The 72089-nt window shown below is 38.1% G+C and overlaps 1 protein-coding gene across 1 annotated transcript; it reads right to left on the bottom strand.

The window, feature by feature from the left end:
- Positions 1 to 40006: 40006 nt before the first annotated feature.
- LOC132607909 (uncharacterized) lies at positions 40007 to 41374 on the bottom strand. The gene has a single exon (XM_060321988.1). The coding sequence runs from the start codon at positions 41372 to 41374 to the stop codon at positions 40007 to 40009; it is 1368 nt and encodes a 455-aa protein (XP_060177971.1).
- Between the last annotated feature and the right edge of the window lie 30715 nt (positions 41375 to 72089).

The following is a 72089-nucleotide window of genomic DNA, read 5'->3' as shown; positions in this document are numbered from 1 at the left end:
TGACTCATGTCCCAACGTTCATGTTTCTATGAAACCATGTCATGTTATTTCAGTCTCCATGTTCCCTGTCATTTTTCCTCACGTTCATATACTCAAGCCATGTCCAGTCACATTCTTAACCACGACCCATCATTCGAGGAAGAATGATCGTAAGGGGGAGATAATGTAACACCTTACACCTTCAAACTGAACCTTATGCATGATTCAAGAGTTAGAAAGCTAAGATGGGGAGTGTTAGGATTAAAATCTATTTCAGTCCAGTGATCAATGTTTTACGCCAAGTTTTACAGACTGTAAAATGTTTTACGTAAATTGTACAATAATTTGACCTCAGTAAATACAGCTCACTGTTACAGATTTACAGTGGGTTTTACGGTCCGTACAAGTTTCATTGACCATACTTTTTACCATAAAATATTCTACGGACCGCTTTTGTACCGTGTAAGGAACAACAGAAAACCAAGTCACTGTAACCAATTTACAGACACTTTTATAGACCGTAAAAGTTCCGCCGACTGAACAGTATAAATTCACATTTTTAGACTTTTATTCCATATTTTTCATTCTCCTCAAGCCCTAGAATGATGTTCTCTCCTCTCCTCATCCTCCTACATTGAGGTAAGTCACTCCTAATTATTCCAAGTTAATTCTAACATATACACATGAATTCTAAGTAGAAATCCTTTGTTTCTAACCTAGGGTTTTCAAGAAAACCCAACTCAAGGTTAAAGGTTCAAGTTTTTGGGTTTCTTCTTCAATATACAAACGTTGTTGCAAGTTTAGGAGCGATTAAGGTATCTAGGGCTTCTATCCACATGTGGGAGCATCATTGTTGTTCCTTACGCCACGTATAATCCATGAAAGTAAGATTTTCCTCTAGGTTAGAGAATGATATCTTCGTTTATGATGAACTCTAGGTACAAGATTATATATATGTATACCATCACGTTCAACCAAGTTTCCGTTACTTGTATTCATGAATATCATTTTCATTGCCATGAATCCGTCTGTAATCCATGAACAACCATGCTTTGAATTCCATGGGATTTTAAATGCAAGTTATGAATCATTATACTTAATTCCATGAAATCCTGCACATTTCCATGTTTCCTACGAGTTATACTATATATCTAAATTCATCTTATGATATGCTTACCAATCATATTTACAAGTCATATTTATGAAATCTGTGGGATTCAAAGCCAACTATATTTGTGTTCATGTTTTGAGAGATGCACAGATTACTGAGAAGGTCTAATACATATGCTAACGTAGGATAAGGATCTCTTCACCCAGTTAGGACAATTCCTTCATGTTACATGTTGCGGGTTACTTATGGATCCACTGATGTCATGTTCATGTCTTACACCCCGGAAAGGTATGAGATAGCTTAGTTGATCGGGCAGAGACCAGGCGTCACGTGCTCACGTAGTGGTTACATGTCGGTTATACCAGGGCTCTCCCATTTAATAATATTTTTATCATGTTATATTATATTCATGTCAGATGCTACTCATGTTCATGTTCAGCTTACAGATTCAGTTTCAGTTCTATTATTTCATTTTCCATGTTTGTTCATTCAGTTGTTCTACATACTAGTGCAATTCAAATGTGCTGACGTCCCTATTGTCCAGGGCCTGCATTTCATGATGCATGTATTGGTTTACAGGATGACGGATCTACTCATTAGGATCACATGTATGAGCTATTAGTGTACCCCATTTTATTTCGAGTGTTAGCTTTATTTCATCTTTATATCAGTTTATGCAATTAAGGTATACCAGAGGCCTTGTCCCGATAAACCGTTTAGCTGTCAGACTTATATTAGAGGTTTCATAGACTAGTTCAGTTATGTCATGTTAGATATTCAATTGGGTTAGCCTTGTTGGATACCTTACTACATTTTCATACTATTTTTGCATTCATGATATAGATCCAGATTTTCATGGTTTAGCTTATATTTCGTATCGGCACTTTTCCCATGTTGATTCAGCAGGCCATGTGGTTCGCTCGATCATATACAGTCAGGTACCAAGTGTCGCGTTACGCCCAGACTATGGTCCGAGGAATGACAAAGCTTCAAATACACCCAATCTCCAACATCAAAACTCCTATTTGATCTGTGCTTGTTGGCTAGATCTGTCATCCTCTGCTGGGCCCTATATAACTGAAACTTCAGTAGAGCAATTAAAGCTTCTCTAGCCTCCAAAGATCTATCCACGATATCAATCTGAGCTTCACCAGCTAGATATGGAAGGTGAATAGATTGTTTTTGACCATATAAAACCCCATAAGGGGTGAATTTAAGTGTTGAATGATGATCTTATTATACCACCATTCAGCAACAGGAATATAAGCAGCCCAATCATTTGGATGATCAGAACAAAAACACCTAAGATAAGTTTCTGAAGTTCTATTTAATAGCTCAGTTTGCCCATTAGTCTGAGGGTGATATGCAATGGATTTGTTTAGTTTAAACCCTTTTATAGTAAACAATTCTTTCCATAATGAACACAAGAATATGGGGTCCCTTTCAGTTACTATAGTAGATGGCATTCCATGCAATTTGAACACATTATCTAAGAAAGACTGAACAATTGTCTCAGCTGTAAATGGATGATGTCAACATAAGAAATGACCATATTTACTTAGCCTGTTAACCAAAACTAGGATGACATCCTTCCCCTTGGATTTAGGTAACCCCTCAATAAAATCCATGCAAATGTCAGTACATACACCCTCAGGAATTGGAAGGGGCTAAACGAGACCTGGATATGCTGCAGCATCATACTTATGTATTTAGCACACATCACATTTGATGATGAAATCCCTCACATCTTGAGACATATATTTCAAATAAAAGAGAGACTGCAATCTATTAACAGTAGCATCCATACTTGAGTGATCACCTTGAGGAGTAGCATGCCATAAGTGAATGATCTGATTTTTCAGCTGAGAATCAGCACCTACCACCAATTTTCCCTTCCATCTAAGCTAAGAATTGATCCATGTAAGAGACTTGTAAGGCTGTATCCGAAATTTTGTGATGATAGCTTGTAGTGCAACATAAGAAGTCCATAATTACTGAATCTTGAGAAGTAAATTAGCACGAGGAGTAAGCAATGAAAGAGCTAAAAGTTCAACTCCCTGATTCCTGGAGAGTGCATTAGCAGCTTTATTGTCATTGCCCTTATTATATTCAATGGAAAAATCAGAAGCCACTAGCTTAGAAATTCTTGCAACTTGAAAGTCAGTGTGAATATTCTGTTCAAGCAAGTACTTCAATTCTTTTTTATCAGTCCTTAATATAAAATGTCTTCCCGACAAGTAATAAGACCACTTTGTGATAGCAAAAGTTAATGCTAGTAATTCTCTGTCATGTACACACATGGCTTGATGTCTAGGAACCAAATATTTACTAACATTTGCTGTTGGATGACCTTGCTGCATCAACACCACAATGACCAAATCCACTTGCATCAGTTTCAATAATAAATATCTTGTCATAATCTGGTACGGCTAGCACAGCGCAGTGACCAATGCTTCTTTGAGTTTGTGAAAAGCAACAGTTTCTTCTTCATTCCAAATGAATTTATCCTTTTTGAGTAACTCATGTAAGGGCTTACAAATAGCACCGTAATCATTAATAAACCTTCTATAGTAACTATATAATCCAAGGAATCCTCTTAATTTCTTGATGTTAGTAGGAAGTAACCAAGCTTGAACAACTGCAATTTTTTTTAAGATCAGTAGCTACTCCCTTAGCATTGATAAAATGACCCAAATACTCCACTTCAGATACTCCAAATACATTTTTGGATGCTTTGGGATATAGCTGATGGAAATACAGCTAACAAATGATCTACATTACTAGACATGTCTTCACAGTAAATCAATCTATCATCAAAGAAAACTAGAATAGATTTCCTCAGTAAAGGTTTGAAAACTAAATTCATGAGACTCTGGAATGATGAAGGAGCATTAGTTAACCCAAAGGGCATGACCAAAAACTTATAGTGGCCTTCATGAGTCTCAAAAGCTGTCTTATGTGTGTCTGCCTTATCCATTCACAATTGGTGATGACCATATAAGATCAATTTTTGAAAAGACTTCTGCACCTCCTAGTTCATCCAATAAGCCTTCAATTATTAGTATGGGAAACTTGTCCTTCGTGGTCAAATGATTCAAATCCCTATAATCAACACATAATCTCCAACTACCATATTTCTTATCAACTAAAACCACTGGTAAAACATAAGGACTAGTGCTATGTTGAATCACCCCTTGATCTAACATTTCTTGCATCAATTTCTCAATTATATATTTTTTCCACCCCAGGATACCTATAAGTCCTCTTACTAACAGGTATACCAGATTCAATAAGGGGAATCCTATGGTCAAAGGGTCCTCTATGGGGAGGTAATATAGTAGGAACCTCAAAAATACACTTACACTATTCCATTAGCGAAGCTAATACAGTTGGACCACTGGTACCTTGTAGCATGAATAGTGTTACATTTAACATCTGCAGATGTGAGAAGTGATAGCATGAAAAATTGAACCTGCTCCTTGGGTTTCTTTTTCAACACCTTGGCTTTAGTTGACTTAAGTTGAGAACTAGCTCCACTCAGAACATGTTTCTTTCGCTTGTGGACAAACTCAATAGTTTTGCTACTGAAATCAAATAGTATCTTACCCAATGTGTATAACCACTGTACTCCCAGAACTATATGAACATTTCCCAAGGGTAAGAGTAGGAAATCAGAGGAAAATGTAGTTCCTATAATAGCCATTGGAGATCTTTACATACTGATGCGGTTTGTACTTTTCTTCCATCTGCTACACTCACGGATTGTTCCATAATAGGCTTGGCTTTACATCCCAACTTCTTTGGCACTATTTCATCAATGAAGTTATGAGTGCTGCCTCTATCAATGAGAATCTGTAAAGGTTGTTTTTCGTGATATCCAGTAACTCTAATAGTTTGGTAACCACTACTACCAGTAAAAACTTATAGGGAGATGGTCATGCATTCGTCAGAGTTACCAATTCCTTCTAAAAGTTTGATTTGATCCATCACTTCTTCCATAACTTCAGAGTTACCATCCACATTAACCTCCAACAGGAACAACTGTTTCTTAGCTTTACATACATATCCATGAACATACTTCTCATAACAAAGAAAACATAATCCTTTGGCTCTTTTATCATCTATTCAGCTAAAGTTAATAGTTTTCTACCAGCGTTATTGGTTGAAAATCTGTTAGGCTTATAATTTGAGGGTTCAAAAGGTCTTTTGAAAGAAACATTTGATTGGTTTAATTTCTATAAATTTTGGTTTTGGTATTTAGGAATTAGAGGAGTGGGTAATATGGGATTTTGGTTTTTGATTTCAGGCTTGATTCCCCAGGACAGTTCTTGTGCTTCAAACACTTTTTCTTGTAACCTACTAATTTTGTAAGCTTGTAATAAGGTTCTTGGTGCTTGAATTTTAATTGACTTATTTAGTTCAGGTTTCAATCCTCCTAAGAAGCAACTGATTATATTCTCATTCGAAAAATTAATCCCAGTCAATAATTTGCAAAATTCAGCTTGATAATCCTTCACATTACTAGTTTGTTGTAAACTCTTAATAGCTTCAATTGGATCTTCAAACCCATCCCAAAATGTCTAATTTAAAGCCAAAATATACTCAGTCCAAGTAGGATATGATGCAGTATTTCTAGATTTCATATAGGATCTATGCCAAGCTATTGATTCCCCATCAAAATGAATAGAAGCAGCCTTAACTCTTTGATCATAAGAAATTTCATCCATTTAAAAGAATTGATCAACCTTGTATAACCAAGTCCTTAGATGTTGCACAAAAAATCTAGGAAAATCTAACACAGAACATCAAGTGAGAAAAATATACCATGAGAATTTCCCGTTCCAGCAGTTCCATTGAGAAATTCTCTACCAGAATTCTGATGTCTGACTTCCTTAGAACAATCACTTCCCATAGATGATTCTGCCCTAAGTGGTTTTACCTCTTTCTCCTTTTGTTTCAGTCCACTGTTGCTCCCAAACTCACAGGTAATTATACGTGGTCGTAGAAGTAATATAGGATTTTCAAATCCAGATATCATACCCACAGAGACTTAGATTTTATACTGTTTAACCAATTCAACCTTCATTATAACTATTCAAGAAAATGACAATCAAAGTGTTTGTTGTGACTAAACTAAAAACTGAAAAATAAACTATTGAGTATGAGTGTTTTTGTGACTGAGAAACTTGTGATGAAGACTGTATGGTTTATCAGATGAGAGGAAGTTTCAGGGTCATGGTTTTCAACAATCCAGTTGATCTTCTGGCAATTCTACCTATGTTATTTCCTGGGTTACTGGTTGACGGGTTAATTATAACTTTATGAGCATCTTCTGAATTGCTCACAAGCCTGTAGATGCTACTATAACGCTTAATCCGTATGGTCGTCAGAGGTAACAAGAACACATTTACTCCTCCGTATTCAACTAAGAAAGGATAAAGAGTATATTCCTATCCTCATTAGCAACAAGCCCTATTTATTCTTACTACGCATGCAAATTCCTTGTCTCTAGTCCAATTCGCACGCCAAAAATAGTGTTCAACTTTGGCCAGATAATCAAACAATTAAGATCAAGAATAAATAAGCAATCAAAAATATGGAAATTTAATAGATAATAATTGCCACCAGATCAACTATCATGTCTTTTTCCACAACCCTAGAGTTAAGATGTTTAGCTACTCATGATTCTAGATGAAGAACAAGAATTCATGAATTATCTAGGGTTGAAAAGAAGAAGTAAAATATTTCTAGAGAGAGAAAGTAAGACGACGGCTTACAAGTCTTGATAAAATCCCAGCGCGTCGTTTATAACTAATAAATAATCTATTTATAGTCTTGGTTAAAAGCTAAAATAAGTTGACCTAATCCCAATCGAAATGGGAAAACTGCGCAAAATTTCGCTTTCCTTCCGCATCATGACTGTGACTGGGCTTTTCTTCCGCGAAACGGAAGGATTGCCTGATCATGAAACTTGGTCAAAAACTTATTTTGCTCGCTTTCTCCACGTGATGCAGCTGAAAAGCCAAATTGCACACATTGGTCAGAGGTCGATTCTTTGCGCTTTTGCCCCGTGATGCGGTTGAAAAGTGGACACTTCAGTTCGTCATTTCCTTTCTACTATTTTTTCTTCTCACATCGCCACGTTCAAATGCCAAAGCTTCTAAAAGTCCACCAAGACTGCTCAGTTCTCCTCCCAATTGTTGCATTGCACCTATTCGCAAAAACGTAACAACATATTTGTGCCAAATATCACCACCCCCACTTAGACTTTGCTCGCCCTTGAGCAAACCATTGCTGCAAATTACATACTCTACTTTTGTCCAATACAAACAGGTCTATTCGGGTTTCGGCTAAGATGATCATTTATAAAACATGTTATCCATCAAACGTTTGGGCTAGTTTTACCTAAATTCATGCCATATCCAAAATTTCAAAACATAAAGCTTACAAACAACCTCTTCAACACAACTTAACCACCAAAATTGACCTAATGACACCCCTTTAAGCACAAATTGATCGGTCTTTCGACAAAGAAACCAATAATTCACCTATCTTGTGTCAACTACATGCCCTCATAGAAAGAAAGATGTCCAACGATCACACATGAGTATAAGGAACAATATTTTAATGGACATATAAAGACAAATACGCTCACAATATCAAAGAATCATCACATGCAACATACGGCGAACCATACGCTTGCCCTTAGTGTAACCGTTCTACTAATGTGAGTATGTCGAGCTGTGACGACTCATTTTACTAGGCTGTGTGGGCACCTATCATTCCCATCGTGATAGGTGAATCCTTGTCCCAATATAACCAATTTAAGTAAAGTCGGAAGAAATAAATGTAGAATAAGTCTCAAATCATCCACATAAGATAAAGTGCGGAAATACCAATACAACCCCATAGATTTAGTCTGGTCATACAAGAGCACTAACTATATCCTACGAGTCTGACAGATGATAAAGTCTCATAATACAATTGTCTCGAATAAGAGTAAACCAAATAAGTAAAGGAGAGAACATCTGGGCAGCGATCATCATCGTACTCACCCTGGAATGACTCGACAGCAGCCTCGCCAATCATCCCCGAGGGAAAAAAGTGGAACCTGTCTAATACTCTGCATCTATAAAAGAATGCAGCAAGCGTAGGTCAGTACAAAACAACAGTAATGGTAGGTATCATCGACCGACTAGGCATAGCTGACATAATTCGGACAATAAAGCTGGATAGGCAGATAAATCAACAATATAAGTCATACACAAGCCAGAATCAAGTACACATCATCACCTAAGTTAAAGCATCTACTCCCCAAATGTGTCAAGTCTCAAATACTCAGTCTGAATCCATACATCCCAAGTATATCACAAGGATATCAAGTACATCACAAGGATATCACAACAGAAACCAAGTGCAATGCAATGCAATAATGTATGAAATGTATATGCAATGCAATGCTGTGTACATATGTACTCCGGACGAAACTATTGACGTCTCGGTAGCACAACCCAAAGGGGACCCGCGAAGTCCATGTACTATGTCGCTCTATATCACACAACATAGAGACAACCTTTGCACCTTTCACGCCTGCCAACCATCCCGTATCACATAACATGTAAAACCTCCCAAGTATTTCAAAACAACATAGGCCACATCGTCACCGCCCTATTAAATTTGCCTTATAGATATATATGCAAGATGAGTGCTCAATGTTTGATTCAAGTATGCAAATGACAACAACAAGATCTCTTATCACACTCATTCTGCTCCGGTACATGACCTCAGATCACGGACCCTCATACCTTCTTCACACAATCCATGATTTCGAAACAACCATCAGACATCGGACTACTAACATCACTTGCATGCAAACTGAGCTCAGCTTATCATAGTGTTTCATCAAGTGCCAACAATGTATCAACAGTATATCATGAGAATGTGTGCAATGCATGTGCCAACATCAAGAATCAGGTCAATATCACAAGTACCAACATGGGTATGCCAACAACGTATCAATATCACAAGTACCAACATAGTACACCAACAACCTATCAGTGTCACAAGAACCAACATGGGTACGAAACAATATCATGAGAGACTACACAAGTCATATAGAACTCTATCCTCGTCTTAACATCCACCCGTAAGATACTATAATATCACAATCAAGATGGAACAACAATTCCCAATATCTACTAACAACACGGGACATCAAACCAACACAATAAAACAATCAAGTCACAACACAACGGGGTGGCTAGCCCCAATCACACAACAGGGCCCAACCTAAGGCAATATCCAACCCAACTTCATACCCGAAGGTTTACATACTTTCTCCAAGAATATAATCTCAATATATACTTCGCTATACGAAGTCTCACCAAGGGTAAGCCATAACCTACCTGGATGGCCGAACCGCAAACACCAACAACTCACTCCTCAGCTTTCTCCCTCCACTGAGCCTCAGAACCAAAGTAGCCTAGGCTTATTCAAAATCTAGATTAGAAATCATGAAGAATGATACTAATATTGCTACTATTCAATTTAGGTCAAACTAACCCTAGAAATTGGGGAAACGGGGCCACAAGGGTAAAACGGGAAATTCGAAAGCAAAATATCAAATTAAGCACTAGGTGATCATAACTCAACCACTAATTGCTAAATTAAATTATATATTTACCCAATTCCAAAATTGAAGCAAAACCCCTAATTTGGGTATAAACCTCAACTCTTAGATTCCAGAATTCAACACTATAAATGGAAGATATATGATTAACAAGCTTAGATTCATCAAAATCTAACATAAACACTATCGATTTCATCATTAATAAGCCTAGGGAAAAGTTCATCAAAACCCATTTCCAACTTCCATTCCTAAGGGATTATTTAAGAAATGGGGGAAATCTATGATTGTAAAGATTAATTAAATAGAAGAGGGATAGCAAGATTTACCTCCAAGAGTATTCCCAAAATATCTCAAAGAAACCTCTAGAAAAGCTCCCAACATGAACTACTTAGGAATAAATAATGAATGGAAAGATTTGGGTGTTATATCATTAAACAACCCAGTCACTGCCCGTCACCGAATTGGAGGTCAACAGACCGCCATGGTGCCAACGAATTGGAGTCATTGAATTGGAGGTTACCAAATTTGAGGCACTGAATTGGAGGCCACCGAATTGGAGGCACCGATTTGAAGGAACCGAATTGGAGGCACCAGACACTAGAATCTTCTAGTGTCTTCCAAATTTGAAATTGACACCCGAAACCATCTCGGAACCTCTCGAGCACAAACCAAATATGCAGATATACACAAAAATACGATACGAACACACTCGTCGCCTCGAAATTCCCATTGGAGTTCTTGTTGACCGAGTCAACCCCTGATACCTCAAAACTAACTTTCTAATCCAAGTCCCAAAATGCACCCGAGTGCGTTGGGAACCAAACCAAATATGCACACAAGTTCTAAAAGACCATCCGAACCTCTTGGAATCAACGAATTTTCGAAAAAGGTTCATTTACCCAAAAGTCAACTTTGAGTCAACTATTTTTCGCTTTAAGCCCAATTTTCACCAAAGAGCCACCCGAATCAAATTTAAACACCTCAGGAAGCATATCAACAGTCTCCCCGCGTCAAAAGTGTGATAACCAAGCTCGAAAAGGGGCGAAAATGGTGGAAAGACTATAACGAGCAAACCGGTCGTTACACGAGCCTAGGATCAAGTAGGACTTAAAGGGTTGTAATATCAGCTTAGGGATGGATAGGATACATCTGGATGTAGTGATTAACCACCCTAAGAACTTTAATACGTTACAACTTCATCATTTTGCACAATCCTTTATCAACTACAAATTTCAACCACAATTCACCCATTCTCTCAAATTTTAAGCACCCCAATCTTTCCGACAAGCTAGTTGAAGACCATAGCTAAGAAAACAAACAGCTAACTGAGTATTTTTTTTTTCAAATTTGAAATCCCCACTAGCAAGCATTCTTAATAATTTGGTGCACCAATTGGCTTTGCTTTGGACTTCACTTCGCAAGTTTCCCGTCCTTTTTTTTTCTTTTTTTTTCGACTTCCCAACCCTTGTTTCATTACAAAACAATTAAAATGCTTAAGGAGCAAAGGGATCAAATCAAGATTAATAAGAACAAAGGGTATAAGCTCATCAATGGTTGCCAAAGAAAAACCTAAAGGCACAACGAGGCTTACTAAGGTAACATGTAAGGGTAAGTACGTGACGGTTCAAATTTGGCTAATCAAAGAAACGCCTTTAGTACATCCTATACTTAACAACTCAATTTCACTTCACGAACACATCGGGAAAGTTCTACACATCAATACAAAGCATGGATCATAAAGAGTAACCTTACACGGACATGGCACATAGTCAAGCCAAGATGAATCCATATCGGCCCTCAAATCAAACAACACACACAAATTCAAGCCAAATGGGTCATACATGAGCCAAGATAAAGCGCGAGGTTTTTTGAAAGAGGCTATTCGGACTTTTCGGCTTGTTTTAACTTTAAAAAACCAAGAACAACTCATTTTTATCAACTTTCACCTAGCCCGAGTACCTAGCATTTGATTGGTCTTCCTACATACTAATTTTTCCTTAAGTAGGCTATCATCCGCCCCTCATTGGGAAAAGTCCCTTATATGACTAAGAAAAGAAACAACAAAAGAAAACAAAATCCTAACGGATGCTTTATGACACTAAGAGGGTCTAATAATTAAAAAGCAAAAACCTTTTGGCTTTTTCTATGGGTTTTCTATATATTTTTTTCACAAATTAATCCTAATAAAAAGAAAAAGAAAGTTAATTCCTAAAAAAAAAGCCAAGAATAGAGTAAGCAAAAACCTTTTGGCTTTTTCTATGGGTTTTCTATATATATTTTTTCACAAATTAATCCTAATAAAAAGAAAAAGAAAGTTAATTCCTAAAAAAAAAAGCCAAGAATAGAGTAAGGTGAGACATACTTCCTAGGGCCCTTTAGGGCCTAGTCGTCTTTCTCAATATAATCCTCATCATCAGCCTCGCCATCATCCGGCTCTGTGTCCTCTTCTCCTTCATTATCATCGTGTTGCATTGGCGACTTTACCTCCTCCCCTTCTTCTAACGCGGCTAGTACACGATCAGTCAAATTTTTATCTTCATCATCGGGTAATTGAGATTCCTCACCCACAAGTGCCCGACAGTGTGGTGTGTGGGGTCTGAATAAATACCCTCGAAAGATCTATGTTAAAATGCTCACCTGCCATCATAATTCTGGTGTAAAGCTGGGATAGCACTATGGATTGGGCGGACCTCTCCTCTGCTAGAGTCAAATAATGTCCGGAAGAGCTCGCTGGGGCCATGACATTTGAGATGTCGAGCATGTCAGTGGGGGCTTCGAGCACTTTATCATGAGAGTCCACCAACTTTTTTTCAAGCCTCATCAAGTAGGTAGTGAGGGTGTTGTTGAAGCTCAGCCTTTTAGAGTTCCCCTCTCGCACTTGGATAATCTCATTTATCATCAAATAACCGATGTTCACTGGCCGTCCTGTCATCAAGAAATAGACTGTGCATACCCACTCTTTTTGCACCTTCAAGAAATTATCAAGTGGCATCATTCTGGCATTCAGAAGGAACCAAACCCGGACTTCTCTACAAAAATTGCTCATACTCATGCTCATATGCGCCCTGTGAGGTCCCGCATACTAGCCCTTTGAGCTTTAGAGTTAGCCCCACAAAAGAGTTTCTCGTATAGCCTTATAATCGAGCAATTTGATGAAATCTATCAAAGGCTTAGTTGGCACATCTGAGACTCCAACTACCTAGCACATAGTAGCAACCGTCAATGGGACCCAATTGTTCTGAAGGTTCACTGAGGTTTTATTCAACCGAAAATTTATGCTGGTGTACAACTCTAGGATCAAATCAGTATTCACCAGTTCTGCTTGCTCAAACACATAACTCCATCCCATGGACACTACGCGGTTGTATATGTCTGGAAAATTTTCTTTTCAGAGAGACTTGACTGATAGCTCGCTCATGACTATATGTGGTTGAGTTTTTGAATCCCGCGTACCACTCTTCCTCATCACCAAAATGATCGAGATGAGGCCTCCTTGATGAAGCCCGAGGAATGGCAACTGGAGGATGCTTGCCCTTTCTAGATTGTGGTCCCTTCTTTGCCTTTGATGGGTTTTAGGTTCTTCCTCATTTTGTGCCTTGGGAGGAGCAAGCGACAAATTTTGCCATACTCTTGCTGTTAACCATTTTGCCTGCAAAACAACACATTAACAAACGATAAGTAAAATTCAATAACTAAATAGGGTTGTGGAACAACCCCATACTTAATTCTATTACATGTACTCAAGCCCAGAATGTGTGGCCCCTTTCAATACTCGGGCCCCTAATCTTGGTTATTCCTTCTTTTGTAAACACTTGAGTTGAACCGACCCCAACACTCACTTCAAACTACATTAAAAAAATCAAAATAAAAGAAGCTAACTACTCCTATACTACATAGCAAACAAACAAAAAAAATAAGCAAGTTCATGTTGTAGGATTTGGGTTGGAAAATCACAAATTCCTAATTCTCCACCCTAATTTCGAATTTATGGTGAAAGGTGATGCACAAGGGTTCCTCTGTGTGTTTAATGTTCCATTGCTACTCAAGACTTCACAATTTTCACAAAAAACTTAGCTTAGGACTTTTATCGAACACCTTATGGGCATTTAATCTTCCCATAGTTTTGGTAGCAATGGTGGGTTGTGAAACCCTCTCTTATGCAATGGGAGTCATATTCTAGCCATAACAACTGATACAATCAAAGCAATACCAAACCCCGCCCAAATTCACCCAAACCCATCAACCCTAACTTTACAACTTTTCACAACTCAAAAACAATAGGGAAAGAGAAAGGGGAATCTTATGTTGAAGATACAATTACTTACCTTGTGAAATTAATGGAAGATGGAGTTAGAATTACTTGATTTTGATTTAGTTATATAGGGAATAGGAATGGGTATTTTTCGCCTAAAGAGGACTTTTGTGAGAGTTAGAAGTGTTGTGATAAAAACAAAACCAGTCGTGACTTTGAAAGTTAAAAATATTTAAAAATCGGTCGACCCGCGTGATGGGTCCGCATCGCTGGTCGATAGCACGTGTGCGCCTTCTCTGTCACCCAACACCATTAGGCGATCCATCCGCATCGTGGAAGGAAATCCTAATTTCCTCGTCTCTATCAATTTTCACTATGCGCGATGGATCTGTATCGCGGGCCCATTGTGTGAATCATTCCTCTTGATCCTGATTTTTCGTTCCTTCCTAATTCCTACAACATTAACAAACATGACATATAAAATATAAAAGTTAGGTTGCCTCAAAACAAGCACCTTAGTTAAGGTCGCGGCATGAATTTTTTTGTATTTTTGTATTTTCTCATTTTTTTATGCTATTGTTACAAACATGGGTTGCCTCCCGAGAAGCACTTGATTTAATGTCGCGCCACGATGGTGACTATTTTAAGCCTCTTCAAGCTCAATGGAGGTCTTTGCAGGATCGATGACCTCTCCAAAATAATGTTTCACTCTCTGTCCATTCAACAAGAACGTTCGTTCCGCATTAAGAGGCTTTAGCTCAACCGCTACATGTGTGGTCACACAAACTACCTCAAATGGACCTGACCAGTTTGTCACAGCCCAACCGGAGGGCCATGACGGGCACCCGGCGCTAACCCACTAAGCACCTATCATCATACTCTTACAATCATATCTAGGTGAGCCACATGGCTATCTCATAAATTAGTATAAATTAACAACACAATTTCCATCGGGCTAAGGCACCATTTTATACCAACATCGTCAACTATGCCCATATATACACAAGCCGGCAAGGCTATCAAAATAATATACATAATATGATCCGACAAGGCTGAGAATGCCAAACCGTACACAACTGTCTATGAGCCTCTAAGAAGAGTACATAATATCATGAAGACGGGACATCCCGCCATACCCATATATGTGCACCAAAGAATGAGGGACTTCTAGTGTTTTCAGGAGTAAGGGCAACATGGATAGCATGTATGCAATCATGCCTCTTCGAAAGAAAGGGTTAGCCTTACATACCTTTACGTCTCCTTAATTACTCAACGTTCTCCTCCCAAGCCGAAAAAATCTACATACAAAGGGTTCATACTAAGATTAGATCTTGAAAATACGCTTGAGTTCAAACTAAAGCAACTAAAAGGGCTAACGGAATTTGGGCAGCACTTCCCTAATTTCATCAACTTCCACCATAGCATCAAACAGCTCCCAAACAACAACAATAATAACATCCATAATATCATAATCAAGGAATTATATTCAATTCCATCTCAAATTCATCTTAAATCCTCTTTACAAATTCACCCATAGTCATCTTCTTCACCTCAACATCTATGGCTTCTCTACTTTAGATTTCCTCCTTAATAAGAGTTACTAAACCTTTATATCACTTAAACATATGAATAGGATAAAGAACATACCTTAAAATAGAAGAAATTCACCTTACTCAACTCTTTATTCAAGACCAATTTCACCACATCTTTGAAAGGAAGCAAGAACCATCACCCTCCATGGATTTACCTTGAGGTTTTGACGTTAATTCTCTCTTTAGATGATATGGAAAGGTGTGGAGTGATTAGGAACCTTCAAGAACTCTTTAGAAGTCTCTATAGAAGTGGGAAAATAAGTGTGGAAAGTTGGAAATGAAGTTGGGGTCGTTTGGGATTTAAAAAGGTGGAAACATCACCCCTCGACCCTACTTTGTGATGAGTATGCGGCCTAGCATACTCAGTTAGCGGCCGCATACTCCCTCCTCAGCTTAGGGGTGTTGTTGGGTAGTGAGAGCTGCCAAAAAGGCCTCCTCAGCTTAGGGGTGATGTTGAGCAGTGAGAGCTACCAAAAAGGTGAGTTCATGGCCAGTTTGCTGCACATCAAACTCAATTTGCGGCCACAAACTGGACCACAAACTCTGACTTTCGCGAAAACGCGTTCTTTTTGATTCGTTTGGCCTCCAATACTTATGGAACCTTTTTGGAACTTATATAGAACTTCATTAACCATCTAAGGGAATCTATATCTCTTATTCAAAGTGATTCTAAGCAATGTGTAACTCAAAAGATATGAAATCTTTCCAAACATGGCTCATCCTCAACTTTCTCCGACGAACTTACTTCCACTGCCTCATATGGCTTTGGAACCTTGAGGTATAGGCTTAGGAAAATCAAATACCCTTATTAACCTTATAAGGGCTTCATGTTCACTTTTATCTTACGCTAGTCTATTCATAATGCGAGCGACACGAAATTCCAAGGTGTAACATTCCTTCCCCCTTTAGAATATTCGTCCTCGAATGTTAAACTCTTAAGAATTCTAAAGAAATTTCCCCTGTCACTGTACCACTACCATCCTGTCACAATAGCACAAAATATACAATGCCTCACAGGGCTACAATAACAATAACAATAACGGCCACAGACGACCAAGAAATCATCAAACGAAGTATTACATACTTGGGGACAATGGTGTCTCTGCCAGAACCCTCTATGGGAGTGGAAACAAATGTGGATACCTGGACTTCATATCTTCCTCTTCTTCCCAAGTCATTTCCTCTCGGTTATTATTTTTCCATAGGACTTAAACTAAAGCCACATCTTTAGTTCTGAGCCTTCGAACTTGTCTATCTAGAATAACAATGGGTACTTCGTCATAGGATAATTGCTTGGTAACTTGGACATCATCTAACTCAGACTCATATGTTACCTTATACACTGTACGAATAATTCTTTATGACCCAATATAGCGAGGAATAAGTTTACCCTTCTTACCAAATCTCATTACTCCCTTCATAAGCGAGATCTCCAGAAACTAGCTGTGAACTGGAATCCTTTATCTGAAATAATAGACGTAGGCATACCATAAAGTCGTACGATTTCTTTAATGTAGAGTTTTACGTGATCCTCTGCTGAATAGGTAGTTCTAACAGGTAGAAGATGGGCTGACTTCATAAATCTGTCGACTACGACCCATATCGAGTTAAACTTATACTGAGTACAAGGCAAACCTGTAATGAATTCCATATTAATGACTTCCCATTTCCATGTTAGAATCTCGACGGCCTGTAATAAGCCTCAAAGTTCTAATGCTCTATCTTAACTTGCTAGATGACTCCCTGTCATTAGCTTTGCTTCTTTCCCCTGCTTACCTCTTTGTCTGTCCTGTGTACTTTCCATTTTCTGCTGAGTTGCTTGGTCAACACTTACCTCTTCGTTTTCTTGTTACTGGTATCGCCATATCTCTTGGTACTTTTCGCCAGGCTTATCTAGTGCTACACATTTCTTGTGAGTCATTATTGAAATCCATTATCATTATGTGCTTGTCGAGGTCTATAATACATCAGCTATCTTCGTTAACCACTCCCTTGGCACCTCGCGAATATCCTTTGAAAAGATACAAGTAATTTGCTTTGCTGGTATAGTTCTTCGTCATACCTGAACATCGTCTATCCTTGGTCATACTTACTTATTCGAGATACCTTTACTTCTCTCCCTAATCTTAATCTTATAATCATTACATGTGTATCCCCATTATGAAATCATACCTATGAACCCTTGGTTGTATGGGGATACCATCTCATTTTTATTTATCTTACGCCTGATCAGAAGCCATAATACTCACATGAGTTGTAATTTTAAGGGGTTTTAAATTCTATGATGATTATGCCCCACAATAGGCCTTGTAAGAATACTCTCTCTGGTAACTACTTGTATCCACATATTGAATCCGCACCGATATAGGTAATTTTATTTACACCATACTTATCATCATCTTAAGGCTAATACCGCTTCTCCATCATGTGACCATGCTTTAACTCTGTCTCATAATCTACCTTATTGTACAACCATCATGTTAAACTTTCTGCCCCTCCTCCGTTCTACGGCCTATATCTTGTATTATCTCATTCTTACGTCTCCGCTTGCCACATTTCCTCGGAATATTGAAGACTAATTCTTTAATAGCCCTTTGATTGTCGTCTAATTTCTACAAACATTATACAATGAGAGAATTGCCTTCATCCTAATGCCTCTTTCCATGATCCTATTAAGACCCATAGATCTTCTTACCTATTAGTCATTTTCATCGATACATCCCATAACTAACCTATGTTCCCTGTACCGCATCATTCACAAACTCGCTATCTCTTGTCTTACCTTTTCTCAATAATCTTTCCTTGGAGCATTTGCCACATAACTCACCAGGGATGCGATTACATTTGTTGCTATCTTGACATACCTATAAAGTAAGTTCACTGATCATTCACAATAAGATCTTGTTTCTTCTTCTTTTATCCCATTTCTCATCCTTTTTATGAAATGATTTTGTTCATAGTACCATAGTCCTAAGCATATTTTAGAATACCATAGACTTCCTTCTGATAAAACTATGACTTAAAGTTCAGCGTCAATCATTCCATACTCTTCTTCAATCTATTCACACTATCATAGAAGTATTGTTCTCCGCTATCTCAATATATTAATAACATGGTAATATATGGTCCTTTTGGAATTCTTTGAAGAGATGTTGTGCGTGAAGTCACTCCTTATGCATAAGATAACTTACTCAACAAATAGTCCCATATTCCTTGTCATAATCTATTTAGTCGCACATACTTATAATATGATTCGAAATCCCAATCATTTCATAACATCTATTAACATTCTCAATTAGTAATAGGATATCCACAGGGTTTGATTCTCTCTTGCACTCTGTTTATCAGGTTACTGCTTTAGTAGACATTCCTTTTATTTGCCCCACTTCTACCTTTCCTTCTCTGCTTCCAACATGTCTTTTTTTTTTTCTTATCACGTATATCACACATAATGGACATTCATCACCTATCGTTCTTCTATTTCGTTGATCAACCTTATCTCATTAACTAATTTGAATCCCTTCCTTTCTGCATCTCTCACATTCCTTCACATCAGTAATAACAAACTCCTATCGTGTAACCGTTCGGGTAAGTTCCAGGATAAATAACCTGAACTATAACATAGAACACAACTGTAGTCATAAGATTAACCAATTACCAGGCAAGGAGCTTTATTAAGCATATCCATTTAGATCTATTACCTCGAGGTATCGCTAAGGTCAATAGGGCTGGCTCATAGTGACACAAAAGTTTTCCCCGCTAGAATATCGGGTGAAATCCAACTTGGTAATCTTGATCGGTATTACATGCATAGGTCTATACGTATGTATCACGTTCATTTCAAAACTCAATCTTCCAAAACATGAAACGGCTAGCCAAATTCTTCTAACTTGCAAACTTCTTCTAGAATGCTTATCTCTTTAGTTCTCGGTATATAAAACTTCTTTCTACCCCAAGCACATCATTTTCCCTTCGCATGTTTTTTATCCTATCCGGACCTAATCATCGTTCCTTCCAGCTTGATGCATACTTGCTACATGTATCCCGCAACTGACTACTGACTTCATTTCTAATCACTCACTACTAGGCCCTTTCTTTCTTCTCGCCACAATCCTACTTAAAAGTTTCCACAATTTCTCTTAGATTCCTGAAAAATTTCAGCAGAGTTTTCTCTGTAAACATATCAATCCCAAACCTGCACACAACCCAGAAAACACATCTCATGCCTTAGAAGGCCACATATTAAAACACATGTGATATACAACCCAACCACACATGACTGATTACTATAAAAGAATGTAAAGTAATAAACCTTATCTCATAAGTTATACTTGAACACTCTTTCTAGAATTCTATCTTTCTCCTTCTAAACATTTCATCAATCAACTCCATTCACGGAGGTTTACGTACTCGTAAATCATACTTCCCCCTTATCTTACTATTCTTTAACACCTTATAAGTGAATTTGGATTTACTATTAAAATTAATACTCATATTACATAACTTACCTGTAATATTCAAAATGACTGAACGATACACTTTACTTTCTTACATAAGCACTGGCGTCATGAAGTTTCAACAATGGAAGCCCTTACCTTGGTCCCACTCGAGAACTTTGATCTGGTACAATTCGGTCCAATGGGAGTTGGGGGAGTTCTTCACCCGGTTGTTCATCCGCAGGTTGTTTTACAACACCCACACCGTTTACAAATGTGCTAATTATACTGACTCTCCTAGGCTTACGACTATTCTCATTTGACCCTCGTTCTGCGGATACCGTCACTCTGGAATTACATAGATGGTCATCTCCCAATATTTTCCTGTCCCTTACATGTTCAGTGGGTTCCTCCTGGATCTCAGACGGATCTGTCTCTGTGGAGGACATGACTTCCGATGGATCTGTCTCGATAGAGGGTACATTCTTCGATGGGTCTATATCATAAGAATGACTGGCTCTGGAAGCCCCTGGACTACCAGCTTTCTTTTCCGTACAAGCCATCTCACAACCACAAAACAATCAAGGTTAGCGTTGGAAATATTACATCCTGTGACTTAGCTCTATCGCACGATCTAGGATAGAAAGAAGGGTAACCATCCTAAATGCCCTGCAGCCTCTTGTTTATAAGTGGCGCGCTTCACACCCACCAATAAGACTCTACTGGACACGGCTCGTAGACACTTCCTAGGACGAACTGCTCTGATACAACCTTTGTCACAGCCCAACCGGAGGACCATGACGGGCACCCGGCGCTAACCCACCGAGCACCTATCATCATACTCTTACAACCATATCTTGGTGATCCACATGGCTATCTCATAAATTAGCATACATTAACAACACAATTGCCATCGGACTAAGGCACCATTTTATACAAACATTATCAACTATGCCTATATATACACAAGCCGGCAAGGCTATCAAAATAATATACACAATATGAGCCGACAAGGCTAAGATATGCCAAAATGTACACAACTGTCTATGAGCCTCTAAGAAGAGTACATAATTGAAGATGGGACAGGCCATACCCATATATGTGCACCAAAAAATAATACTAACTATCTTGGCTCCGGATCAAATGGAGCACCTCTATGCAATCACTAAAGAGGCAGTCTACTGGTCCGGTCTATCTCCTTATCTACCTGCGGGCATTAATGCAACGTCCACAAACAAAAGGACGTCAGTACAAATAATGTACTGAGTATGTAAGGCATGAACAATAACATGATACAAGCATAAACAATAACATGAGATAAATGAATCATTAATACCTCTTAAGACGTTCGTTATGCTTACTTAACCTTCATTTGAAGAAAAAATTTCATACATATACTTATAATGATACCATCCCCGACCATGTAGGTTCGGTGTCATTCATATCCGGCCCTACCAAGGCTCGGTATTATCCGTACCCAACTGCAGTGGTGTGCGCGGAATAGATATCATACTCGGCCATATTGGATCCGTGCTATTCATACCTGGCCATGACAAGGCTCGGTGTAACAACATAGCTACATACAAATATGAGCTACACGAATATCCGAGAGAAATATTACAAAACTATCGCGATGACATGAAGTCGGTAAACCCCCAATTCTATTATGGAATCGTCATCATCATCATCGATAATATCATCATTACTGTTATCATCATCATCGCTATTATCATCACTATAGAGGGCTTTTACCAAAAGTGTCTCAAGAATATTGAAAATCATAAATTTTTGCATTTCTAGGAATATGACATTTCAGATATCTTAGATGGATTCACACTAAGAAAGTTATGTCTTTATCTCACGTTGAAGGAACAATTACATGAGAGAAGATCAACAATGAGGAATACAATTGGTAATCTTGTGATAAGCTCAATGGTATCATGAGAACTCTAAGAACTTTAAGCTTTGGTCTTTCTAGAGTTGAAATCATCATCATCCTCATATCTTACTTTGAGGAAACAATAACATAATATGAGGCCAATTGTAATGAATATAATTAAGAATCATATAGTAAGCTCAATCCTATCATGAGAACATTTAGAATCTAGGCTTTGGTACCACTAAACATGGAGTCATCATAAGAATCTTGAGAATGATGGACTTCTAGCTATTTCAGCAGTAAGGGCAACATGGATAGCATGTATGGAATCATAACGTAGGAATCATACCTTTTTGAAAGAAAGGGTTATCCTTACATACCTTTACGTCTCCTTAATTACTCAATGTTCTCCTCCCAAGTCCAAAAAATCTACATTCAAAGGGTTCATGCTAATATTGGATCTTGAAAATACGCTTGAGTTCAAACTAAAGCAACTAAAAGGGCTAACGGAATTTGGGCAGCACTTCCCCAATTTCATCAACTTCCACCATATCATCAAACAACTCCCAAACAACAATAATAACATCCATAATATCATAATCAAGGAATTATATTCAATTCCATCTCAAATTCATCAAAAATCCTCTTTTCAAATTCACCCATAGTCATCTGCTTCACCTCAACATCTATGGCTTCTCTACTTTAGATTTCTTCCTTAATAAGAGTTACTAAACCTTTATGTCACTTAGACATATGAATAGGATAAATAGCAGGCCTTAAAATAGAACAACTTCACCTTACTCAACTCTTTCTTCAAGACCAATTTCACCACATATTTGAAAGGAAGCAAGAACCATCACCCTCCATGGATTTACCTTGAGGTTTTCATGTTGATTCTCTATTTAGATGATATGGAAGGCGTGGAGTGATTAGGAACCTTCAAGAACTCTTTGGAAGTCTCTAGAGAGGTGGGGAAATAAGTGTGGAAAGTTTGAAATGAAATTGGGGTCGTTTGGGATTTAAAAAGGTGGCAAAATCACCCCCGACCCTACTTTGCAATGAGTATGCCAGGCCGCATACTCCCTCCTCACAGTAGAGTGGTGTTGGGCAGTGAGGGCTGCTGAAAAGGTGAGTTTTTGGCCAGTTTTCTGCACAGCAAACTCAGTTTGCAGCCGCAACCTAGACCACAAACTCCGACTTTCGCGAAAACGCGTTCTTTTTGATTTGTTTGACCTCCAATCGTTATGGAACCTTCTTGGCACTTGTATAGAACTTCATTAACCATCTAAGGGGATCTATATCTCTCCTTCAAAGTGATGCTAATCAATGTGTAACTCAAAAGATGTGAAATCTTTCCAAACGTGGGTCATCCTCAACTTGCTCCGACGAACTTACTAGCATTGACTCATATGGCTTTGGAACCATGAGGTATACGCTTAGGACCATCAAATACCCTTCTTAACCTTATAATGGCTTCATGTTCACTTTGATCTTACGCTAGTCTATTCATAATGCGAGCGACGCCAAATTCCAAGGTGTAACACACTTGTTCTTCAACTTTCCACCAAACATCTTCAGACGGGAATTATAAAATAGCACTAAATTCCTAGGCTCAAAGTCACGAGGTTGGATTCGCTTATCGTGCAATCTCTTATTACTCTCCTTGTATATTTTTTCATTCTTATAAGCATGATAGCGAAATTCGTCCAACTCGTGTAGCTGCAACAACCTCTTTTTCCCAACTTGTACCAAGTCCAAATTCAGCTTTTTTATCGCCCAATAAGCTCTGTGCTCAAGCTTAACTGGTAGATGAAAAGCCTTGACAAAAATGAGTTTATATGGATATGTACCAATGAGAGTTTTGTTGGCTGTTCTATAAGCCCACAGAGCATCATCAAGTTTCAGTGACCTATCTTTTCTACTCACGCGCACAGTGTTCGCCTATATTCTCTTAATTTCTCGATTCGATAACTCCACTTGACCACTCATATGGGGATGATAAGCGGTCGCTACCTTATGTTTCACCCCATACTTGAGCAAAAATTTATCAAAGGGCCTGTTACAAAAGTGTGTACCTTGATCGCTGATGATGGCCCTTAGGGTCTCAAACCTTATGAAAATATTTTTTTCATGAATCTCGCTACCACACTAACATCATTGGTAGGGAGTGCAATGGCTTCCACCCTCTTCGACACGTAGCCGACTACTACAAGAATGTACTTGTTTCCTTGGATGGTATGAAGGGTCCCATGAAATCTATACCCTAACAATCAAATACTTCGATCTCCAATATGCTATTCAGTGGCATTTCCTGCTGTTTTGAAATATTTCCAGTTCTTTAACAGCTATCACATGCTCTCACGACTTCATGATCATCTTTGAATAACGTCGGCCAATAAGAACCCGGACTGAAGCACTTTTGCAGCCGTTTTGTCACCAGAGTGATGTCCACCATAAGGCGACACGAGAAAACTCTCAAGAACTGTAGGGACCTCTTCCTTCAGAATGCATCTCCTTATCAGTTGATCTGTGCCAACTCTATAGAGATATGGCTCATCCTAAATGTAGAACCTGCTATCGTGTAAGATCCGCATCTTGTTCTCATGATTAGCATCGGGAAGATATAACTGACTCACCAGAAAGTTCACCATATTTGCATACCAAGGGAGCTCGGTTGACTGAAGAGCAAAAAGTTTCTCATCTGAGAAGGTCTCCTTAATTACCACATCTTCATCAACATGCTCTTGATCTTTAAGCCTCGTTAGATGGTCTACTACTTAGTTCTCTGTGCCTTAGTTTCTGTGCCCTTTCGATTAAGAATCTTGATATCAAACTCTTGCAGTAGCAGCACCTAACGAATAAGTCTGGGCTTCACATCCTTCTTAGCAAATAGATACCGAACAATAGTGTGATCATTATAGACAATCACCTTAGTCCCCACTCGATAAGATCAGAATTTGTCAGAGGCGTAAATAACCGCCAATAACTTCTTCTCCGTGACTGTATAATGCATCTAGGCTGCATCAAGTGTCTTGCTGGTATGATAAATAGCATGAACAATCTTGTCCCTTTTCTGACCAAGAACAACCCCCACAGCAAAATCACTTGCATCACACATCAACACGAAGCAAAGTCCAATCCGGTGCAATGATAATAGGTGCAGTCACTAGCCTCACTTTTAGCTCGTCAAAAGCTTTCAGATAGGCTTCATTGAATATGAACATCACATCTTTCTCTGACAGCTTGCACATCGGATTAGAAACCTTGGAAAAGTCCTTGATAAACCACCGATAAAAACCTGCATGCCCAAGAAAACTGCGCACTGACACGCTCAAATTACACTTTTTATTTGTGTAAAGCGGATGATGGTGTGAAAAGGTTGCTAAAATGGTGTTAAAAGGTTGCTAAAATCGTAGAATACTATATTTAGGTCTAATGTCTTATTCCGATTAATTTGTAGAAACTTGGTTGTTTATGACTAATTGCTAACTAATTGTTTTGAATTGTAATATATGGTAAAAGAAAATCAAGGTTGTGTTCCCGCCAGATGAATGCAATGCTTAGGGTTCTAATAAGATATACTTCTAATGGGTCGTTGTATGAGTGCACTTAATCTCTAATTGTGTTCCTAATATTTCCCAATAATTAAGAACAATATCTCTTTATGATTTTCCCAAATACAAAAGAGTTTACATGAAGAACGATTAATTATGTCAAGTGAATTCCTCTTATCCCTAAATGAATTTATTAAACAAGGTTTAAAGCCTTGAGTTCTTGTTATTAGTTCTTACCAAACCCAAATTATTTTTCCAAATAAATCAAGATTTATGGCATAAGCTAGCATTTGCAACCATCAATCAACAATTAATAATGAAGAACTAACAAACCCTAACAACCCATTATCCATACATCACAACTAGAAACCCATGCGCAAAACACCCATCCTTGGGTCCACAACCTTAGTAGGGAATTTAGCTATTCATAGAGAAAGAACAAAGAAAATAGATAATTGAAATCATAATGCTTACGAATGATTGATTCGAATTGAAGAGAAAATAATTGCAATTGTTTGTAATCCAAAAAATCTCCAAAAACTATAAGTATTCACTGCTAAGGCAATGTAATAATAAAAACTCATAAATGTAGCTTACACAAAACCCTATGAGAAATATTTATAAGGTCTCAAAATCAGAATAAATAATTATTACAAAACAACTGTCGTCGGTCAAAGTGCAGGATGTATTTCTGTCACACCCCACCCTTGGTAAGGCGTGACTGGCACCCGGCACCCTACGGGAACCGAGCGAACCAACTTATAACTCGCATTCTTCATGTCTCGATTGGTAAAAATACGGCTAAGGAATAAATATGAACATAATATCATGCATAAATATATATGCAATGGGCTACAATGCCAACATAACTACCGACACAACATAACTAAGTTATACACAGGAACTGTCTGCAAAGCCTCTATGAACATGACTGAAATATACAAGTCGGGACAAGGCCCCCGGATACCCTTAACCCAATTCATATATATATATATATATATATATATATAGACTAAGGCTCGACAATTCTCTAGGAAGAAGTGGAGCCACCAAACGTAACTCATACCTGAAGGCAGCCTACAGTGCAAGATCCTCGTCTCGTCTATTTGCACCTGCGGGCATGAATGCAACATCCACAAGAAAGGACGTTAGTACGAACAATGTACTGAGATGTAAGGAATGAATAGTAACATGATATAAAAACGAAGATAGCAAAAGATAAGGTGAGTAATTATACCTCGTACACTGTATCAAACCTCTATCACATAAATTAACTTGTCTACAGGAAAAAAAACATTTCATACACATCGATACACAATATACAGACATTTACTATACATACATCTGTCATATCCGTACCCGGCCCTTTCGGGACTCGGTGTCATCTGTACCCGGCCCTTTCGGGACTCGGTGTCATCCGTACCCGACTATTCTGGACTCGGTGTCATCCGTACCCGGCTCTTTCGGGACTCGGTGTTATACCCAACTGATCAGTGGGAGTGCAATGCATACATACATACATATATAAACAAACAAAAAAAGACATAAATGAAATCAATATCATAATTAGCATTATCATTATCACTATATCATTCCTTGAAGGATCAACCATCGTAAGAGGAAATCAATAATGTTGTGAGAGTATCGAGAACCATGAACGTAGGTAGCATTAGAAATAGAATCGTCATCGCTATTTCTCACCTCGAAAGAACATGTATTATGAGGTGAGATCCATCACAAAGAATAGCCTCAAGATCATGAATAAGCTCAATAATATTGTAAGGATAATGAGATTCATAGACTTCTAGCATTTGTGGAAGCAAGGATATTATGGATATGGCACAAAGGTTTATAACAAAAGAATCATGCCTTTTGAAAGAAAGGGTTTAGCCTTAACATACCTTTTGGTTTCCTTGGTCACTTAACGTTTATTCTTCCCAACCTGCAAATCTACAAATAAACCATTCATATTATCAATAGGCGTGTTGTCACCCCCTTGTCTCAAGCATTTAAATAAAATCCCTTTAGGATCTGTCGAAATTCAGGCGGCATCTCCCCTAATTATATGCCTAGCCTGAAATCATAATCCAGCAACCAACAAAAATAACAACAATACCAACATCAACCACAACATTATCAAAACCAATATATTCCATAAAACGTCCCAAACAATGTTCTATCCAATTCCTCCACCCACAAATTCATTATATGATCATTTAATAACCTTTCCTCTGTAAATAAGTTTAAATCAATATAAATAAGGGAAGATTCATACCTTTCACCCGCTAGAACCACAATATCTTCAGTTATCACCTTGATTCCAAGCCAAGATTCGCCGCAATACGATATTATAATCACAACTATACGTTATCCGGACCTAAATCCGGAGATTTCACTTAATTTCAGTTAAAATTTAGTGGGCGGAAGTTGAGAGAATTTTCCAGAAAATTTGGGAAATATTTGGAGTTTTTTGGACTGAAAATGAGGGCTTTTAGCCCTTATATAGTGGGTTGAAGTTGGTGGCAGTGTAGTAGCGCACGACACTACTCTGTCTGCCTAACTTGTAACATCTATAATTCTCTATTCCTACGTCGTATCGATGAACAGTTTATTGCGTTGGAAACTAGACTCGACGAACTTCATTTTAGGATTTTGAAACACCTTAAAACTCCTAATATTCCTGGAGATATACTCCTCAAAATTTGACCCAAAATTTTATCCAAAATTCTGCCAATTTTTTTAAAATTTTCAACAAATTTATTTTCTTCGATTTGCTTGGTCCCGGAGTCTCTCATAAGCTTATTATATGAACATAAACCCTCGTAACCATAAGGTTGGCGCATATAATCTCATATATCCTAGAAGGTAACTCCATTAACCGTACTTAAAACAATCATCAATAGTTATAAATTTCAACGTACAAAACTACGAGGTGTAAAATTCTCCCCCCCCCCCCCTTTGAAAAACATTCGCCCTTGAATGTTGAAGTAGTGTTCGTTCAGATGGGAATGTCGATATTCTTACCTGCATTTACTGGTATTTACTTTACTCACTTGCAGTCTTAGCTGTTTATTTAAAACTGCACTTATATGAATTGCGCAGCTTATCCTTCTTCTTATCATTCAGAAATTCTTGCTCTCTTCGATATCTGCGTATCTTTCTTACACTTCACAGATATTCCCGGCCTTTGTCTTAGTCACCAGCTTGTTCCCATCAAACGCGATATCTTTAATCATTTCTTTTGAGTTCTCCTTTTCCTCTTAACCTTTCCCGACTCTCACCTGATAAGTCTTTTCCCATAGTCGAGCACACTTATCTGTTATTTTGATTCATTAATCAAGCGGGTCTCTTGATTCCTTAAATGTTCGTCTCCTCTATTTATATCCATGAATCGTTTTCTTGCGATCTTATCTCCGTCTACTTTCAAAACTTCTGCTTTCATTTTCTTAGCTCATCTTGCTTCATAACTCTCTATTACTTTTCGATTGCCCCATTATCGGGTGTCATAATTCCTCCAATACCTTATCTAGTCAATCCTTGTCTTCGTCATGAAATACCTATAAAGTCATCTTTTCATTCATTTCTTACTTCCCTTCTTAATACCATAGCTTGCTCGTATGCTCATGTATGTCTACTCCTCGTATATTCATCCTGCTTTCCTTACATCCATATCTCTAGTCCAAGCCCATTATCTTATGCTATAATTACCTGCCTTTAACGTAGGCTTCATTTTACCCCAATACAATCGGAAATATAAGGAATAATATATATATATATGAAAAAATAAAATCCGAATCGATCACTACATATATATCATAGGAAGACATTGATGATATACCCGTGACAGCATTAGGGAATGGCTCATGATCCTATTGCTCAGCTAATGCATAATCACGGTTCTGAGGGCCGCTTGAACTAGACATTCTTTCTCTACTTCTACCACGACCTGCTGGTACCTGCGACCCCTGTCCCGGAGGGTGTACCGATAATGATGAACCTATTACTGATCCTGTAGGCCGGGTCGTATCCCTTCTACCTCGGGATGGACAATCATGCATAATATGGCCTGACCAGCCGCAAGCATAACAAATATCTAAACCTAATCGGCATGGTCCCTAATGTAATCTTCCGCACTTAGTACATCATGGTGTAGGTGGCGTCATCCGACTCGAGTCACCCTTATACTATATACCCGAGATTTTGGAACTCTGGCCCGGTTCGGAATAGATAGGGCGATCAAATCTCTTACATACAAATCAGAAAGACGCACTAGCCACTGACTGGCCTAGCAGCCTGGAATACTATGGCTCTTGTCCTCCTCTAAACTCACTAATAGCTCCTAAAGATCTGGCCCTCTTACTGTCACCTCTATCATAATCGCGCTCACCCTCTTGCGACTGTCGTTGCTCTTCCAAATTCTGAGCATGGGCCTGAATACGAGAAATGTCCATCCCCTCCTAAAGTGAGGCCGTCAAACATTCCTTATGCAAATGTGGCCCCAAACCGCTCACAAATCAATGTACACAGTCTCCCATATCTGCTACCATGATTGGAGCATACCTAGTACGGGCTGGCTTAGCTTTAATGAAATCACAAAGTACGTCCTGTACATTCCAAGTATGTGCTGGCTTAGCTTTAATGAAATCTCAAAGTACTGGCTCAAAGTTCGGGCCGTACTTTAAAGAACGGTCCGTCCTTGTCCTCTAATATTTAGTACTCTCTAGAATTTGAGAGCGAGGGACGAGATGGAAGTGCGGGCCGTACTTCAAAGTGCTGCCCGTCCTTTTCCCAATTTTCCAACTTCAGTGAAAATTCTTCATTCTTGCCTTATAGTCCTTAATTACCTGAAAAACAATAAAAACACATCAAAACGACATTAAAAAACAAGTAAAACTTCTTGTAAAAAGGCACCAGATGTGCCGTAATTTCTCGGCACATCACGCACTCCCAGAACAGAAACAGGTGGTGGCAATTTCGCATGCCCGAGTTGGTTGAAAACACTAAACACGGGCACGCGCTTGTCTTCTGCCATCTTTTTTTGCTTATGTAAAGTTCTTTCAATTTTTGGATCAAAGATAGCTAAGACTTTTCCTTGACATCAAGTGTCTGGCATAAACAAAAGAGTTAACCTGAACGAGCACAAATCAACCAACGAACTAGAGTAAAAACTTGAATAGAAATTCCAAAATCCAAACTAAAAAAAACAATAATTTTTTCTAAGTCCCCTGCAACAGCGCCAAAAACTTGTTGCTCCCAAACGTACATGCAAATATACGTGGTAGTACAAGTAAGATAGGATGTTTAAGTCCAGATATCATACCCACAGAAACTTATATTACATACTGCTTAACCAATTCAAACTACATATAACTATTCAACAAAATGACAATGAAAGTGTTTATTGTGACTAAACTGAAAATAAACAATTGAGTGTGAGTGTTTTTGTGACTGAGAAACTTGTGACGAAGACTATAAGTTTTATCAGATAAGAGAAAGTTCTAGGGTCATGAGTTTCAACAATTCAGTTGATCTTCTGACAATTCTACCTATCTTATTTCCTGAGTTACTAGTTGACGGGTTAATTATTACTTTATGACTATCTTCAGAATTGCTCACAAGCCTGTAGATGCTACTATAACGCCTATATCCCTATGATCGTCATAGGTAACAAGAACGCATTTACTCCTCTGTATTCAACTAATCAAGGCTAGAGAGTATATTTCTATCCTCATTAGGGAAACGATTATATCGAACAAGTCGTATTTATTCTTATTACGCATGCAAATTCCCTATCCCTAGTCCAATTCACACGCCACAAATAGTGTTCAACTATTAGCCAGATAATCAAACAATTAATATCAAGAATAAACAAGCTACCCAAAATATGGAAATTTAATAGATAATAATTGTTGCCAAACTAGTTATCATGTCTTTCGCCACAACCCTAGAATTAAGACCTTTAGCCACTCATGATTCTAGATGAAGAACACGAATTCATGAATAATCTAGGGTTGAACCTATTCACAAAAACGTAACAACATAAGCCCGGATACAATGACTCAGTTCTCAAGAAAGCAAGTAAAGTACTAAGATTTAGAGGAAAAGCGACACGAAACTTAGATTTATGCCAAACATCATCCACATAATGCTTGTTTGACCTCCAATAACTCCTTGTCAGTTTGGGCATTCTTATGGTCACACCCCCAACGAGGAGTATGACGGGCTCCGACCGTAGGTCGAAAACCACCTGACTTAACAGTTACTTTGAACATCACATACCATAATTCAAAGAACACCTGCACGCAGAAAAGGCCCATTATAGAAATATCCGATCATTCAACACATATGTAAATATGCGGACCGATAAGGTCGCCACCACATAACGTATATCATAAAACCGGCAAGGCTAACAGTAAAGTATCACAGATCAAAACAATGCCAGCATGACCATATACCATGCTTACATACCCCACTAAGTCTATGAACCTCGAAGAGTATACATATGAACATATATTACACTAGCAGAAGAGTACCAAAAGATAGCAAGTCTAGAGTAGTGACACTTGCTGACATCGCTGAGCTGGCAAATCCTACTGCAGTCGCTCCTCAATAACCCTGTCAGAGCCTGCAGCACGAAATGCAGTGTCCCGTGCAATGGGACGTCAGTATAGATAAAAGTTCTGAGTATGTAAGGATGGAAGCAATAACATAAGTGGGACGGAAATATTAATAGAGTAAAGGTAAACTGTCAGCTGAGAACATACAATATGCCATGCATGAATCTTAAAAATCATATATAAGTAAGCACATATGTGTATATGTATATCATATAAGTATTAGTGCTGCGGAACGTGCAGGCCGATCCATATATGTTAGTGCCGAGGAAAGTACGACCCGATCCATAAATATAATATGTTAGTGCTGAGGAACGTACGACCCGATCCATAAATATGATATGTTAGTGCCAAGGAACGTACGGCCTGATCCATAAATATAATATGTTAGTGCCGAGGAACGTACGGCCCGATCGATAAATATGATATGTTAGTGCCGAGGAACGTATGGCGCGATCCATAAATATTACATGTTAGTGCCGAGGAACGTACGGCCCGATCCATAAATATGATATGTTAGTGCCGAGGAACGTACGGCGCGATCCATAAATATAACCTGTTAGTGCCGAGGAACGTACGGCCCGATCCATAAATATAATATATACATATACATAATGTAAATAGCGTGCATGAGAGCTCATATGAAAGCTACAACTTTATCGGAGTGACGTAAGGTCAGTAACCTCCGATTTATATTATGGAATTCGTGTCGAATCCAAAGAAATAACTTAATGATGATGAACATAATAATATACCAAGAATCAATCAAATAACTAAGACATTAAGAGTTGAGCTACATGACACAGGAATGGAGTGATTTTATTATGGAACACTCATATTCATACTCTAGTTGGATTCGTGCTAAGGAAAGGGAGAGAAACGGACACCTTACATACCTTATCCGTCAAGCCACCACTTAAAGGATTCGTTACTTCGGTGTTTTCCCTTCACCCGAACCTATATATCGAGAAATACATCTTTAATCATACTTTCATCATATTTCCATCAACTTATAAGCACTAATTATTGAAGACTAATTTGGGTTACGAAACTTTGGGCAGCATTTCCCCTATATTCTTTACCTCCTCAAAATACCAAAACAACTCCCAAAAAATACCAATAACATCAACAACAATATCATCAACATTCTACAAGACAAATATGCACAATTCCATCCAAACTTTCTTCAAACCTCAATCCATAAGCCAACAACGTCAACATAACAAACTATAACTTTTATTCTCGTTAATATTCCTAAATCAACGTTAATAAAGAGAGAGATTCAATGACTCATACCTTATCTTTACTAAAGTAGCAAGATCTTCAATATTTAATTTGTACCCAAGCCCTTTCTAACGCAAAACAAAATTATAATCGCGACTACACGTTACTAGGAACACGACTAGTACTCTGTTACTCGAAATGACTCAAAATCCTCACTTTTATGATATATATATGCTCTCTTATGCTTGCTGAATTTTATGGAATTGATATTTGGCACAAATATCATGTTTTGTGGCATATTACATCCTAATCTTATGACTTTTATCGCTTAATTCATGTTGCAATCGTCATATTTGAACTTATGTCGTTGTATATCTTGTGTATAGGTACGATGACAACAAACGATGGAAATTGTGCTTAAAATGATTGGGTTTCGTAGCATATGACGATTAGATGAGGTGACGAGTCGAAGACCACAAAGGCTGAACTCAAAGGAGATTAATTCGGCTGAAGAACCTCACTTTTCTTCCTCATCGCGGGAAGCCTCAGAACATCAGGCCATCCTTCTGCACCGCGGAAGGAAAGCGAGAACCCTCAGTACATTGCGCGATCCTTCCGCGATGCGGAAGGAAAGCGGGGTTCTGCGAAAGTTGTCCCGATTCGACTAGGATTTGGATTCCTTATTTGTTATTCTTACCCTAGCCTATATATAGACGTTTTTATAGCTGAGAATGGTGTGCTGGGATTATTCAAGAATTTGTAAGCCACCGTTCTATTTTTTCTCTCTCTAGGTTATTTTAGTTTTCATCTTTTTCAACCCTAGTTTATTCATGATCTCTTTTGTCTATGATCGAATCATGAGTAGCTAAACTTCTTAATTCTAGGGTTGTGGCGAAAGACTTCAAAGTTGATTTGATGACAATTATTATCTATTGATTTTCCATATTTTGGGTTGCTTGTTTATTCTTGATCTTAATTGTTTGATTATCGGGCCAATAGTTAGACACTATCTGTGGTGCGCGAATTGAACTTGAGAAAGGGAATTCACGTACGTAATAAGAATAAGTAGAGTTTGTTCGATTTAATCGTTTCGCTACTGAGGATAGAGATATACCCTTTAGCCCTACTTAGTTGAATACGGAGAAATAAATGCGTTCTTGTTACCTCTGATGACCATAGAGATATAGGCATTATAGTAACATCGACGGGCTTGTGAGTAGTTCGAGAGAATATCATAAAGTATAATTAACCCGTCAACTAGTAACCCAGGAAATAAAATAGGTGGAATTGTCTGAAGATCAACTGGATTGTCGAAAGCCATAACCCTTGATCTTTCTCTCATCTGATAATTCTTACAATCTTTGTCAAGATAGTCCCAGTCACAAAAATACCCATCACAAATTGTTTACTTTTCAGTTTTAGTTTAGTACAACAAACATCTTGATTTTCACTTTCTTGAATAGTTTCATTCGAATTTGAATTAGTTTAACAGTAGAATCTAAGTCTCTGTGGGATCGATATCTGGACTTAACAGTCTATATTACTTGTACGACCACGTATACTTGCGTGTGCGTTTGGGAGCAACAGGAATATTTGAGAAATTATTATGACAAAAAAGTGGGGTTTTAACCTTTATATAGTGTGCTAAAGTCGGTGGCACTGTAGCAATGCAGCACTATAGCAACGCATTTCTGCTCTATCAGCCTAACTTGTAATGTCCATAATTCTCTACTCCAATGTCGTATCGACAAGAGGTTTGTTGCGTTGGAAACTAGACTCGTCGAAATTCACTTTAGCATTTTGAAACACCTTTAAACTCCTAATATACTAGGAGATATACCCCTCCAAAGTTGACTAAAAATCTGCCCAAAATTCTGCCAACTATTTTTTCTAAATTTTTTTCGACAAATTTATTTTCTTCGATTTGCTTGGTCCCGGAACCTTGAGGCACTTGCTTGACACTTGTTAAGAGTATTCATTAACCTTATAACGGTTCCATGACCTCTTCGAGCTTACTTTAATTTACTTACGACGTAAACGACACAAAAAAAATTCGAGGTGTAACACTTATTCATATTAACCATTCCCTCCATAAGTTTCTGCAATTGTTCTTGAATTAAAGAGCGCTTCTCCTCTACATTTTCAGAAGACTTGTCTTTATTTTTATCTCTTTCCATGATAAGGAGCCGAGAATCAACAACTCTGATACCAATTGATGCACAAACACAACAATAAAATGAAATTGAATCAATCCTGGGGAATAATCTCGAGGTGAGTGGCAGCTAGATCAGTGATTAACCCGAGAATAGAGCTAAGTAGAGAAGCGTAATTGAGGAAAAAGAGAGAACTGAATTGTATTTCAATAAATGAATCCAAATGTACATAGGTAGTAAACATTGATACAACAATCTATAATGCAAGGGCCTAAACTGTTGGCCTAAGGAACAGTGCGAACTAATTAACTGTTTTCCGGAAATGAAGCTAACTACTCAACCAACTGTTAACTGTACTAACTTCAACTAATTCTGTGAACACTTAACTAACTTGATCCAGCTGCTCTTAATCATGCATCATTTTTTTTTAATTTAAAGCCACCTTCATGGTGGGGGGTTAGGCGACCCTGTCTTGTATATTAAAATCCAAAACGAGAATACATGAGCTCGAGGTACATGCTGCCTAACCTCTCAGAGTCTACTTAAGACAATGGACATGACCATTGTGCTATAATGTTTCTTCCAAGACAATGTCTTGTTAAACATGCAGAACTTTTCGCCCGAAGGCTCTTTACAGTTGATGAGAGTAGTGCTCTCATATTTTCCTTTGGGCTCACAAAAAAGTAGGTACCAACTATACATTATGTACCACATCACTGAGATTTATTTCTTTAGCTTTTTTGTTCCTTACCCGAAAGTTTGGAAAACCTGCTTTGTCCAGATTGATCAGACCTTTGACCTTTAGGGGGAGATCATCAAAATTGTTGTAAAGCTTGTTGGTCTGGAACGAGTGGCTCAATGAAGCAAGAGTGTCCGCCACCTTGTTAGTGTTATATCCCGCATTTCTGTACAATCGGATAATTCAAGACAATCGCGGGAAGACAGTAACCAAGGACATATTTTTACTTTGCTTGGCATATAAGTTGTTATGAAAATTTTGAAGTGGAAATAATGAGAAAGGTTAAGGGCATAAAGGGAAGTTGCAATATGACTCGTGGGAATATGGAAGAATACGAAGGGTAAATTTGGAATTCGGAAAAATTGTTTTCATGAACTACAAGAATTAGCCAATATAATTGGGCTTGAAAATTTGCAAGAAAACCAAAGGCCCAACCGGCCATAGGGCATGGGCTAGGCCCATGTTAAATTAATTCATGGGAATTAAATAGATGACTAAGTCATCTTTTGCTACCATTCTCTAGAAACTTCAAGACAAGCAAGAACAAGAGAGAGAGGAGAAAAACATCTAGGGTCATTCGGCCATAACAAAAATTGCCAAGGAAAAGTGATAAAATTCTTTCAAAAATCATTTCCTACCAAGTAGAGGGTCCTTAACAAGGTGGAGTGATCATTGGCACAAGAGAAATCCATATTCATGCAAGTTTCAAGTTCTAGCTAAGTGAAGGAGTGGAGAAGAAGCAAGGTGAGAACTTGTGTTCTTTTACATGTTATGAATATTTATGCATGTTGTTGTGTACAAAAGTGGATGAAATTCATGAAGAACAATAATATGGATGTGGCCGTGAGGTGTAGAATGTGTGTGTAGGTGTAGGAATCATGTTTCAATTATTTTATCTAGTGTTTGGTTATTATTGTTATGAATACTATGTTAAAGTTAGAAGTTGAATGATGTTGGTGAAGTTGGCCGTGTAGTGTGTAGTGTGTATGTAGCCATATATGTGTGTGGTATGGGAAATGGATAGTGAGTAAGTTTGTTTAGTATGTTGGTTGTTGTGTTGTGGAGTTTATACTACAAACGAAAGCCTAATGAGCTTAGTGAAATATTAGTAATTGGAAGCTTGTTTTGGAAAGTTATGTGAATTGAATGTTATGTTCTTGCATGTATGAAATGTAATGATATTAGAATGGTGTCGTGGAAAATGTTATAAGATTGTTATTGTGTTCATTGGAGTCCGAAGGTTTTGAAGAAAGTAGTGAATCGATATCATGTATCTTGAATCGAATATGTGAATCGCTAGTGTGGTTGTTGAATTTATATTGATAATTTGGCCGGGTTTGAATTCCCGGATTGTGATTGATGAGAATTTGATTTTGTTGAATGTTGAGGATGGCATATTAACAGAGGAAGTGCTGCCGAAATTTCGGTAGCCAAGTGTTTCCTTAAGATTCTAACTCTAAGTATCCTAATAAGAGTTTTGGTAAACATGACCAATTCGCAGATTTTGACGAGATTGCAACGTGAATTTGGAATAGCAAAAGGAGCGGAAAGGGGTATGCAAGGCTTCACCCTTCTTTCTATGGCATGTCTTAGGTGTAATAAGTCGGGTACGAGCCTCGGGGACAACCCTATTCCCCGGAACCCGCACCTAAAGTTTTCTCCTTTTTGTTCAATAGAATTGAACTAGAAAGTGTGCAAAATGATGGAAAGATCGTCTAAACCCCTAGAACTTGCATAAATGGGACCCGAATACCCTAGAACCCTCACAAGTAATGCTATGACATGTAACGTATGCAAATAGTATACGCTGCCTCATCCGGCCCGAGGTGGGCCCGTTATTCTCGGATTTTCCTTATAGTCTTGTTTGACTTACTTGAAGTGAATCTAAAGGGGACCTTTGATCCCGATTTCGCCACCAAATGATAGGTATTATGACTACTCTAACGAGGATACTTCCATGATGATAATGACAACAATGATGTTAGACAAGAGTATATGCCTATGATAAGTACTACCGGAACGATTCCATGACTAAGATTTCTAAGCTAAGTATTCGATGTGAATAGGAAAATGATAAACTAATTCTTGAATCTTAATTATATCCCCTAGCTATGACTTTACTTTCTAAAGACTCCCAAGCCTATGAACTGTCATCTATGACGCCCACGATTTCATTCTACGTTTACTTTAATACTATTCTCCGTTGACCATCTCACCTTAAAATATTTGTCCCTTCGAGGTGAGACAAAAGCGATCACAAGTATTCCATAATGTAATCGGAGGTCACCGACCTTACGTCACTCCGGTAGGTACATGATTTTCTTTTGACTCCCTTGCGTGCTTATATGATATATATATATATATATATATATATATATATATATATATATATATATATATATATATATATATATATATATATATATATAAAACATGTATATTTATATAATATATATATATGTATATAAAACATGAATATGTATATAAGATATGTATAAGTATATAAAATATGTATATGTATATAAGATAAGTAAATGTATATAAGACATGTATATGTATACAAGCTATGTATATGAATACAAAAATATGTGTACGTATATAAGATGTGTATATGCATACAAAGTACATATATGCAAGCTATGTATATGAACCTGGGCTGGGGGGAAGGGATACATGGGGGAATGGGAAGGGAAATATGTTTCACTGCCACCTGATCAGCTGGCTTATCATCCCGGACGCGGGGTGCCTGGACGCGGGATATATGGGTGAGCCGGTGTATATCGGCGCTATGTGGGTGAGCCGGCATCGTTCGGCGCTATGCTATGATATGACCTACCATGTCATGACCAGACATGCTATGATAAGACATGCTATGACAAGCTATGCTATGATATGATACGCCATGACATGCAATGCTATGACAGGATACACTATGACCCGCTATGCTATGACATGATACGCTATGACGTGCTATGCTATGACATGATACGCTATGACATGCTATGCTATGACGTGCTATGCTATGACATGATACGCTATGATACGCTATGACATAATATACCATGATATGATATGCTACGACATGATATGATACGACACGCTATGATATGACATGGTATAATATGATAAAACATGACGTGATATAAATCCCATTTTCTATACCTATGAATAAGAAACGTTTTAAAAAGGAAAAGACAAGCATGCATGGTATCCGGCCTGACAGGGGCGTTCCTACGCACAGGTTACTTTCTAGCCTCATCATACGTCCTACGACCTTATGATATTGTTAATCATGCTCTATGTTTCTATTTGTATTATCTTCCATGCCTTACATACTCGGTACACTATTCGTACTGACGTCCCTTCTTGTGGACGCTGCGTTTCATGCCGCGCAGGTCAGCATACAGGTGGACTTGATCCTTAGGAGCTCTACCAGCCGCACTTGACAGCGCTCCAGTTGTTCCGGAGCCTCACTTCCGCGGTACTATTTTGTGTGTGTATATTCGGGCACGGCAGTACCCGGCCCTTTCTATGTATAAGTGTACTATGTCTAGAGGCTCGTAGACAGATATGCCCAGTCAGTCAAGTACAGTTAGATATATGGTGTTTTGGCATTTTAATGTTGTTGTATAAAGTGATAACGAAGTTTACTAGTCTATGTTCATAATGACGCTGCTAATGTTAATGTTCAGTAACGAAAAAAAAATATGGAACTGTTCATACGGCTTGCCAAGAGGAAAAGGTAAAATGATAGATAAGGGGTGCTCGGTACAAGTATCGGGTACTCGTCACGGCCCCTAGCTGGGTCGTGACAGTTAGCTTCTCTAAAACAGTGTTGAATCGACTAAGAAGTGCCAATCAAAGCTCTTTTAATTTCATTGATGGCTGCGTCAACTTGCCAAGGGATCTTGAATACATCTTTAACCCATGCTGCAAGGATCATGGAATCAGTTTCCAATTCCAATGAATTTATCCCATTTTGAATGCTCCATTGGATGCCAAAAATAAGAGCTTTGGCTTCGGCCACATTGCTGGATACCTCATCAAATGGGATGGAGTATGACATGATCATCTTCCCTTGAGAGTCTCTGATCACACCTCCTCTACCACTGGATCCATCCTTGTGACTTCCATCGCTATTAATTTTGAGAAATTTGATGGCTAGTCTCTTCCAGAAGACTGTCCTGCAAACTTTAAAAGCCATTTTTTTCTCAAGAAGGCAAGTTAGTTCCATCCAAGATAGGTCATATTTAAAATTAAGAAACTGAAGTCTTACTACGTTTAAAATATTTTGGGAGATCTGATAAAAAATTCTGGGCAACAAAGGTTTTTTACTGCCATATTTTCCACTGCATCTTGTTTTCCACAAAAACCAAGTAATGATTATAGGGCAAATTTTGAATAGAAAAGCAATAACAGGATTAGAAGGTCTTGAATTCCACCAAGTATCAAGGGCAAGCTGCAAGGAATTGAAATGGCTAGGAATGCCAAATTGGCAACCAAAGTGGTTCCATACAGCAGCCGCAAGTGGTCCGTCAAGAAAAATATGATTTAAAGTTTCAGGTTGCGCTATCCTACAACAGACACAGTTAGAAGTATCATTAGTATGAGCTCTGTTAATAATATCCTCGGTTGGGACTTTCCTTTTAAGAATTCTCCACACAAAGAAGGACATTTTGAAAGGTATGGACTTGTTCCACAATTTGCTCATAAAAGGAACCTCTCTTCTAGGTGACCTCAAGAAATTCCATGCACTTCCTGTCGAAAAGTTGTCTGAGTTTGTTTTCATCCAGCATGGTTTATCCTCTACATCGTAGAATTTGAGATTCATATGAAGAATGTGATCTTTGATGTTATTAGGTACATCCCCACAAGCATTCCAGTACCAGTTTTGACCGTTAAAGGCATCTCTAATGACACTCCTACTGGGGACAGTCCTTGTTGGTAGTAGTTTATATAGAGGACCTGGAGAAGTCCATTGATCATACCAAAAGGAGACATTGCCTCTACCAATATTCCAGAAAATGGACTTCTCCACTTTTTCTTTGATGTCAGCCATGGATTTCCAGTTGTGGGATTGACCACTCCTCCATTTAACAGTGACAGGACGGGATCTAGGACTATATTTAGCCTTGAGAAATTGACTCCACAGAGAGTCTTTGGTCCTAAATTTCCACCATTGTTTGGCACTATAAGCTTTACAAATATCCATGAGCTTCCTGAAATTAGCTCCTCCCTCAGTATAGGGAAAAGATAAATTATCCCAGGATGCCCAGTGTTGTCATTTTGCACCATCAACACCACTCCAGAAAAATCTGTTGAATTCTCTTTCAATGATCTTAAAAACAGTAGAGGGAGGGTGCATAACAGCAAGTAAATGGGAGGGCATGGCTTGAAGGACATGTTTTAAAATGATACTTTTACCTCCAGTTGAAAGAAATTTATTATTCCAACCCCTAGTTCTTGCCAAGATTTTATCTATCATACCAGAGAAGGTGGAAATTCTCTTTCTTCCCAAATAAAGTGGACAACAAGGTACTGGAAGGGGAAGGATTCATTTTTCATTCCAGTTAGTCTAACAGCTCTGTCTGTCATTCTTAAACTATCTTTCGGATGAAGAATTATGGAACTTTTATGCTTGTTAACTATTTGACCAGAAGCTTCTTCATAAGTTCTCAGCACCCGCATGATCCTTTTTAAGGATTTCCTGTTACCACTTGTGAAAAGAATAACATCATCTGCAAAACAAAGGTGGTTAATCTTAGGACCATTCTAATGCATATAAAAATTCCTAAAATTCAAATCATCATGTAATTGGTTAAGTAAAACAGATAGTAATTTAGCACTAAGAACAAAAAGAGAAGGGGATAGAGGGTCTCCCTGTCTAAGTCCATTTTCTGATTTGAAGAAGCCATATCTGCCACTATTGAGGACTATTGAGTACCAATTATTGGAAATGAATCTGAACACCAAATCCACCCATTTTTCATCAAAGCCAAGTTTTCTAAGTACAACACAGGGGTAAGGCCATGACACCTTATCATAGGCTTTGTCCATGATAACTAGGTTTCCTCCCTTGTTGGGCTTATTCATATTGTTGATGACTTCCTGAGCCAAGATAATACTTTCCGATATCATTCTTCCTTTAATAAAGCCACTCTGGTTTTTAGAAATGATATTTGGAAGTATGGAAGCAAGTTTGGCATTGATAAGCTTTGAGATGATTTTGCTAGTAACATTGCATAAACTAATAGGCCTGAGGTCGGAGAAAAATTGCGGATTTTCCACTTTGGGAATCATTACCAAGTAGGTATGAGTGTAGAATCTAGTAAGGTCAGCAAAGATGTCCACTTCTTCTGAAATTTTATCCTCCATCCTGTCCACTTCTTCAAAGATGTCACCAAAGGTTACCCTGGACCAAACACTAAGGGCCTTGCAAGTCTTCTTCAATTTCTGGTGAAGAATCCACAAAGGATTTCCATAGATGTTCTCTTCCCAAGATAGTTGAACAACAGTGAGAAAGTCATTATGTTCAACCCAAAAATTCAAGAACTTAATAGGATTAGAATCTTCAATATTAACATTGATCAATAGGGGGGCATGATCAGACCCTGATCTTGGCAAGTGGTTAACAGTAGTGAAATCAAAACCATTACTCCACTCAGCATTGATCAAGACCCTATCTAGTCTTTTCCAAATGGCTCTATGACCTCTGTTATCACACCAAGTGAATGGATCGCCAAGAAAACCAGCATCTTGTAAACCAAAGTCCTCTATATAGTTCAAGAAATCTAAACTGTTGGAAATATTGAAAGGTCTGCCTCCTTTTTTCTCCTCAGCACTGGTAATAACATTAAAATCTCCAAAAATTGCCCATGGACAGTCCACACTTGAAGAAAGAGTGTCAATAGCTTCCCAAAGGTCCTTTCTTTCCTCACTATTACATTTGGCATAAACAACGGTAAAAATTACCTTATCAATTCCACAAACACCTTTAACGCAAGCAGAAACATATTGATCATCAATAAATAGAACGTTGACATCATATACATCATCCCAGAAGAGCCAAATTTTATTGTTGGGATTACAAAAGAATTTGTCCATGCCAAGCATAATTCGAAAATTATCTCCTAAACCATCCTGGTTTGGATCCTGTAAGACAGGTTCCTGAAGAATAATGAAAGAGATTTTGTATTTGGTTTTTAAAATTTTTAGCCTATCAAAGGCTCCCATCGTTCTTATTCCTCTAATATTCCAAGACAGAAAACTAATCATGGGAAACATTAAGAAGGGATTTTTTTGTGAGCCTTTGAACTCATGTTTTTAGAGGGGAGAATTTGCCTTTCATGATTTCCTGGCTTTTGGACCCTCTTGGGGAGAGATTTCCCGCCATGGATTGCTCATCATTTGAATTTGTAGACATATTAAATATGATTCGCCTTGCATTTTCGTCATAGGATTTGGCACAATCTGAGAGATCGTCATCTTGGATAGAGTTATATTCATCACTCCAATGACCCTCCTCATGATCTGGTGGTTCTCCAGCTTGTTCGTTAAGTCCTTCTTTTTCTTGTAGAGATTCAAAAGCATTTCCAATGTCTGTAGTGATAGCTCCTCCTTTTATATTGTCTCCTGGAAGAATCCTTCTACAAATACCATTTTTTGAGATCACCTCTTCAAAATCAGGCTCCTTTGACACCTCTAATATCCTATCTGAGAGGATACTAGAAGAAGTAGTGGCAGTCTCCTTATTGGTAGATGTATTTGGTCCCAGACCATCCTTCCCCTGGTCATTCTTCATATCACAATTATTCGACGTATTCTGGGATGACAAAATGATCCCTGTAGGTTGGTAGATCTGGTTGGTTTTAGTAGGAAAATCCTTTTTGTAAGTCGACTTAGGGGCAGATTCAGCTTTTCGATCAGTGGCCTTCTCATTTTGGGGATCTTTGCTTTGATCAACTTTGGTGATGTCAAGATCGTTCGAATTATTTAGCACACTGTCATCATCTCTTGCCGTCTCCTGCTGAGTATCCTTGTCACTTTTATCTTACTTTTTTTGATCCATCTTATCTTGTTTGGTGATTTTATTGGGTTTTTTTTCATGTTCTGATTTTCCTCATCGCCTGAAGATTTCTTTTGCTGCGCAGGTTCTTTTTCTTTGTATTCCTCATCTTTTTTGCCCTGAGGGACCTGTTTGTAATCCTTATTGCTAGTATTGCCTCTGGTAGAGAGCTTATTGTTGTTAGTGTCTTTTCCCCCATCCTTCACCTCTTTCCTTTGGTTCTCCAACCTCATTTGTTGAGATTTCTTCTTTTCAGCCCACTTACACACATCTAGGGAGTGACCAATCCTTTTGCAATGAGTGCAGTATTTTGGCATTTGTTCATACTCGATTTTCTGATAAAAGCCTTTCCAAGGGGAATTTTCATCCTCTAAGCGAATCCAAATCTTATCAAGATGAGGTTTCGTTAGATCCATGATAACTCTTGCTTTGGCTAGCCCCGGTCTGCTTTTAATCACAGTGGCATTATCGGGGGTCTGAGGGGTGCCAATTGGACTAAGGATTTGTTTAAGGTAATCCCAATGATAACAATTAAGAGGAAGGCCTGGCAATAACACCCACACAGGAGCAAATGGAGAGTCTTCATCCGGTTTGAAATCCGGAGTCCATTGCTCCATCCACATTTGCTGGCCGTCGATCTCGAACATTCTTCTAAAGAAAGCATTTTTTACAGTCTTCTTCCAAACTAAATATTAAGAAAACAGTCCTAAAGTGGAAACCCCAATTTGAACATTTCCTTTGACAGTCATCTTCTCAGCGAAATCGCTTCGAATTTTCTCTATCTGAGGACGAGTTTTGAGGAACTTACCGACTATTGTCCATTTGCAATGATTGGCCATGACACCATAGAATTACTTGGCTTTGAAAGTGACCGCTGGTACTCCATTGTGAGAGGAGACACGAGCCACGACTTCCGGTGCTCCTTCAATACTAGGGGTCAAAGTAGGTGATACAGCAGATGCATAAGAAAATTTTGGTGGGATTGTTTCTGTCGATGAGGTCGTTGCAGTTGGTGGTGGTAAGATCTGTGCCGGACGCGCCATTTGTTGGCCGTCCGGAGTGGCCATGAAGAGGCGCGTCGACGACAAACGCCACCGAAGGTGGTAGACCTCTATCGATGTTACCGTTGGTACGGGGAGAGTCCTTTTTCTTTTAAGAGAGAGAAATTTTTTAATCATGCATCATTTTGTCTGCCTCCTTTACCTATTAAAGATTCTGTTAACATTGTAGATGGCACTATCTTACCTCTTTCACGCTGTGGGTCTATGTCATCATACCGGATTGTTCATAATAGATTCTATTTTCCTGGACGTTAGGCGCATCGAGGCATCTATTCAGATGCTTGAGACATAATCCTAGCTAGCGAAACAAAGCTTCTACGTCTGTCCCAAAAGGGTTTTTAATTCTTGTTTCCGAAGCGAGTGATGAGTTTCAATTTCGCAGTTTTAAAACATTGTTAACAACCATCGTAGTTTTCTAGAAATGACTTTTCTCTTGTCCCTGTGATCCAGTTTGCAAGAGGATTGTTTAACATTTTACCCTTATTGTGTGTTTGATTTAAATAACTGGAACACCACTTACATCCTATTTTTTCTTTGTTGCATGCATCAAAGAATCCTTGAGTACGGTCATGACACTTATGTAGGAACCTTTTAAGTTGCATGTGATCTGTATGTGTATAAATTACTTTTAATCAACTTGTAGCAATTAGGTAGAAGATATGGATGTAAATATCATCGTTTGCATAGGTATACTTTCCTTTGAAGTTGATTTTTATACCAAACTTAATGAAAGATAACACCTCTGCATTATTGGCCAAAAGTTGTTTTATTCCTTTCTGTATTTATCTCATGAGAAAATGATATTGTCAGATAGAGATATATATTATATAGTATATAACTAATGAACTTGTGAATACTATGCTAAAATACACATAGTAAACGGAAGTGTGTGTGTAGGGTCCAAGAATGGATTAAAAACAAAAGAAAATTGTGTTTTAAAAAAAAAAAATCTTGACTGCCAGTAAGAATTCTTACAGAGGAATTAATTGTTAGGGTTTGTCCTAAATTTCATATTTTATTTGGATTCTACATAATTGTATTTTACTTAAAAAAGGATTTCTTGGTGGAAAAGATTTTTTTTTATGGAAAAGGACACTACCATATCTATTTTTTCGTGGAAGAGAAGTTTTAGACTTCTATAAATAGAAACCTTTTCTTCTTTTTCAATAACACAATAGCATCCACAATTTAGTCATTAAAGAGTTTTGTTTCGGCGAAGATTATTCTCTCAATAGATTTTAAGTTTTTTATATTAGCTTTTCCAATATGTAAGTCATTTGATCAAATCATATTAAGCTTCTAAAATCAGCTTATTTTGAAAAGTACTTTTTTTAAAAGTGCTTTTTAAAAAAGTACTTTTTGTGAGAAGCAGTTTGTGTTTGGCCAATTAATTTAAAAAACACTTTTGAGTAGCAATTAGTGTTTGGCCAAACTGTTAAAAAGTGCTTCTAAGTGTATTTTTCTCAAAAGTGCTTTAAAAAAAATGCCTATGGGGAAAAACTTTTTTTTTTTAGCTTCAGAAAAACTGCTTCTGCTACTCCCCAAAAGTACTTATTTTCTCCCAAACGCCTGTCTAAACACCTCACCTTTTTTAAAATAAGCACTTTTAGAAAAAAATAAGTACTTTTGGAGAAAAAAAAGCTTGGCCAAACAGGCTATAAATATTATGCTTCTTTTAGTATAGGTTATGTGTTGTCTGATTTGTCGTCGTTCAACATTTGCAATTGTTAGCTTCCGCATGACGTCATTATTATTTCGATCCCAACAAGTGGTATCAGCGGCAGGTTCAGCCAATGATTCAACAAGCGATGACAAAGTCAATGGCTCAACCAATGTTTCGGCGAGGTTCAAATCAATTTGCAATCAATTTCACGATAATGATGATTTTGTCCGGAGTGCTACATGTGGAGATGAAGTTTCAACCATATTTTCAACATCTTTGTTGTTGGATCTTTAGATATAAAGCAAAATATTTTTAAACAATTTTTAAGCCATAATATTTTTAACCATGGTAAGCAACAGTGATGAAGATTATGTGAAGGAGAGTCAAAATTATTTTGCTAGAAAATTCATTTCAAGGGGAGATTTGTTAGGGTTTGCCCTGAATTTCCTACTTTATTTGAATTTTACCACAATTATGTTTTACTTAAAAAATGATTTCTTGGTGGAAGAGGTTTTCTTTGCAGAAAAAGACACTACCATATCTATCTTTTCTTGCAAAATAAGTTTTAGACTTCTATAAATAGAGATTTTTTCTTCTTATTCAATAGCACAATACCATCCACAATATAGTCATTAAAGAGCCTTGTTTAGAGGGAGATTATTCTATTTTACATTTTTTATAGTAATTTTTACAATATGTAAGTCACTTGACCAAATCATATCAAATATTATGCTTCTTTTATAGTATAGTTTATGTGTCGTCTGATTTATCGTCGTTCAACGTTTGCAATTGTTAGCTTTCGCATGATGTCCTTATTATTTCGATCCCAACAGTAATCATTAATAGAACACGTGTAAGATATTGAATATGGAAGACATATTTTTGCATATAGCATATACAGGTATATATCAATACCCTAGAGAACAAATGCACTAACAACCTTTGCTTTCGGTTCAAGTGTCAATTAGTGCACAAAAATTCACCAAGTTAGTCCATTTGATTAATATATGTGTCCCGTCCAAATTTGACTAACATGGCAACTTATCTTTACACAATCGTCACTGAGAGTGATACATTTAGGAAGTCTTCAATATTAATCATCATCGGCCTTATTCGCACCAGAATCACTAAGGGAAGTCCACTAATTAACTAACCGAAGCTTGTTTCCTGGCAATTGCATTTAACCAAATAATGTTTTTTTTTTGTTCCTTTAGGGGCCCTAACGTAATATCCCATCTGATGGTAGAAATGTCATAATACAGTTTGAAATTTATGTACTTCAAGATTAATCTGAATTTCTAAATTTTCTCAAGTCCGTGTGTATCATCGGCAAATATAATATTACTATTGTCTGCAGAAATAGTAACAGTGCTAATTAATAACTAGAAAATTCTATACTGCATGACTTTAGAAGAAGGGAAACGAAAGGATGGACTACTTTAATCTTGGTATGGTGATAAATTTAATACTGAAAAAGAAATACAACAACAACAACAATAAGAGCTTCTACAACTCAAGTGTCATAAATCGTAAAGAACTCCGCTAATTCGTCATATTTTATAGGTAGCAGTTTCTATGTGTCTTTTTCTTAGCAAATGAGCTTAAAAGAGTAAATTGGAAAATAGCAATTCGCAGACAAAAATGACGCTTTTTTTTTTTTAAATAATAAGACGTAATTAAACATTTTAAAACAAAATTTACAAATAATAGACTTTTTAACAAACTTACCAATATTTACTTAATAGAACACAAACAAATTTGAAATGAAATAGGGCTCATGATCATGTTTATGATGATTGGCGTCGTCGCATTTTGCTGGAGTATATATTTTTTTAAGAATATATATGAGAGGAATCCTTCAATATTGATCAGGGCTTCTCAAACTGTGATAGCTGTTTTCTCTCCCTTAAACTTTTCCGCTTGTTTTCTTCTTTCTTGTTTATTTTACCGTGTTAATAGGTGAAAAAAAAAAAAAAAAAAAAAACAAGAATTGTTCTTTTTTTTTTTCTTCTTATTTAGCTTATTTGTAAAATTCTCAACCCCAATTTTAAGTATTTGTGTTCCAATACATCATTTGACCATATGCATAATTAATCATTGGCTCTATCTTGGATTAGGTTGAGCCACTTGTTCCACTGATCCTCCTATATCCATCTGGTGGAACAAGTTCCGTAACCCGTTTTAAGCCCACAGTCGTATCCATATTTTGTGATCCCTCATTTTTGCAGCGGTTTCTTACGATACTGTTACTTGCACTCTTATCTTCCCTCAGTTGCTGGAAGTTGAGCTTGATTTAACTTGGTTCAGTTACGGCTTCATTAGACGTCCCCCTTGTCTTGGTGTAGCTTGCTTTCTTTATGTGGGAGTGTTTCATTCATCTAGGCAACCCATTTTGTGTCCTTCTTTGAATGTTTTAACCACGTTTCTCTGTCCTTAACCAGTCATTCTTTCCTTCTCCCTTCCTAGAATTAAGAGCGAACAGAATCATTGTTTCAATTTCTGTTTGTACCTTTGAGCAAGCATTTTGATATGTCGACTCAGCTTGCTTTCTGTCACTTTTTCTTGCAAGAAGGATCAGAGCTTAGTATTAGGTGCCCAATCTTGCTTGGGTCCCTTTTCTTTACAACTCTAGGGCATTTGTTTTAGACCTTGTACAAGACAACTTGTTGCCTTTACCTGTTCCACCCTTGTTTCTAGAGTGTCGATCTGTGATTTTTGCTTTCTAACTTTGTAACCAATATTAGCAAGGCACTTGACTTCGAGTCGATCAACTTTCTCATGTATAGTACCCATGTTTTCTTCTGAAAATTCAAGCTCAGCTCCTTTTATGATGGGTACCGTATTGGTGGTCAACTTTAGTACTTCAACTTGGATGGTTGAGATGCATGAACCAAGTTGAGTTACTTGTTCCTTCAGGAAGCGATTTTCCTTGTCAATTCTGTTTTTGCTCTCCTTGACATCTGCGAGCTCGCTCTTTAGGCTGGCAATGGTACTATGCAACTTCACTCTCTCAGCACTTATGTCCCGGTATTCACTAGTCAAGTTTACTACCAAGATGATGAGACCTTTCTTAGACAAGTCATGTAGCTTTCTAAGGTCAAGATTACCCTGCATAGTTTTGTTATAGATGTTAGAATCTGAGTCTTGACTAGCAATTACAGCTATAGTATTACACTTTATCAAAAGGGGACACAACGTTGGTTTCTTTCTCCAATTAAAGTATCTTCAAGTCAAAATGGCAATTAGCAACATAAATTCGTTTTACAACTTACCGGAATAAGATTACAACAAGAGTCAAGTAACACACTACAAAAGTAACCTATTCACACCATATTCTCTATAGGAAACAACTCCAACCTAGTTGGGTTACTATATTTGACAGCAACCACTTTACACCGTTTGTTAGGTGTAATTTGAGTGTATCAATGCGTCGTTTCTAGGGGTTGTCTACGCAAATGCAGATAGCCCATGGGTTAGTCCAGTTCAATATGTTCCGAAAAAAGGTGGCATGACTGTTGTGCCAAATGAGAAGAATGAGCTCATTCCAATGATATAGGTTACTGGATGGAGAATGTGTATGGATTATCAGAAACTCAACACCGCGGCGTGCAAGGACCATTTCCCTATGCCTTCATTGATCAAATGCTCGATCGGCTAGCAGGAAGGTCTTATTATTTTTTCTTGGATGAGTATTTTGGCTACAACCAAATCAACATTGTATTAGAAGGCTAAGAAAAGACAACATTCACTTGCACCTATACAACCTTTCCTTTCTCACGACCCAACCGGAGGGCCATGATGGGCACCCGGAGCTAACCTACTGAGCACTACATGACATACATGAATCACATAATCATACCTGAGTAGGCCACAATGCTAACTGATAGATATCATCATAAATGCAAGGGATATATATATATATATACACACACACACACACACACACGTTATCAAACTGTGCCCATGTATACACGCCGACAAGGATGTCAAAATGGTATAACAAAATGTTGACCGAGTTGGTCATAGGACAACTAACTGTACATATCTATCTACGGGCCTCTACATGGACTACATAACATCATAAGGACGAATAATGTACTGAGTATGTAAGACATGAATTACAACATAATAAAGATATGAAAAGTAACAAGAGATGAGAGAAATAACCTGTACATCCAAATGCCTCTTAAGGAGGATTTCATACAGGCTTTCCTTTTTACAAATACATTGTTCATACATACATAATATAATACCGTACTCGACCATAATAGGCTCAGTGTCATCCGTACCTTGCCATATAGGCTCGGTGTTATCCTTACCCGGCCATGATAGGCTCGATGTTATCTGTACCCAATTGCAGAGGTGTGCACAATAGACGTCTCACTCGGCTGACTATAGCACAGCTCGGTCTGAGAAAATAGCTACATATATGTATAAAACATGCATGAGGGCTTAAAGAAACTTTACAACTCTGTCGGAGTGATGTAAGGTCAGTAAACCTCCGATTACCATTATGGAGTTATCATCACCGACATCTCACCTTGGAGGAACAATAACCATAAGATGAGATTAACAACAAAAAACAAGATCAATAACTATAAGACAAGATCAATAATTGTCACGCCCCAAAACCCACCCTAGACGTGACCGACATCCGACGTCATGAACAACATCGGAAGAACATAAAAGATGCACAATGACAGTTGAACCCGCCAGGTTCAATAATCACCTCCAACAGTTTATAAAATAAATTTAAACAAGTCATGATGTAAGAATAAAATCAGCGGAAGTCTTTATAATTTAAATAATTCAACCCAAAACATGATAGTGTGCCCGAAAGAATTAAACAACAACTCTTCTTCTACCCACATTCGAATGTATACTAAGGAGCTTCTAAGAATAAGGAATAAACAACAACTCATCGGGACGCAGCCCGAAAACTAATATAAATAAATGGGGTGTCCCACGAATAAGCATGTGGGTTCACCAAATCAGCAGCATCAGCAAGTTCTCCTAAATGTTCTGAATGTCACGAACCTGCTCTTCTTTGTTACCTAACAAACCATCAAAAAAAACAATGGTATGCCTGAGTACTTTGTACTCAGTAAATGCCTCGGGGACAACAAGTGATATCAAAATAAAGTGTAATAACATATAAAGAAATTAGTTATGAGGATAGTGTGACACAATATGGAAACAGTTATTCAGCTTGTTTATCTCAATGAAAGACAATTATGAAAACATGTTATAAAGTCCTTGTCAAGTTCCAACCTCCAAATATGCCATTTAAGTTAATCATGATTATTAACAACAGTTCCATTAAAATATAGAAATATCACACTTGCCAATACAGGCCCGAAAAATCAATCATAACGAAGGGATGACCTTTGAGGTTCCCTAATCATAGCAGCGCATCACACCAGAATATGAAATTCAACAGTGGCTATCCTTCCTCCCGAATAGCTAGGCATAATCACACCCCAGGTAGCGAACCCGAAATTGCCACTCTTCCTCCCGAATGGCTAGGCATTATCACACTCGGATCCATAGTGGCTACCCTACCTCCCGAGTAGCTAAGCAAAACACAACAACCAGTTTTCATAGCATAGAAGCCAATTCATAATTCATTTGTAATGTAGTCACATCATTAATTTTCATTAAGGTTCATTATGCCATATTGAAAGAATAAGGCATTCCAATCAATATTTTGAAAACGTTTAACTTCTTTATGAAAGATTTCCATGTCCTAATTCATTAATGAGAATATCATTACCAACCCTTAACCATCATTATTAAGCATCTCTTATAGAGGAAAACGTTCATAACATCATATACATATATAGGGTTTGTTACAATCTAGGTTTAATGTGGGTTTGTCCCCTCACACACATTAACCACCATTTAGACATGAATTAGAGTTCAAGAAACATGAAAAGATTACTTTTCTTTTCATTCATTAAAGAACCTTGAATGAAATTTATACTTCCAACAATAGTTTCAAAAAGTGATTTTCATTCAATATAAGTTTTCAAAAGAGAGACATATCTTAATTATGCTTTATGTATCTTAACAATTCACCTTCTTAGCGAAGAACACCCAAAACCCTAGCTTAAGTCACTTTGAGAAGGATTACTTTGCAAACCGTAGGTTTTTGTTACAAGAATTATGTTCAGAATCATGGGATTGATGTTAGAATGGATTAATAATGATAAAGATGTTCACACCTTTGAGTTCAAGACTTGGAGGAATGGTTTTCGTTCTTGGGGTTTTTTCAGAAAGTTGAGGAGTGAATAAAATAACTGAACTATTTATAATTTTCGAGTGAAAAATTGACGTTACGGTAGCGTGTTACGGTCCTGTAACGCGTGTTACGGTCCCGTAACGCGTGTTATGGACTGTAACACCTCACCGTAACGTGACAAAAATTTCCAGAATGTTTGGTGAAAAACGTTGACGTTATGGTATGGTGTTACGGTCCGTAACGCCTCACCGTGACGTGGACCAAAATTCCAGCAAAGACAAGCTTCAGTAAAACGGGCATAACTTTTTGTACGTAGCTTTGCTTGGGTTGGGCAACCTACCGTTGGAAAGATATTTCAAAGATATACAATTTTATCAAGTAGGTGTTTCCAAATTCTCAACAAATTTTCAAAAAATTCACCCAGAAGACAGACCTACCGAAAACTTAGGCGAGATTAAGAGCCCTTAAGAACTTCAATAGTTAGTTTGACTTCAAAACAACTACCTTCCACCCGAATTCATCCCGAATGGATTTATATAGATAAAATATCATCTTAACACTATATTTTTACACATTCACACCTAGTTCAAGTTTACGGGGTGTTACATTATCTCCCCCTTAAGATCATTCGTCCTCGAATAAGAATTGTATTCTAGGAAGGTCACTAACCACCAAGAATTTTAACTATGCAAATCCTTTGTGAACGACTAGCTCGAAAATTAACTCATACCTGAAATAGGGAACAAGTAAGGATATCTCTTCTTCATGTCCTCTTCCGCATCCCAAGTAGCTTCCTTAGTATTATGGTTTCGCCACAACACTTTAACCGATGCATCATCCTTTGTTCACAACCTTCTAACTTGGCGATCCAAAATCTGAGATGGTTCTTCTTCATAAGCCAAGGATTCATCAATCTCAACGTCTTCATAGTTCAACATATGAGAAGGATCAAGTTTATATAACCTCAACATCGACATGTGAAACAACAGATGAACCATGGACATCTCAACCGGCAATCTCAACTCATAAGCTACCTTTCCAACTCTTTTGGTAATCTCATAAGGACCAATATAGCGAGGACTAAGGTTGGCCTTTCTGCCAAAACGCATTACCCCCTTCATAGGTGGCACTTTCAAGAAAACCTTTTCACTAACAACAAATTTCAATTCTTTACGCCTCATATCCGTATAAGACTTTTATCTACTCTGAGCGGTCTTCAGTCGTTGCACAATAAGATTTACCTTTTCAATCACCTCATGAACTGAATCAGGACCCAATAATTCTACTTCTATGGGTTCAAACCACCCAATTGGAGATCTGCAACGCCTCCCATAAAGAGCCTCATAAGGAGCCATCTGAATACTCGCCTGATAACTATTGTTGTAAGCGAATTCCACCAAAGGTAGGTGTTCATCCCAACTTCCTCCAAAATTAATTGCACAAGCACGCAGCATATCCTCCAAAGTCTGAATAGTCCTCTCTGCTTGCCCATCAGTTTGAGGATGAAAAACGGTACTCAAATTCACTCCAGTACCCAAACCTTCCTGAAAGGATTTCCAAAAGTGAACAATAAATTGCATACCTCTGTCAGATATAATCGACGTCAGAGCACCATGCAATCTAACTATCTCTTTTCGATATAACTTGGAGTACTCCCCGCGTTATATGGCGTCTTCACTGGGAGAAAATGTATAGACTTTGTGAGTCTATCCACGATCACCCAAATCGAATCAAATTTGGCCTTTGTGTGGAGTAAACCCACAACAAAATCCATATTGATCACCTCCAACTTCCACTGCGGAATCTCGATATTCTGAGCCAGACCACTAAGTCTTTGATGTTCAGCCTTCACCTGTTGAAAATTCAAACACTTAGCCACAAAGTTAGAAATATCGACCTTCATGCTTCTCTACCAATAGTGCTGCTTCAAGTCCTTATACATTTTGGTTGATCTCGTATGAATCGAATACTTAGAACTATGAGCTTCGATCATTAATTCTTGTCGAAGACCATCAACATCGGGAGCACACAATCGTCCTTGCAACCGCAGAACACTATCACCAGTACCAGCAGTAAATGAAGTGTACTCACCCCTTTCCATTCCATCTCTCAGCTTTGCCAAAAGTTTATCATCATATTGCTTGGATTTTATTCTTTCCACCATGTCAGACAATGATGGCGTGATTCCCACTAACTCCCCATCTTTAGTTTCATCAAGTCTGACCCCCAGACTACCAAGCCTTCGAATTTCCCTCCGCATGGGCATGTCATGTGCACGCAAATAAGCTAACGTTCCCATAGACTTCCTACTCAAAGTATTAGCAACCATATTAGCCTTACCAGGATGATACAAAATGTTCAAGTCATAATATTTCAATCACTCCAACCAACTCCTCTGTTTGAGATTCAACTTCGCTATTTGAAGATGTATTGCAAGCTTTTATGGTCAGTATAAACATCACAATGCTCACCATAAAAATAATGACGCCAAATTTTCAAGGCAAATACCACGACAACCAACTCTAAGTCATGAGTCGGGTAATTCTTCTTATGCTTCTTCAACTATAGCGAAGCATAAGCAATCACCTTACCATTCTGCATTAATACACAACCCAAACCAATTCTGGAAGGATCACAGTACACCACATATCCACCAGACCCAGAAGGTAAAGTCAAAATAGGAGCCGAAGTCAACTTTGTCTTAAGTTCTTGGAAACTCTTTTCACAAGCTTCAGACAACTGAAACTTAGCAGTCTTCTGTGTCAATTTAGTCAATACAGAGCATATTGATGAAAAGTCTTCCACAAACTTTTGGTAATAATTTGCCAAACCCAAGAAACTATGAATTTCCGTCGCACTAGTTAGTCTAGGCCAGTCCTTAACCGCTGAACGTTTTTGAGGGTCTACTCTAATGCCGTCACCAATCACCACATGACCCAAGAAAGCCACAGACTCAAGCCAGAATTCACACGTAGAGAATTTTGCATAAAGCTCGTTCTCTTCAAGTGTTGTCAAAGTTATCCTCAAGTGATTTGCATGATCCTCACAACTTTTAGAATACACAAAAATATCATCAATAAACACAATAATGAAGTGGTCTAGATAAGGCTTAAAAACACAATTCATCAAATCCATGAATGCAGCAGGCGCATAAGTCAACCCAAAGGACATTACTAAAAACTCAAAGTGCCCATAACTAGTACGGAAAGCGGTTTTCGGGATATCCTTTTCCTTTATCTTAAATTGGTGATATCCAGACCTCAGGTCAATCTTTGAAAAGAACTTAGCACCCTAAAGTTGGTCAAATAGATCATCTATCCTAGGCAAAGGATATTTATTCTTAATGATCACTTTATTAAGTTGACGGTAATCAACACACATCCTAAGGGAACCATCTTTCTTTCTAACAAACAAGACTGGAACACCCCAAAGTGAGGAACTTGGTCGGATGAAACCTTTATCCAACAAGTCCTTCAACTGATCCTTTAACTCCCTTAGCTCTGCTGGAGCCATATGATAAGGTGGAATAGAAATAGGTTGGGTGTCGAGAATAACATCAATCCCAAAATAAATAAATCTATCAGGAGGGATACCAGTGTTATATCCCGTATTTTATACATTCGGATATTTCAAGATAGTCGTGGCAAGTTAAGGACAAGGCCATTTTCAAGAATTATTTTAATGTACAAGTTGTTATGAATATTATTTATGAACATTATTAGTATGGAAATATTGGGAAAGGCCAAGGGTAAAAAGGGAAATTTACAAAAGGGTCCATGGTAATATTGTGGAAGGCTAGGGGCAAAATGGGAATTTCACAAAAACTTCAAGAGAGTTCAAGAAGGGGTCCATTTGGTCGTGGAGTGTGTGTGTGGCGGGGGGGGGGGGGGGGGTCCTACCCCTTTTATGGGCTATGTAATTATATAAGGACCAAAGCTTACATGGCAAGACTCAAGTATTCATCTTCATTTTAAAGAAAATTCAAGAAAAATGGAGAAGGGACATGTGTCCAGTAGAGTCCTGTTTATGGGTGTGAAGCCGGCCACATTTATAAACAGGAGGCTGCGGGGCATCTAGGGATTGTTGACCTTCTTTCTGTCTTAGATTGTGCGATAGAGCCAAGTCATAGGAAAATGAGATTCCTTATATAAGCCTTACGTATGACGGAAGAAGATGAGCGGCGATATGGAAAGACACAGGGGTAAGTACTGATATATTCATTCTGTTACCCTGGAACTGGAAGCCCTGGATGGCTGGAATGTGTTATATAGCCGTGTGTTATATAGCTGTATGTTCTGTGACGTATTGTCGATATTTGCTACGTACAGATTTTGAAAAGTAGGAATGGTAAAGGAGATTCGGCCAGAATGGATACACCTAACAGGAAGAAGCGTGGAAAGGAAATAAGTGAGATGCGTTGTTTCATAAAGGTTATGGATTTGGTATGACACGAAGAATAATAGCGAGAAAGACGATTAGCAGCCCAGAGGATTAAAATGGATAACGTTTGAGGCTTAGTGGGAGCAAGGTCTGTTGGAGGATTCAGAAAGCCGACAATCGGTTTTGTGTAGATTATTATGTAAGGGTGGTGAAGTGGAAATTCAAACAGGCTGATAATCGAGTAAGAATAAGTAACGACGACGAAGGCAAATTTGTTACCATCAGGAATCTGGGAATCTAGGACGAAAGGTAGTGATACACGGAGGTGAAGGGTAAAACAGTAATTGTAAAAGAAAGGACGTGTTACGAAAATGTCTCAGAATATGTAAGGCTTTAATTTGCTCTAGATCATGTAATAAAGGTCATGTGTGGAAGCGGACGCGATTATATCAACATTAAGGCACCGGATTCCATCAAAGTTTCGAGGTTAAGCGTGCTAAGGTGGGGGCAATTTTAGGATGGGTGACCCCCTAGGAAGTATGCAAGAAATTCTATATATCCATACATAAGAGACAAATGAGAAGTTAGAGTCACCTAAGGGAAACTAGAGTATACGGAATGGCTGGAAACCTTAAGAGGTCGCGTAAGACGAGGTAGGCTAGACTGGAGAAGAGACAGAAAGTGCGTCACAGCTCTGGAAATTTTGATAGGCTTGAATAGCGTTTGGAAGTATTTTGTGGGTTAGTTGATAGTATATATATATATATATATATATATATATATATATATATATATATATATGAATGCATAGGATATCCCATATATGATTGTATCGGTGGATATGGGAGTTTCAGCAACCGGCGCTATGGTAAGGAAGGCATTAATCAAGTAAGGGTACCGAAGTCCGAGTGACAACAAAAATAAATGGTACGAGTATTACCAGGTAAGCTGCTATTATTTTTACTATAAGTTAAGATTTGAAATTCTAGTATAACGATATTTGGAAATGAAAGAGAGTGAGTAAATGGAAAACAAAGAGATCAAAGTGTCGGCGAGGAGTGTATGAGGTTGGAGGACCGATTTCGATAAGTGGGGCTAAAGGAATAATGACTAGGATAGGGGGATGTGAAGTAAGAGGAAGAATGCTTAGGCCTGCGATGATGCTGAGGTGAGAGATCTATAAAAGAATAAATGTGTAGCTATATTAATATAGTTAAAGGTTCGATGAACAAGGATAGGGAGAGTGAAAGTTGTAAGGATTATGTGCTAAGAACAAAAGTAGTGGGACGCTTGAGAAATATGGGCGCACAGCTACAACACAAACACGTAGTTAAAGAGGAATTGCGAGCAAGTGAGCTAAGCAAGTGAAAGGATGAATAGTGGATGGAAGGGTATGGAAATATGGACAAAATGATGACATAGACAGAAAGTAAAAGAAAAACTTAGGATAAGAAGTTTTCGATACGTTAGGCACAGAGATGGAAAGAGAGATGAGGAATAAGGTATAAACGAAGGCTCCAGAAAAAGACTGTTGGCATATAAGGAGCCCCTTAAAGGGGGGGGGGGGGGGGAGAACATATTATATTAGGCTTCAAGTCCAAAGGAGGAAATTTTATCGCTCGGGGCCAGAGTTCGAAACATATCGGCATATCAAAAGAATATATGAAAGGAGTAGAGACGAATTGACAAAGTGTTATAAAGAGTAAGGAAGAGGCTACAAGCTAAGTGCACAAAGGATCAGGGAGGAAATGATAAGATCCAAGGAATATTTCAGACAAAAACGACTATTATAATAAAAGTACCAACAAATTGGTAGGTTGAGAATTTTCTGAAGGAAAGAAAGAATGCAGTACCTATGAATGAAACAAAAGAGTTCATCGGACACTAGAAAATAGTTCATGGACCATTAATTGTACAGAGCATGAGAATATACACTATGGAATTGTATGAATCATCGACGTGGAGCGATACTTAATCGTGTCTGTAAGGAATTCACACCAGAGAGCAAACAAGGGATAACGATGGACGAAACAAGCGCTAATACAAAGAAATCAAAGACAAGTATACTTGTGTCAAGAAGTGACCTGGGAAGGACAAGGATAATGAGATGGCGCAGTGGATTAGAAAACCCATGACGTGGAATGAGGATTCGTGTAAAGACCCAGGAGTTCGAGTATAAGGAGAATAAGGTAAAAGATAAGAAATGAGTATGAAGAAAAGGACAACTGTAAAGGGACCCCCGAAGTGCTACCAGACCCCATAAGATCAGTTGAACATTCGAGGACGAATTTTCTAAAAGGGGGCAGGATGTTATATCCCGTATTTTATACATTAGGATATTTCAAGATAGTCGTGGAAAGTTAAGGACAAGGCCATTTTCAAGAATTATTTTAATGTACAAGTTGTTATGAATATTATTTATGAACATTATTAGTATGGAAATATTGGGAACGGCCAAGGGTAAAAAGGGAAATTTACAAAAGGGTCCATGGTAATATTGTGGAAGGCTAGGGGCAAAATGGGAATTTCACAAAATATTCAAGAGAGTTCAAGAAGGGGGCCATTTGGACGTGGAGTGTGTGTGTGTGTGTGTGGGTCCCCCCCCCCCCCTTTTATGGGCTATGTAATTATATATGGACCAAAGCTTACATGGCAGGACTCAAGTATTCATCTTTATTTTAAAGAAAATTCAAGAAAAGTGGAGAAGGGACATGTGTCCACTTGGTATTGGAGGGAGCTATATATATATATATATATATATATATATATATATATATAAGTGATGACCAAGCAAAACATAATTCATCACTTTGCAATTCTAGAAAACTCAAGAGAAAGAGAGAGCAAGAGAGATATTCGGCCATGACTATGGCCGAATTTGATGCCAAGGAAATTGAAGGAAAAAATAATAATAATAATTTTCTTTTAGCAATTTAACCAATTGGAAGGCCCTTTACAACGTGGAGTAGCTGTTGGAACAAGTAAACCATTTGTTCTTGCAATTTGCAACTATAGCCGAGTGAAGAAGTTGAGTGAAGAAGGTAAGGTTTAATCTTCATTTTCATATGTTATGCATGGTTTGTGAATGTTGTGGAGTGTGGAAATGGATGAAATTCATGAGATTGTGGATGTTGGTGCTTGGCCGAGTAGGTGTATGTGGTGTGGGAATGGTGAACTAATTTTATTTAGTATATTTTGGTTGTTGTGTTGTGGATTTTGTGATGCAAATAAAAGTTTAATGATTCAAGTTGAAGTTATAGTTGTTTGTGGCTTATTGTGAAAACTAATGTGATTCTAATATAGTTTCTTGAATTTATGAGAATGATGTTGTTAACGTGTGAATTGTTGGTGTGGTTGATGAATTTGGAAGAGAGAAATGTGTTGTTGTTGTCCTATTGGAGTTTGGAAGGTTTCGGTTGGCATGGTATATTGGTTGGGTTGTTTAGAATATTGTGCGGATTGCTTGAAGTATTATTAAATCCTGTTTGAATGATCTTGAATAAGTATTTGAACTTGTGAGTGGCGATGTTGGTTTGAATGTATGTCGTTGAATTGAATATAAATGGAAAGTTGTTGACTTATTTAGGAAAGAGTTACTAACGTCGTAATGCGTTTTGAATTGATTATTGATGTTGTTAATATGGTTGTTGGGATTGTTGTTGAAGATTTAGCCGAGTTGAATTCTCGGGGATGGTTATATTTACAGGGGAAATGCTGCCGAAATTTCGGCAGATTATAAATGAGTTTATTTGAAAGACTAAGACAAGGATGTGACGACGAGTCTAATGATTTTGTCGATTCTCATGAATGTAGACTAGCAAGCTTGGATGAATAAGCATAGCTAATAGGGCGTGGAGCAGGTATGTTAAGGCTCATCCCTTTCTTTCAAAGGCATGATTCCGATGTTATGATTGCATAGTTGCTTCCATATTCTCCTTGTTTTCAAAAATTAGATGTTTATGATTTCAAGGCATGATTCTTTCCCGATAACCCGTCAATGTTTTCCAAGAATGTCCGTATTTTTCCAAAACAAAGGTTTATGGTATTGTAGGCTTTTATGACAATAACGATGGATATGTTTTACAACGACATTGATGATGTCGAGGATGAGAATATTTCTATGATGGCTATGATAAGAATGGTTTCATGTTTGAAAGGTACTTGATGTGATCATTGCCTTGATTTTCCAAAAATGGCTTCTGAAAAGTTCGTAGAAAGTTCTGTACTTCAAACGTCCATAACTTTTTCATACTAACTCGGATTAACTCAAAACATGGTTACGATCTTATTCTATGTCCTCTTAACGCTGTTATTCGTTGCTAGTCTCATCTTATGGTAATCGTTCCTTCAAGGTGAGACAAAGTCATGATGATTGTTCCATAACATATTCGGAGGTTACTGACCTTACGTCACTCCGATAGATACACGCCTTTCTTTGGGCTCTCATGCATGCTGAATATATGACACGTGTATATGATATATGTACATGTATATGGGGGATATGGGGAAAAGGGAGATATGTTGCATTGCCACCTGGTCAGCTGGCGTTATCATCCCGGACGCGGGATGCCCGGACGCGGGATGCCCGGACGCGGGACATAGGCGGGGCCGACGTTGATCATGACAACGCCGGTGATATGATATGATATGAAGGCTAAGCGTGCATGGCTTCCGCCCTCAGGGGCACTCACATGTACAGGTTTCTCTTTCATCCTATGATGTGTTATATGTTTCTCTTTTGTTATTGTCTATACCTGTGTCTCCTATTGTATTATCGTCCATGCCTTACATACTCAGTACATTGCTCGTACTGACCCCCTCTTCTTCGGGGGCTGCGTTTCATGTCGCGCAGGTACACCCAGATGAGTAGAAGCTACTATAGAGGATGTTCCAGCGGAGTTGGCAAGCTCCATTTGCTCTGGAGTGTTGCCGAGTCAGAGTACTATGCTATGATGTCTTGGTTGAAGTTAGAGACTTTCCAAACAGAGTCGTGGGTATAGAGTGTCGGTATTGTAAGCGGCTCCACCAGCCGATATGTTATTATGTTTCATGTCACGAGTTTCATGTGATGACAGATTTTACTTGAATTGAGTAGAATGAAAAGAAAAAAAATTCTGAAAGCTTAGCTATATTTTTCATTTCTTATTGATATAAGAGTCTAAAGAGATTATGTATGTAATAAGAGTCAGCGGGTTCACTCGGCTCCGAATATGGGGTCGGGTGCCCATCACACCCTAGTAAGGTCGGGGTGTGACAACCAGGGAGATCTTCGGGAAACAATTTGAGATAATCACTGACTATGGGAACAGATGCAAATTCAGGTACTACGGCTTTTGTATCATTAACAACAACAAAATGATAAATACACCTCTTAGTAATCATATTATGAGCCTTAAGATAAGAAATAAATCTATCCCTTGGCTTAGCAATTTCACCCTCCCACATGATAACAGGCTCATCGGGAAAGGCGGAACGAACTAACTTATGGCGACAATCCAAATTAGCATAACCCGCGGACAACCAGGCCATCCCTATAATTACATCAAAATCCACCATATCAAGTTCATACAAATCAGCCACGGTCTGACGTCCTGTAATCACAACAACACAATTTCTATATACTCTAGAAGCAATAATAGGAACACCCGAAGGTGTATCAACAGAAAAAGGTTCGGGTTTCATACCCATACAAATAGCAAAATAAGGGGTCACATAGGATAAATTTGAACCCAGATCAATTAATGAGTAAGCATCATGAGAACAGATAGTATGGATACCTGTAACCACAGCGTCAGAAGCCTCAGCTGCCTCCCTACGAGTCAGCCCATAAAGTCAAGCTGTCCCTCCACCAGAAGCATTAGCAACTTCCTTTCCTTTACTGTTATTACGAGCATTCTGATTATTATTGTTAGCATTACCAGCAGACGAATTTTTAGCAGATGCAGAAGCAGGCGAATCATTATTTTGGTTATTCATAGCAGCCATCTCACGTAGCCACTTTCTGCATTCCCTCTTAATGTGGCCTCTAATCCCACGATGATGACAGATACGTTCTTCCCACACTAGCGGACATATACTTTCCTGCGAAAACTTACTATTATTATTATTATTATTATTATTATTTTTCTGGCCTTGCCTACCAGAAGGCACACTAGCATAGGAATAAGAACCAGACTGAGCAGGTGCAGAATACCCTCTCTTCTGCCCTCCATTATAGCTGTTACCACTGAAACCACCCGCAGATGGGGCCTTCTTGTTCTTGTCTCGATCCACCCTCTACTCATTTTTTCAACTCTCCTGCTGTTCAGCAAACCCAACCAGAGATAAGAAAGTGCAAGTGGGAGACATAGCAACAGTAGCACATGCTGATTTGATACGTGGTACCAAGCCTTTCACAAAATGAGTCAACTTATGCTTTTCAGTCGAAATCATGTATAAAGCATAATTTGACAAACGGGTGAACTCCAAACTATACTTACGAACTGACTTGTTACCCTGTTTCAGCTTTTCAAATTTCGTAGCCATAGCAAATCTCTCCTCATCAGAAAAAAACATTTCCATGAATGCTTTTTCAAATTCAGCACACGTCGGAGCTAAAGTAGCGTCACCCCTCTCAGACTACCATATCTCAAACCATGCGTGAGTAACATCCTTCAACTGATAAGAAGCAAGCCTTACCGCTTCAGAATCCTAGGCATCTATTGCCCTCAATACCTTGAAAGTCTCATCTTGAAAATATTGTGGGTCATCCACCTCTTGTGACCTAAAGAACTCTGGTGACTTCAAGTCGAGGAATTGGTTAAGTCTGCCTCCACCGTGAGGTCCCACACCTCCACGCTGCTGCTGAGCCGCAACCAATGCAGCCAACATTTGAATAACCGTTTGCATAGTACCAATATCTGGCACACCCACAACAGGAACATCAGGAGCAGGTGGTGCTTGATTCCCAACATTGTTTCCGTTACCAGCATTCGCGCCCCTAAGATTTCAGTTAACTCCCGCAGGACATCCTCGATTACCATTTTTGGAAAGCGTCAGAGCCATTCCTACAAGGTATGAATTAACAAGCGAATTAGAACGATCCTAAAATGACTTTCAGCTCTACAACACAATCTAGAATCAAGAAGAATAGGAAACGCCTATGAATGTCCTGGGAGTTTCTCAGTCATGCATGTGATCAGGATGCACAAGGAAACCTCCACTAAACACAGCTCCACAGACACCGATAATATCCCTAGGACCTATTTAAACCTAGGCTCTGATACCAAGCTTGTCACGCCCCAAAATCCACCTTAGACGTGACTGGCATCCGACTTCATGAACAACATCGAAAAAACCTAAAAATGTACAATGACGCTTGAACCCGCCAGGTTCAATAATCACCTCCAAAAGTTTGTAAAATAAATTTAAACAAGTCATGATGTAAGAATAAAATCAGCGGAACTCTTTATAATTTAAATAATTCATCCCAAAACATAATAGTGTGCCCGAAAGAGTTAAACAACAACTCTTCTTCTACGCACATTCGCAGGTATACTAAGGAGCTTCTAAGAATATGGAATAAATGTCTAACTCATCGAGACGCAACCCAGAAACTAATATAAATAATTGGAATCAATAAATGGGGTGTCCCACTAACAAGCATGTGGGCTCACCAAATCAGCAGTATCAGCAAGTTCTCCTAAATGTTCTAAATGTCACGAACCTGTTCTTCTTCGTCACCTAATATACCACCAAAAACAACAATGGTATGCTTGAGTACTTCGTACTCAGTGAATGCCTCGGGGACAACAAGTGATATGAAAATAAAGTGTAATAACATATAAAGAAATCAGTTCTGAGGATAGTGTGACTCAATATGGAAACAGTTATTCAGCTTGTTTATGTCAATGAAAGACAATTATGAAAACAGGTTATAAAGTCATTGTCAAGTTCCAACCTCCAAATATGCCATTTAAGTTGATCATGATTATTAATGACAATTCCCTTAAAAGATAGGAGTAACACACTTGCCAATACAGGCCCAAAAAATCAATCATAACGAAAGGATGACCTTTGAGGTTCCCTAATCATAGCAGCGCATCACACCGGAATATGAAATTCAACGGTGGCTATCCTTTCTCCCGAATAGCTAGGCATAATCACACCCCAGGTAGCGAACCCGAAAGTAGCCACTCTTCCTCCCGAATGGCTAGGCATTATCACAATAGGATCCATAGTGGCTACCCTACCTCCCGAGGAGCTAGGCAAAACACAACAACCAATTTTCATAGCATAAAAGCCAATTCATAATTCATTTGTAATGTTGTCACATCATCAATTGTCATTAAATTTCATTATGCCATATTGAAAGAATAAGTAATTCCAATCAATGCTTTGAAAACGTTTAACTTCTTTACGAAAGATTTCCATGTCCTAATTCATCAATGAGAATATCATTACCAACCCTTAACCATCATTATTAAGCATCTCTTATAAAGGAAAACGTTCATAATATCATATACATATAGGGTTTAATACAGTCTTGGTTTAATGTGGGTTTGTCCCCTCACACACATTAACCACCATTTATACATGAATTAGAGTTCAAGAAATATGAAAAGATTAATTTTCTTTTTATTCATTAAAGAACCTTGAATGAAATTTATACTTCCAATAATAGTTTCAAAAAGTGATTTTCATTCAAAATAAGTTTTCAAAAGAGAGGCATACCTTAATTATGCTTTACGTATCTTAACAATTCACCTTCTTAGCAAAGAACACCCAAAACCCTAGCTTGAGTCACTTTGAGAAGGATTACTTTGCAAACCCTAGGTTTTTGTTACAAGAATTATGTTAAGAATCATGGGTTTGATATTAGGATGGATTAATAATGATAAAGATGTTCTCACCTTTGATTTCATGTCTTGGAGGAATGGTTTTCGTTCTTAGGGTTTTTCAGAAAGTGGAGAAGAGAATAAAATAACTTAACTATTTATAATTTTTGAGTGAAAAAAATTGACGTTACGGTAGCGTGTTACGGACTGTAACACCTCAGCGTAACGTGAAAAAACTTTCCATATTGTTTGGTGAAAAAAATTGACGTTACGGTATGGTGTTATGGTTCGTAACATGTGTTACAGTCCGTAACGCCTCACCGTAACATGGACCAAAATTCCAGCAAAGACATGCTTCAGTAAAATGGGCATAACTTTTTGTATGTAGCTTTGCTTGGGCTGGGCAACCTACCATTGGAAATATATTTCAAAGGTATACAACTTTCATCAAGGAGGTGGTTTCAAATTTTCAACACATTTTCACAAAAATCGCCCAGAAGACAGACCTACCGAAAACTTAGGCGAGATTAAGAGCCCTTAAGAACTTCACTAGTTGGTTTGACTTCAAAACAACTACCTTCCACCCGAATTAATCCCGAATGGATTCATATAGATAAAATATCATCTTAACTCTAGATTTTCACACATTCACACCTAGTTCAAGTTTACGGGGTGTTAAAATAATTATGAGACAAGAATCCATAATATCATAAGAACATCAAGAGACGTAAGCTTCTTGTATTTCTAGGAATAGGATCACTTTGGACATCATTTGTATAAGTTTTGTATCAATAATGATCATGCCTTAAGAAAGAAAGGGACAGCCTTAACATACCTCATCGTCTATCTATTTGCTCAACGTTTATTCGCCTGACCTTGCAAATCTACATTCAAGATGATTCATACTATCGTTAAGTCGTGGAATCTCTCATAAAGACAAGCTAAATTAATTGGTAAGCTAATAAAAGTCGGGCAGCATTTCCCTTATATCATCTACTTCCACCAACTCCAAAACAACTCCCAAAACCACAATAAATCATCAACAATATCATAATAAAAAGATTATACTCAAATTATACTCAATTCAGCCCCAAAACTTCTTTTCATAATCAATTCATAACAACAACTTCAACTATCATGACCCAACCAGAGTGCCATGACGGGTACCCGGAGCTAACCTGCCGAGCACCTCTTAGCATACTTCTCATGATCATATCTAGGTACACCACAAGATTACTCACAAATTTCACAATCTGTAAGAGTCAAGAGTCCAAAATATATATGCACATCTATATAATCGTTATCAAATATACCCATATAAACAAGCCGACAAGGCTGCCAAAAATGATATACAAGATATGAACCGATGAGGTTATAGGAGATCTAGCTATATACATCTATCTACGAGCCTCTACATGGAGTACATAGAATCATAAGGATAGGACAGGACCCCACCATGTCCATATATATACAAAAGAATAGTACCAGTTGAAGTGTAGCTCCAGAACAAATGAGTGCTCAAATATAGTCACTGATGAAGCAGCCTAAGGGTCTGGTCCTTCTCCCTGTCTACCTGTGGATATGAACGCAGCGTCCACAAACAAAAGGACGTCAGTACGAATAATGTACATAAGATAGGAAAAATAACATGTACATCTGATTGCCTCTTAAGGCAGATATCATGCATGCTTAGCCTTTAAAAAAACATTTTCCTACATACATATATAATAAAAGTGTTTAGTGCTACGAAACGTGCAGCCCGATCCATATATCATATCATCCCGCGTCTAGAGTAATATCATAACGTACTCACTGCAGTGGTGTGCACATTTACATGCCGTACCTAGCCGACTATAGCTCAGCTCGATATGAGAAAATACACACACACACACACACACACACACACACACACATATATAGCATGCATGAAAGCCCAAATAAAAGCTATAAATCTATCGGAGTAACGTAAGATCGGTAATCCTCCGATTGTCATTATAGAACTATCATTATGAGCATATCTCACCTTGAAGGAACAATAACCATAAGATGAGATTAACATCAATGAATAAAATCAATAATCTTGGAACAAGCTCAATAATATCAAAAGAACATCAAGAACTATACGGTTTGGTATCTCTAGAAATGAATTCATCATCAACATGAAGAACATTTATCAATAATATCATAAGAACCTTTAGAATCATGAGCTTCTAGCATTTTTAGGAATAAGGATATTATGGATATCGTGTGTAGGTTCACAACAAAGGAATCATGCCTTAATAAAGAAAGGGTTAGCCTTAACATACCTTGGGGTCTGTCTAAATGTCCAATGTGTACTTCCTGGGCTTGTAACTCTACAATAAAGGCAACATACACCATATTCAGACCATAATCAACTCTAATAATTCATTTTAAATGAGTAGGAAATCTAACGAAATTTGGGCAGCATTTCCCCTACAATTCTTAGTCCAATCCGCCTCCAGAGCAGCCCACAACATACACAACCTCATCAAAAATGACAAAAACAAGATATAATAACATAATCAAGTAGAAATCTCCCAAAAAGCTTATTCCAAATCAACCCTCAAGGCAGCCATTCTCATAACATGTTTCTTTACTTCAAAACCAACAAATCCCTCTACAAAAGACTTTATAATAAAGTTAAGACCATACTCTTACCTTGAAGAATCAGAACTTCCAAGAGACATCCTCAGCTTTCAACTCAAATAAGCAGCCACGCAACAAGCATCACTAGCATGTCACTTTCCCTTTCTAATCCACGCCCCTAAGATGATTTTTTGATTAACATTGATTGAATTTAGTTGGGAATTGTTTGGAGAGGTTTTAGGGGTGTTCTTCAGGTGGGGGATATGAAAAATGAAGGGCAACTCATAATATATAGGCCCTTAGGTCTTTCTAGAAATTTTGCACCACCACAACATTGACGGCAGAGTTGATGGTACCGTCAACATGTTGAGGGACCGTCAACTCACCACCGTCAATTTGCAGCAACCCCTGATTCTCAGGGCTGTTTGATGGTGCAGGGTTGAGAGACCATCGACCATGCTGACGGCTCATCAGTCTCCTTATCGAATTGCACAGTTTACAGCCTTCTTCTATCGTCAATTCGTTTAGCCTTTAATCTTTTCAATACTCATAATAAATGAGCTTAGGCATTCGTATATAAGGGTTAAAAACATCAAATGCCTCGTAATATCAAAGACGAACCTTAACGCTCAAAATCAAGCGGCTAGTGTGCTTTACAATTTGATGTCTCAATAGAGGATGTAGCACACTTATTCTTGATTCATATTAACTTCGGATTCTTGCATTCTCTAAAAGGCATACAGATGATCATGTCGTACTTTAAGATGTATCCATATGTCGCTCATGTAATTCTCAAGACGATTCCAAACTCAAACCCATGTTGAGTGAATTGTAATAGAAATCACAAGGCGAAACCTTATCTTGGTTGCTTAAATTTGGAAATCCTTTGAACTCACCCTATTCATACAAGCTTGCTCACGTCATAAGATAGCAAAAATTTTCTGAGGTGTAACGTCAACACAACACCTTATGACCTTTTCTCCAATTTCTTTTTCTCAAATCTTAGCATAATTACCAAATAACTTATAAGCATGAAACTAAGATGACATCTTACCTCAAAATTCAAGAACACTTCCATTCCAAGGTTACTTCACCTTAAAATACTCTCCCAAGCTTCTTCAAAAAGAGGAGACAAGTTTAAACCTCACTTTGAAACCCTAAGTACTTTGATCTTTGATTTAGGCTTGGAGAAGTGTTTGAATATGTTTGGAGAGGTCTATAGAGCCTTCTTAAACATGGGGTTATGCTTAAAATGATTAAAAATGAAGAGGGCTAGTCATACTTAAAATCAGAAAAATTCCACCGACATGGAAAATACTGGCCGTATAACATTATACGGTCCGTATAGTTGGTTGTATAATACCACCCAAATTTTTGCTTCTCTGTAAATTCTCAAAATCCTTAAATACGGTCCATACCGGACCATATTCCAATTATATGACCTATATCCAGTTTTTCCTAGAAACGACTTTTGACAAACCTTTCTGCTTCGATTCACTTGTTCTCTAATCCTTCTGTAACTTACCAAACATGAATTTAAACACTTATCAGCACAAGTTAAGCATGTCCACCCTTATATACCTCGAAGACAAATCCCAGTGTCCAAAACTAAGGTAACTTACATATGACAATTCTAAATGTATAGAACCACAACGTGTAACATGCTTTTAGCTCAATTCCATTTGGGATATGCAATTCTTCCTGTTACTTTCCAAAGGTGTATGATGTCCATTTTCTCCGACATGGTTGACGACTTCTTAGAGGTCTTCATGGGGGATTTTTCGATTAATGGCGACTCTTTTGATGATTGTCTTGACCATCTTGGTCAAGTGCTCTGTAACGACCCGTTTGGCCGTTACAGTATGTTTGATCCCATTGACATTTTTGCGAGCTTCGTTAGCATATATTACACTTGCGGGGATGGGTGGTATGATTTCCGAAGTCATCGGATGAGTTTTAGATTGGTTTTTGTGAAAATAAGCCTTAAAGCAAAAAATGTTACTCAAAGTTGACTTTTGGGTAAATAGACCTTTTTCATAAATTCATCAATTTCGAGAGGTCTGGATGGGCGTTTGTAACTTGCGGGTATGTTCAGTTCGGTTCCTAATGCACTCGGGTGCATTTTGGGTCTTGGGTTGGAAAATTGGTTTTAGGCTATTGGAGTTTGACTTGGTCAACGAGACCTCTTTTGAGAATTCCGATTGAGCGGGTGAGTGCATACCGTGTTTTTACATATGTATGCATATTTGGTTCGTGTCCGGGAGGTTCTAGGGTGGTTCTGGGTGTCGATTCCAAGTTTGAAAAACACCAGGAGTTTAGCGGTGGGGTGACCGCCATAGCAGTGGCGCCATAGTGTCACGACCCAATCGGAGGGCACCTCTCGTCATACTTTCACAATCATGTCTAGGTGAGCCACATGGCCTACTGATAATCTCTATGCATCAATAATACACTTTCCATCGGGCTATGGAAATTTTATAACAACATCAACGATTATGCCCATGTATATATATGCAAGCCGATAAGGCTATCAAAATGATATACAAAATATGAGCTGACAAGGCTAAAAGACATCTAGCTATACACAACTGTCTACGAGCCTCTAGAAAGAGTAAGTATGATCATAACGATGGGACAAGGCCCCTCCATGCCCATATATGTACACAAAAGAATAGTACCAACAGCTGCAGCTCTGAACCAAATGGAGCTCCTCTAGAAAATCTCTGATAAGGCAGCCTATGGGTCGAGTCGGTCCCCCTGTCCACCTGCGGGCATGACGCAGCGTCTAGAAACAAAAGGACATCAATACGAACAATGTACTGAGTATGTAAGGCATAAGCAATAGTATAATAATAGCATGAAGGATAACATGAGATAGAAGAGTCATGAGATAGTTGAGCCATTTATACCAATAGCAACGTTCATCATATTTACTTACCCTTTTCCTAGTGGGAAACTTCCATTACATACACATACATATATAGTAGTACCATACCCGACCATAGAGGTACGGTGTCACACATACCCGGCTATAGCAAGGCTTGGTGTTGTCCATACCCAACTGCAGTAGTGTTCGCGCAATGAATATCATACC

Source organism: Lycium barbarum, chromosome 8, assembly GCF_019175385.1.
Source record: "Lycium barbarum isolate Lr01 chromosome 8, ASM1917538v2, whole genome shotgun sequence".
In the NCBI taxonomy this organism is placed as follows: Eukaryota; Viridiplantae; Streptophyta; class Magnoliopsida; order Solanales; family Solanaceae; genus Lycium; species Lycium barbarum.
Note: the sequence above shows the minus strand (reverse complement) of the source record. Positions and strands in the feature narration are given on the sequence as shown.

Excerpts from the sequence above, each read along its gene's own strand:
- LOC132607909 (XM_060321988.1), bottom strand. The coding sequence starts at position 41,374 with ATGGATATTTGTAAAGCTTATAGTGCCAAACAATGGTGGAAATTTAGG.